Source organism: Populus alba, chromosome 19, assembly GCF_005239225.2.
Source record: "Populus alba chromosome 19, ASM523922v2, whole genome shotgun sequence".
Taxonomy (NCBI): Eukaryota; Viridiplantae; Streptophyta; class Magnoliopsida; order Malpighiales; family Salicaceae; genus Populus; species Populus alba.
In genome coordinates this window covers 5,410,927-5,471,874 of record NC_133302.1, presented here as the reverse complement: position 1 = coordinate 5,471,874, position 60,948 = coordinate 5,410,927, and the positions used below count along the sequence as shown (strand labels likewise).

At 32.5% G+C, this 60,948-nt stretch overlaps 4 protein-coding genes across 10 annotated transcripts; 1 reads left to right on the top strand and 3 right to left on the bottom strand.

The window, feature by feature from the left end:
• Positions 1-572: 572 nt before the first annotated feature.
• On the bottom strand, positions 573-6,406 carry LOC118038268 (uncharacterized). 2 transcript variants are annotated; one of them, XM_035044580.2, is made up of 10 exons: positions 6,004-6,406; positions 5,486-5,527; positions 5,237-5,381; positions 3,994-4,223; positions 3,619-3,676; positions 2,805-2,882; positions 2,579-2,667; positions 2,026-2,107; positions 1,171-1,362; positions 573-1,049 (listed from the first exon to the last, which is right to left on the bottom strand). In XM_035044580.2, the coding sequence occupies exons 1-10, from the start codon at positions 6,165-6,167 to the stop codon at positions 909-911; spliced, it is 1,221 nt and encodes a 406-aa protein (XP_034900471.1). In that variant the 5' UTR covers positions 6,168-6,406; the 3' UTR covers positions 573-908. The 2 variants fall into 2 exon arrangements, with proteins under 2 accessions (XP_034900471.1, XP_073262624.1); XM_073406523.1 differs by having other exon boundaries at positions 5,237-5,398; positions 6,004-6,076.
• Positions 6,407-7,337: 931 nt separating this feature from the next.
• Positions 7,338-9,594, top strand: LOC118038260 (F-box protein At5g03970). 4 transcript variants are annotated; one of them, XM_035044568.2, is made up of 3 exons: positions 7,342-7,436; positions 7,694-7,738; positions 8,102-9,594. In XM_035044568.2, exon 3 carries the CDS (start codon positions 8,125-8,127, stop codon positions 9,364-9,366), a length of 1,242 nt encoding a protein of 413 aa, XP_034900459.1. In that variant the 5' UTR covers positions 7,342-7,436; positions 7,694-7,738; positions 8,102-8,124; the 3' UTR covers positions 9,367-9,594. The 4 variants fall into 4 exon arrangements, with proteins under 4 accessions (XP_034900462.1, XP_034900459.1, XP_034900460.1 ...); XM_035044569.2 differs by having other exon boundaries at positions 8,099-9,594; XM_035044571.2 differs by lacking the exon at positions 7,694-7,738 and having other exon boundaries at positions 7,338-7,436; positions 8,099-9,594.
• An 868-nt stretch (positions 9,595-10,462) lies between these two features.
• On the bottom strand, positions 10,463-20,716 carry LOC118038264 (myosin-9). Of its 3 annotated transcripts, none has more exons than XM_035044575.2 (36): positions 20,594-20,716; positions 20,289-20,434; positions 20,059-20,215; positions 19,888-19,946; positions 19,515-19,674; positions 19,265-19,414; positions 19,051-19,187; positions 18,810-18,956; positions 18,628-18,729; positions 18,458-18,515; positions 18,274-18,375; positions 18,049-18,086; positions 17,725-17,851; positions 17,468-17,638; positions 17,167-17,298; positions 16,851-16,960; positions 16,648-16,708; positions 16,264-16,441; positions 15,889-16,094; positions 15,670-15,789; positions 15,017-15,115; positions 14,539-14,760; positions 14,096-14,235; positions 13,812-13,938; positions 13,697-13,741; positions 13,339-13,593; positions 13,082-13,237; positions 12,794-12,991; positions 12,560-12,700; positions 12,242-12,312; positions 12,062-12,161; positions 11,925-11,981; positions 11,750-11,806; positions 11,570-11,650; positions 11,356-11,438; positions 10,463-11,060 (listed from the first exon to the last, which is right to left on the bottom strand). In XM_035044575.2, exons 1-36 carry the CDS (start codon positions 20,699-20,701, stop codon positions 10,937-10,939), a joined length of 4,425 nt encoding a protein of 1,474 aa, XP_034900466.1. In that variant the 5' UTR covers positions 20,702-20,716; the 3' UTR covers positions 10,463-10,936. The 3 variants fall into 3 exon arrangements, with proteins under 3 accessions (XP_034900466.1, XP_034900467.1, XP_034900468.1); XM_035044576.2 differs by having other exon boundaries at positions 13,827-13,938; XM_035044577.2 differs by lacking the exon at positions 13,697-13,741 and having other exon boundaries at positions 13,339-13,584.
• Positions 20,717-41,177: 20,461 nt separating this feature from the next.
• LOC118038269 (GRF1-interacting factor 1) lies at positions 41,178-46,393 on the bottom strand. The gene is made up of 4 exons (XM_035044581.2): positions 46,102-46,393; positions 42,911-42,987; positions 41,953-42,037; positions 41,178-41,845 (listed from the first exon to the last, which is right to left on the bottom strand). The coding sequence occupies exons 1-4, from the start codon at positions 46,180-46,182 to the stop codon at positions 41,426-41,428; spliced, it is 663 nt and encodes a 220-aa protein (XP_034900472.1). The 5' UTR covers positions 46,183-46,393; the 3' UTR covers positions 41,178-41,425.
• Between the last annotated feature and the right edge of the window lie 14,555 nt (positions 46,394-60,948).

Genomic DNA, 60,948 nt, shown 5'->3' with positions numbered 1-60,948 from the left:
AATTATTTGGATGTCCCATTAAGTCTCAAGTCTCAGGAGCCTATTGTTTCATGTATAATTTCTCCTCTCACCCCTTGATTGAACATCTTCAAGAAATGTAGTAGTAATTATTTTTTTACTAAAACATAAATCAAAATAATATTTTTTAATTTTAAAAAAATATTTTTAATATTAGTATATTAAAATAATCTGAAAACACTAAAAAATATTAATTTAAAATAAAAAAAATAATTTTTTTTAAAATATTTTTAAAATACAAAATCAAATAACCCCTAAATAAATTTCTCAATTAAGGTAGGTAATTATTTGGACGTCCCATCAGTCTCAAAAGCCTATTGATTCATGTATATCAATGCCCACTAGACCTAATCGGCACCCGATGGATGCTAGGCAAGGCACCCAAACAGTCCCAACCATGAAGCAAAAACCAGGATCCCCGTGGACTGTTATAAAGGTAGGTGCAGGAGTTTGAACCCTAGAATTGGAGCCAACGACAACAGCCATAGGGCTCGACCACTCAAACCACCTGTGTTTAGGCTAGTGTAGTTTAACAAGGACCAAGACTCAAACGTGCATGGACAATGTGCACAGTAAAAACTGAAAATATGTCAAAAGATGATGTCCGGATAGGGTACTGAATGCCCTATATTTCTAGGAAAATCCCGTAACGTTCTTTAATCTAATGTCGAACTATACATTGGTCAACTGTTGCCCCCCTTCCCAAAGATTCAGTTACAAAGAAAGGCAGAGTCATCCATCAAGTCAAAGGATCGCTCCACTACATGTGGGATCAAAATTCCAACAAAAAACATGATAATTGATCAAGCATGGGGAAGTAAGAAATTTTGACTTGCAGAAGAAATGCCTGGATGGAGATGATCAACAACAGAACACGGTACTCCAGTCGTTCACGATGATAGCCACACAGAAACCATCAAAAGAGGAAGCATCAATATCAATCCGTAATTCACCAAGGAGTCAGGATGTTCAATTCTTTCCACCTTGTCAAAAAATGTGTTCATTGTCCGTGTAAAGGGGCAATTTTGATCCTGCAGCATGTGTTCCTTAGACTTTTAATTGTACATGGGAAATCTATAAATGGTAAGTAATATAAATTGCCTCTATAACAAACTATATAGTTCAAGATAACCCGGAAGCAATAGTAATTACCTTTGTCTTTATATGACTAGTTGGGTCCTGAACATTGGAATCTATCAAAGTTCTTCTATCATCATGTTGAACTGATTTTTCAACAGCCATATTGATTCCAGCCCTGTTGGACATTTTCCTAGGGACGGCTCTATAGGCAGAATCTGTATGTATTGTTTCCATTACTGAGCCAAAAAAGTTCGTTACAGGTACCTGTAAGAGAGACAGAAGAGAGAATGAAACAGTCTGCTAGAACTTACCCCAGCCTGCACATAACATTCAGGTAAAAGCATTAAAGGGCACTTCTGTCTTAAAAAGAAATTTTATTCAGAAAGAAAATTAATGGTAATGGCTTCGATCTCACAAAAAGGATTGCTATACAACAGAAGTCAAGGTGAATTTACAAGGCTAAGCTGTAAATGTAATTATCATTCTTCTAGATGACCATACGAATACATAAAGAATTCATGAGAAACATTGAAAGCAGAATTCCAAGGTCTTTGGTTTGGGTAAGGAGAAGATGCAGGCTGTGTATCTGCTTATGGAGATGACAACCAGATTCAGCTTACAACCCTGGAGTTTTCTTATAAATGGACAAAAAAATTTCTTAAAAATTGGAATTGAAAATAAAATGCACATTTGAATCCTTGGGAAACACCAAATACTAAATGGAAAGATATAGAACATCCAAAAGTGCAACACAAACATTCAATAGTAGAAAACCATAGGCTAAACAGCTATATTCATGGAAAGCCAGTTACTACCACCTATTGAAGGATGATGGTGAAAAGCGATTGCTAGCATTGGTACAAGCAAGTGATAACAAAACATCTGAAAGACAAAATAAGAAAAAATTGATGTCTAGAACTTCAGTACCTCATCCAAATGTCGTCGATATAAATCTGTTCGGTAATATGCAGTTGACATCAATGTATTTGGATCATATGAAGTAAAAAGACTGCAAAAGAACCAAAATAGTCCACAGTTCATGGCCAAATTAGATATTAATTGGGATGTTACAGATTTATACAAGCACTCTATGCAACCATATGCACTTATGAAATAAAACAGTTCAAAACTAGTCTCCCTCCCCACAAAAGATCAAGAGAAATTTTGGCCACTTTAGGCTCTTTTCCCTTTACAATTGAATTAAATCATCCATTTTATGATTACATCTAATAACATGGACCAGTTCAGTTATGCTTTGACCAGATATGACTTATGAATTAAGAATTGCCAAAACTGATGGTAAATAAAACATGCATAGACAAGCCCATGAGATCCAGCAGGTACTAGTTATGAGGAGGGGGCGGTGGCTAGGTATACTGAATTGTTATGAATATAAAGGTTGTGATGACACCATAAAACATAAAGGAAACATGCTACAAGCTGTTCATTTTAATGGTGTGAAGTCCTATTACAAGTGTACCTGCTCAATGAGGCGTTGTCATACATATTTAGCCTCTCAAAAAAGGCAAGTGTATAGAATGTAAAACGATCCACAACAGAAACACCAACCTGTGATACATCACAACAAGACATTATAGCGTTTTGTACACTAAAATCTGGAAAATAAATGAACTTTAATAACATGGCACCAAATATATACAGCTGAAGGGAGTACAAAACAGTCAAGGCCATCAACTGCCACTTACATCAGAGTCCAAGTGATGTGAGTACGAGTTCTCTCCTTTCATGCTACTCCCAATGGCCAAAACACCAGGTGAATGGAGCTGAAAAGGGGAGAAAATGTCCTTGCATCAGTATCATTATCAATTAGCTTATATATTTGCTTCCATCCATTAGCGATAGACATGGATTATAACAAGGTTATGGATCCACTGATAAAATATTTCTTGGAACAAACGAATATTGTACTTGAGAGACAATCCATGATTGTGTAATTTGCTCCCTTTTTGCTCTTCAACTGAGAAATTTACCAATGTATTGAAATTGGAAATTTAATTGCACAAACAAAACATGATTTCTTGTCAAACTATGACATTCATGGAAGGAACATGTTCTTCTTTTAACTGTAGAAAGATTTTGGATATTTCTATAAATTCAACTACATGAAATTAATTGGTGCTCAAATCAATATACAATTCAGGCATGTAATAACTTGTCCCCTTTTGTCCTCAATCTGCATAACCATTCAATACATCAAAGAACCATTCGATATATCAAAGATAGGGACTGCAATTAATTTCCATATCATTCATCACTTGACCCAACTTAATTTATAAACACGACAACGAAGTTATGAAAATTATGTTAAAGAATCTCATTCTCACTGGCAGCAACTAATCTACATATATTGACATCAACATTTTGGACTTAGATGTTCATAATTCATTGTTAACAAAATTTGCTAAATGACATTACATCAAGTTACTATGAATAGCAACAAAATAAAGGTAAGCCTTGACACAATATTCATAAGATTCCCATCAAAAGCAGATAAAATACCTGATTGAATAGAGTGGCAGCTTGGCAAGTGTCCACCATTATCAGCAATTCCTTGAATCTAGGTTTGTCACATTAAGCACAATTATGAGCCCATGGTTCTTTAGGGATCACAACAGTAAAAGTAAAGGAAGTAGCAAATAATGATCTAATTTTAAAAATATTGTATATTATTAGATAATTTATCTTTTCAGAGAAACTTCATTTAAAAGTGTGAAATTTTCATCCTGAACTGTCCGATTATCAAAAAGCTTGACAAAAGTGTCAGAACCAGATGTTATTCAAGCACCCACAAAGTATTTCATTATGATTTGATGACTAAGATTTCAAGCATTCTTCAAAGGTCAAAGTTAGAATGAACAAAGCAAGTAGTCTCACCTACGTTTCTCCTTCATTTGCTTTACAGCATCAGCTAAATCATGACTCTGGAGCTCTTCGGAGTCCTGAAATTTTAAGAATTCATCTCCTCCATGCCCTGTCATGTACAGAAGAATGTGGCTTCCTTCATCACTTAAGAGTCGCTTTGATCTTGGAACAGCAGTTTCATGGCGACCAGTCAGAACACGTAAAAAATTTTCAACTGTTACTTCATAACCTCGATAGTCCACCTGAGTGTTAGCAGCTCAATATAATCAGGGTCTGCTCAGGAAAGCACATTCTCCAAAATCCCTTCAACTATCTTTCTATTTAAAAAGGTGTTCTTTTACAATATAGAATACAATGAGAATCTAAAGAATATCATCACAACATGAGATATCTTTGCATGCCGACATGGTATTAGAGCCTCGATAACCAAACGGTCACGAATTCGAATCTCATCATCCTCATTTTATTTGATAAAATTAAGCACAAGGCAGTGATGCATTTATGCATGTTTCGAGCTCAAAAAGCTTTTATTTGAAGGGGCATGTTAGAGAATAATATAAATCATACCTTAAGGCCTCACAACATGTGCTTATATATGAACAACTATAATCCTCTCATCAAATCAAACAAACTCAAAACTTAAGTTTTTGGATTGAGATGGTTCTTTGATTACCCACAATAGAATAAATATATGAACAACTCATTTGGTGTGTCAATCAGATCTTTAGATCTAAAAATTAATGGCAAGTTGAAAGCCATAAATAGCTGTAGTTGAGCACTTCATGGATTTTATAGTTATTGAATGTTACAATTACAAACCTTGACCTTACAAGATGCACCGATTTTCAAGTATATGAACTGATCAAATTTCTGAACATTTAACAAGTACAACTCCACACTAATTTCAAGTCTGAGATTATAACAAAAGATTGCTGATTGAAAAGGGCCATAATAGACCTACGAAAGTTGCGAATCATTTTATCTTCTAAAATATAGTAGAGGGAGTGGAAAGCTCATGAAGTAAAAGCAGACTCTAAAATACATTCATCAGAGTTGCAACCAATAATGTGCAACCTATGAATAATAATGGTCAAGTGCAGCTACTTTTCCTTAAAACTCTAAAGAAACAGTCCCTTCTTAAACGAGTTCCATTATTCACTAGTTGTCTTCGCAACTTTTTGACCCAAAAACATTGATAAGGAGTAAATATGCTTTTCAAAAGGGTAGGAGAGCTAAACGGAAACCAGAAACTGACCTCCACATTGTCTCCATATAAGTTAAGTCTATGGTTTTCATTGTTGAAGACTTGTGCAGGGTACTTGTTCCTAGCATTACAAGCCATATCATCTGCCAACATCAGTATGATCCTCTCATCAGGTATACCTAATCGCTTAACTGTCCTGGAAACACGCAAAAACTAAGACAGTACAGAAAAGGCTAAACAACAAGAAAAAGAAATGACGAGTTGATCAAAGCAACAAATTCAACATACTGGAATGCTCACCTATACAATGACAAAGTGTTGGCCATGTGTCGATAATTAAACCTGAAAGAAGGAAGGATAAAAAATAATCAATTCCACCTATACCTCCAAACTACGAAAAATCAAAAACCATAGAAAGGAACAGCCTTTCACTGGAAAAGAAAAAATTAACTAACTCTTACTTTATATATAAATGACTCAGTTCTCTATCATTTTCTCTATCAGTATATACCTAATTAGATCACAAGCTCAAAACCAATCATTGACACCATATATAACACATAAAAATGCAATTTTTTTACATAAAAAAACACAAAATTCTAACATGGGTATCATATCATAACTACAAAGTAAGTAATTCCTAGTACTTAGAGCATATAAAATTCTAACATGGGTGTATCAAATAGCACATAAACAAGTTACCTATACTAAAAACAACCTAAATTCTAACATGGATATGATTAAACTATTCCAACAACAACACAAATAAATCAGAAGGATTAAAACTTTGAAAAGAAATGAAGCTGAAACTTAATTACCAGAAACGAGAAGTGCAAACCAAGACAGCCCAGTTGTTAGTATGCATAGTGGTGTCAGCTGAAGAAGAATGAGAACTATATGCAATTGCACTGTGAAGAAACAAAAACAGAAATATAGACATTTTAAAACTGAACAAACTGTAAATCTTGAACCCCATCATCATACACAAACAAAAATTCAATCTTGGCAACTTCTCAAGGATTTGTTTTTTCTTGATTCTAAACTACAGGCTACTCTCTCTCTCACAAGGGACCGTGAAATGCCTTGTGCAGATCAAACAACAAATGGTTTGAATAAGATACCCAGAACGACTTGTCGTTAAAATTGCAGAGAATGATGAGCTCGCAGGATCTCGTAGATTCATCGAATAGCTCAGCCCATAGTACTGAAGTAGTTTCAAGCTTAGCCCAACAACTCCTAACTCCTATTTTTATTTTTCCACTTCTATTACTTCAATTCTTTCTCCCTCTCTTTCAGTGTTTAGAAATGCGGTGGTTTTTACTTCTACTGTTCTACACGCGTTTTAAAAAAAGTATTTTATTTAAAAAATATTTTAATTAATATTTTTTATAATGTTAAAAATTAAAAAAAATATATTTTAATATATTTTTAAATAAAAAATACTTATAAAAAATATTAAATTGTACACATACAATACTATAGTAAAATTGAGTTAAATAATGGTTATGAATTAGAATTGAAAACCTATTTTTTTTTTTAAAAAAAATTCATTAAAAAAATTTTATTTTATTTATTTATTAAAAATTAAATAATATTATTTTGATAAAAATATTAAGTATTTACATTGATCAAAATTTTACTCGAATTAGTAGGTCACCTAATTGATTTAACCAAACAAACAAGTTTTATAACTAGGGTTTATTGGTAGCAAGTCTCTTGCATTTACAAGGGTTAATGAAAAGGTTGCAAATTTAAAAGTTATTGTTGAATTTTTTTTTTAAAAAATTTTATTATAAAAAAAGTCAGAATAACCTTTTTTCTTTTTTGGAATGATGATTAAAATTATATCAATTAAAGTAAAAGAAAGAAAAGAAAAGAAAGAAAATATATCTATTTTGAAAAAATAAAAATTGTTCTTGAAGAAAAAAATGTATGTAATTATAAAGACTAGTTGTTTTTGTTTATTTTTTAAAAATAAATATTTTTAATTGTGTTACAAATAACATAAAAAATTTAATTTTTTTTAAAAAATATATATTAAAATAATATTTTTTATTTTTTTAAAATTATTTTTAAAGTTAATACATGAAAACATATAAAAAATAATTTAAATAATTTTTTGTTAAACAAATATTTTAAAAATGCATTTTGGAAAGTAATTCTAAACAACTTGCAGCGGTGACTTCTGCCATCACACTTCTCAATTCCCACTCTCTCTGTCTCTCTGCTTCTCCCTCACCGCATGATACAGGTTCTTCTTTCTCTCTACCATTCGCATGCGCTTGTGTGTTCTGTGTATATGGGTCTGTCACTTTGTTTCTGGTTAATGATAAAGATTCATTTTTTCACTTCATTTTCTCAGCCACCAAACATTATTTTATTTTTAAAATAAACCTTTTTTTGACAAGATGAGCTTGATGGCTTAGACGGGGTCTTTATTTATTGATTTTTACTTCTTCTCTTTTAATATATTAGCTTATTGGGTTATGTGATTTCTGTTTTGAGCAGGTTTTTGCAGTTTGATTTTTTTGCATAAAGCTTTTTCCTTTTCAGGTAATTCTGATGTAGATTGATTTTTCTATGAAGTTTTTCCCTTATTAGTCTGTATCAATGAGATATTTATTGGTCATGAATCCTCTTTGAAACCCATTTTGTTTTTGAGGGTTTCTTGATTTTTTTTTAAAGTTTTGTATTTGGATCATTTACTCATTTTGCTTTACTTAGTCAGTGATTTCAAAAGCTAGAATTAAAGTTCGGCCAAAAGGGTAAAGCCCTTCAAAGATTTTTTTTTTTTTGTGTGTTTATAAGCTATTCGTTAGCATTAATTCATAAATGAGGTTCTTGTTAGCTTTCTCCTTGATTGAGTGATTGAATAAGCTTATTGGATGATGTAGTTTTTACATGCCCTTTTAGCAGGATATTCTTCTTCTTGTGATCATATGAAGAAGAAAAAGAAGATGAGGAGTGGTATTGATGGTGTAAATGCTGCATTGAGCTCTGATGACATCCTATGCGAGATCCTCCTTCGGGTGCCACCAGAAACTGTTTTTAGTTTAATCATAGTATCGAAGATGTGGCTTCATGTTATCTGCAGCTCTGTTTTTTGTCAACATTATCTGAGACGATGGCCACTGGCTTTTCGCATGTTGGGCTTCTTTGTGTGCAATAATTTGTACCTTGGGAGAGGTCAAAATGGTGTGCGCAGACCACGAACAGAACCTGCTATGCCATTATTGTCAACTTGTAAAGAGGGTGATGACTTGAAGTTCTCTAAGACCCTCAAGCAGTTTGGCTACTTCATTGACTCTTCCAATGGCCTTCTTCTTTGCGGTCGCCACCCGAAGAGATATTTTGTTTGGAATCCCATTACCAAACAACACTACAAAATTCCTAAGCCTCGGGTATACTTTGAAGACTTGTGCATGGCATTCCTTGCCGAGGACCATCCTAGTGTCGATATGTGCTACAAGGTCATTCGTGCAAAATGTGATTTCAGTCTTGATGAAGAAATGAAAACTGTCCCCATTGAGACTTTCAATTCCAAGACTAGTACATGGAATTTTTCCACATTGACCTGTGTTCCATCTTTGTCACTATGTCCTTGGTCAGTAGCCACTGTGGTGAAAGGTGTTGTTCACTGGTATGCAGCACAGAGAAACTTAGCAATCTATGATCCTCATAATGGTGAGAGGCGCTTATCTTCGATTAAACTACCTGGCTCAATTGATTTTGAGGAGCGTGTTCTGGGGGAGTCCTTTGACGGGCGGTTGCAGTATGGTTGGAGCTGTAAGTCAGGGTTAGAGATATGGGTTCTTGAAAAGGAAGAAGCTGGCCATGCAGCGACTCCCTCAGATGATGGATATCCAAACAAAGGCTGGAACTTGAGATATAGATTGAACTTCAAAACAATGTGGAAGAAGAATCCCACATTCATGACAAAATCTTGCTTGCGAGACAAAGAAACTCAGATATTGTCATTTCTTCACAGAAACTCCAAATCAGTCTGCATCAGATCTGGTCCAGACATATTTCTCTTGCACCTTGTGAACCAGAAGGTTGAAGCTGTTCTTTATAATGGTCGTGGCTCTTCCATTTCATGGGATTTCAGCAGAGTGGCACCGTACTTTCGGCCGGATTGGCCTCATTCTTCCTTATGCCTCCCTGGAAAGAGCATGACATGATCAGGTACTTCTTTGACAAAGTAGTTTGTAAATATGGTATATGTAATACCTAGAGGCAGTTTTGTCTATTTAGCAGCTGCATGTATTTAACTAATGATTGCATAGGTAGTGCAGACTTGAGGGTTTTCTTTTGCTATCGTACTTCTATGTGTGCCTGTGACTGTTTCTGTGGATGTTATGAGCATCTATCTTACCACACTGGTAGCTGTGGTTCTATTTCCTTTTCAATGCTTAGCAATTAGCTATACTGTTGTTTGATGTAGTGTTTCCCCAAGCATTGCTTAGTGAAAAATTGGTGCTTCGGATGTCAAGAAATGTGGCTTGTGGCTTGCTTGTGCCCGGCTCTAACTCTGCCTGATGGATCTCATATGATTTCCTATTTCTTTGATCAACGAAAAGCTTATCATTTTTTTTTTATTTGGAAATTTTCCATTAATGAGGGGAAGAGGAAGGCTAATGAAAAATAACCAAACAGTTGATCCTCAGAATGTGGCTTGATTCCATGCAAGGAGGCTCACACAAGCAGAACCTCTTTGCCCCTTCTTTTTAATATAATAGAAAATTGGATAAAAATATATTTATACAATTTTTTTTTATTTATACCATCTTTCTCTAAAATATATATATATATATATATATATATATATATATATTTGTCATCATTCAATCCCATTTTTCATCATTTTTGGTTAAAATTAATTAAAATCAATAATCCAGATCTGAATATAAAAATAAAAATAAAAATAAAAATTAAAAAAAAAATTGATGAAAAAATTTAAATGGGTTTGGTATGTTTTTTAAATGGAAATTTTTTAAAAAAACCTAGTTTTTATAATATCATAATATCATCATTCAATCCCTGCAAACGCACTTTAAGGCGAACGAGGATCAGCACGTCTTGAATTTAATAACTTGAACAGAATAGCTGCGCGATCCTACATCAGCAGCAGCAAAGGTGACGCTAACCCTGAACCACAGTTGAGGATTAGCATTATCTACCACCAATGTACGATCCATTAAACGAGAGTCAGAGAGTAACTTCAATGATTACCAACAAGAATAATAAGTTAAGTGCTGTATTTTCATATGAACACTAATCCTTAAGCCGCACCATCACAATTTTACCAGGACTGGATTGATTACAGAATTATATAGAGAAAAAAGAGTAAATTGTCACTCAGTCCCGGTGTTTTTACCAGAATAATTAGGTACTCCTTTTGCTGGAAAATCCTAATATCGCATCCCTATCGCAAATTCTTCAAATCCTAATCTTCTTTCACAAGCATTATTTTTTCTCCCTTAAAAAATGTCAGCTAGTTGGACAACAAAATGAAGAAATGTCACTACATTGATATGGGAGCAATGGCATCCCTTCTTGTAGCAATGGACTACCTATAGAAAAGAATTTCAAAGGAATTGTCGTAATGTCTAGTGTAAGGCAAAATCTCTGAAAATGAATAACCTCCCAGGAGACCATCTACAGTTGAGGAGCTTGAGGGTTGAATTTACATCTTTCAGTAATGAGAGACCAACGAATAGAAATCAATCCATCTCCGCTGTGTGATGATGATTATTCGATGCGCGGCAGCAAGAAACTAAAGCCTGAGTTCTCGCGAATCAGAGGCGGTGGTTCAATGTCAGCAATGTCAATTTGTTCCATGGACTTTGATAAGTCATCAACTGAAAATGGAATGCTGCAAACATGAAAATTTTTGTAATAGGTCAGCGACAGCCTCGAGGTCAGGTTACATGCAAAGCTGGTTGAGGAGATGCCTCTTCTTTTGCCAAAGAAACATTCATAAGCTTCTGTCCATTAATAAGATTTTTAGCTGATTTCAATGCAAGTGGAGAGCACTCGTTTCTTGGTGAAAGTTTGCAGCTAAGAATTCTAGTTGGGTATCAGAAAATGTGCATCACAAGTTCAACTTAATAAAAGAAAAAAAGGGTCAATGATGCAAGGTAAAGGAGAAGCTAATATTGTTTGCTGACCTTGAATCATCATCAAGCAGGAAAGAACTACTAACTGCATTATTCGAATCTTCCGTCATCAACACCCTCATATTCGATATAACCTGCAGCACAAAAGCATACACATGGGAAAACTCAGCTGGATCAGTCTTTCCTCAAACGGAATACGGCAATGGTTACTAATGTTCCCAGGTGACATCTAACCTAGTGTAGTATAGCATCGACAAGAACTTACATCGGTGGACACACTGTGTGTGCCGTACTTGTCATCCCAGTACATGGTACTGATACGGTACAGCTGCTGGATACTTAGAACCTGTATATGGAGTTTAATTTGGTTATGGCATATAGTGAAGATGACAACATAAGAAAAGAGTATATCTAGGCACTCTTAGATAAAGAATTCATCACTCACCGGGCACAGGTCATGGCTTATCTCATCCAAAGTTTTCTTCGGCTTCTGATGAATAACCTACATCAGAAAAGGATGATCAAATGGAACATGTCGTTTGCTTTTCTTATTCATTATCTTGACGTGTAATTGTGATCTAGTGGAAGAACTGGTAAATTAATAAAGAACAAAAAGATACCAGAAACCCGATAGCCTGTCTAATATGCTTGAGCTCATCCCAGGATGAACCTGCATACTGCGTTTATATATTTTCGTTTTTGTTAATGTTTCTTATAGGTTTAGATCACAGAATGTGAGCAAATTAATCCCAGGTACCTCATCTGTTGCGTTGTAACACCAGTGCTCCAATTCGGCCAACCCAGCTTTAACGTATTCACCATTGCTAAATGAACAGCATTCTCTTCTTAATAGAAGGCTGCCAAAAAAAGGTTCATAAATAACCAAAATTATGGCCACAGTAGAAGACAAACGAAAATGGGAGCATAGACTGAATACCTGTTGAATAGTTGAACATTGATGAAGGAAAATATCTGTGTGAACACCTTACGAACTAAAAATGGGGGTACCTGGAAAAAGAATCATAGGAAAATTAATTTACATTTCACATGATGTTATAAAGTTCTGAAAATCTATTAAAAAAATTGACAGCCGATCACTACTATATTCCAATGTTCCCTCAGAGGTCATCTTCCTGTCATCTCTACCTTCACAGATAGGCGGAGATGGCTATTGACAGCTGATCCATACTATATGAGCGATGCAGAAAGTAGGGACACTCTGATAACAAAGCACAGAAAAAGGGAGGTCTCTTACATGATTAGATTTCAAAGTGCTTAAGAAGTTTCCAAGGTTCTTCACAATCCCTTGCCAGTGAGCAATCAGGGCTTGCTGGGCTGCAGTGTTGGCTACTGAGCGTGCCCCCTTCACTAAGCTTGCTCTGGATGTTCTTGGTGCCTATGTAAATTGTGTTCAAACAAATGCTATCTAAAAATTTACAAAAAATAATTTAAACATGTTCGTGGAAGCATAGTTGCATAGAAAATATACCTGGATGCATAATCCAAGCAAAGGAGATATTTCTTTCTTCAGATTATCCCGAATCATTCCATAAATTTTCTCTACATATGCTGTAAGCTGCTGCTTGAAAAGCAAAGCGGGGTACTTGGCTTCAACTTGCCGCAAAGTGTCCACTCCACCATTATTGATCAAGGATAGATTGACTCCTTGTGGAGCTCCACGGAAACTCTAAAGGAACATAACATAGACACCTGAATTTAGTAAAGAAAATAAATTTTCCAGATGGCTTTTGGTGATTTCCATCAGAATTGTGCATACCTGTGTCATTCTTCCAAATATAGTAGCTGATGATGATCGTCGACGCTGTGGAGCCATTCCTGCTGCACCACTTGCTTTCAATGTACGTTGAAGCAGTAAGAGAAGTGTTGAGGCATTGGATAACCAATAGGCCAAGCTATCATTGTTATCCTGGGTCTGATGTTCAAATTAAAATAACTTGTGAAAAGGGGTGACTTATGGTGGAAAAGAATGGTAATAAATAAAAACTTTAATGCCTAAGATTTGGCATTTCAAACCTCAATAGCATGGCCTGTGGTCTGGATGATCCGATCAAACACACTAGTTCGTTCAACTTCAAATGATCTCCACTGCAAAAGGCACTTGTATATGATACAAGCAGCTATAGGTCTATTCCCTGCAAAGCCTAGGTGTTGTGCGACGCAACGAATGAGCAACTCCTGGTTCTCCTGTTGTTTCTCATTTAATGACTTCTGTGGTTTATCATCTACTTCAGAGTGCTCCCTGTGGTTCATTGAAGGGCTCTGCAGATCCTAATCCATTTGATCAGGTGAACAGCAACAGAAAAAGAGTCAAGAAAGAACATTACAGGAACTCAAAAAACTGAAGATGGATTATTATGTGATCAATGCTTACCAAACTTGTTCTTGCAGCATCAACTGGAATATGATTTTCAACCCTCTGCCAAATATCAGAAAATGAAAAAAGCTCTAACTCGTTCTGTAACACAAAATTCAAAGTCTAATATGACACTATAAGCAAGTACCTGCATTACTGATCTGGAGCGTCCTGAGAGGAACTTGTTGGGTGCCATGGACAGAGCCTGTTGCCGTAGGACTTTATCCTCTGACTCTAAATTGGCAAGTTTCTCTTCCAGCCTGATAATAAAAGGTACAGATTAATATTTTCCATGGGACAGATAATAATTAGAACCTCGAAAGTTTGCAGTGCAGGAGAATTATAGTTTTCGGCATGCAAGTGGTTTCTACAATATTAAAATAAAGCAGTCAAGAGAAACTATTCTTGACGTCCTACCTTTGCAAGGATTCCTGAAGTTGTTGAACCTTTTTCTCTGTCTCTTCCAATTTCACCCGTCTTTCTTCGCTAATCTCTTGTACTTCACTGTATTTCTTTTGAGTATCATCAGCTCTTTGTTTCTCAGAATCTAACGTGACCTGCAGCGCATGAGACCAGTGACAAGATTGACTAAACGAAATAGCAAATTTTGCAGCTAGTGGTGTACGTACAATAAACCAAAAACCTGTGCAAACTCAAAAGTGTTTTTTCTACTAGATGAATGATAGACATGCATACATTCATTCTACTGAATCCATATTGTGGAAAGGGATTTCGCTAACTGATGCATTATTTTCCGAACATGCTTTTTTCATTTGGAAATGAAATGACTACTTGATATCGCGGGTTTGATTCTACCAAAAAAATGGTATTTATTTCATTACAAGATCAAAACTTCTTACCTTTAGATGTTCTACTTCTTCTGTTAGAGAATCAATTTTCTTAGTATCTTCAACGAGTACTTGAGTTTCTTTAATTACAGGAGGTGCCTCATTAATAGCATTCTTCGCAGCCTCCCTCTCCTTGACTATCAAAGCATTAGCTTCTTCTATTTTAATTTTCATCTCTTCCAATGAATTCTGGAATTTCACTGCCTCTTGCGCTCTTGCTTCTTCCAAATCGGTCTGCATCAATGATTTCAAGCCTTGGCATGAGCAGATAATCATCAAAATCCACAGTTAAAAGCAACAATTTCTTCTCGTCATAAATGATCAGGTAATAATTGAAGGATGTTGAAGTCAAATAATTTTCCATTTAGACTCAAAATTGTACTATCCTACTGGATGTTGTGTTAGCACAATGCTTTTCGCAATGTATTGTAAATTTACACATAACCAAGAACATTCTCTTTGGAAAATATCATTCTGCAGAACATGTTACCCTTAAACGTTTTTCGAGCTGTAAACGCCATGTGAGTTCCTCGACATGTTTTTCAAGCTTGTCTTTGGCTTCTCTTAGTGCGCCTGTGTCTCTTGCAGCCTGCGAGAAATTGGAGATGTATGTCAATAATCCTATTTAAAAACCACAGGTAAAAAGTGATACAGTTCTCAAGCATTTAGGAGGAAAGAAATGCTGTGCAAGACATACTATCCGTATCCAATATATGCTGTGATTGTAGTTGCTGGCTGTGTAATGACTATGAAAGACTGTAAGGTTTCAAGGGTGGCCTATTAATCATGTTAATTCTTATCGAAATATCCTCTGTTTCTATTATTGAAAAAAGCCAATATAGCACAAACACCGTGTTTCTGGCTTACAACAAACACTTGACGGAAACTTTTGGCTGTTCATTAGCACTACCATCTCTAAATCTTGAAGAACTCGGTTTAATTTCATTTAATTGCTAATCATTTGTTAACCAATATGCTAAGATTATCTAATGAAGTACAGTTGATATAAGCGTTTGCGAAATTATATTCGTTAAATTATGTTATTCCCTTAGATCAATAGGTTGCAAACATGAAGTTGAAAATTACATATGGAATAGATAAACCTTTTAAAGCCATACAGATAAAATATTGAACAATACTGACCATTTTGAGCAACCTTAGCTCTCTTCTAGCAACTCTACACCTCCATCCTGTTTGTGTGACAACTGCACTTCTCTTTAGCCTCTTATAGTAGGAACCAGCTTTATGACAGCGCCACCGGGCCTGCATTGCTCATCCAAGTAAAGAGTGATATATTTGACTGCTTGAACACCAGAAAGTAGAGAATTAATGAATAAGTTATGTGTTTTCAAGGGGGATAACCTGAATAATGGTTGCAGCTTTAGTTCGTTTCCTAAATCTGAATTCCTTGCGAGCAATCATAGCTCTTAAACCTGTTTGAACGACAAGTGCAGATACATGAAGTTTCTTGTAGGCTGTTCTAGCTGCATATTTACGTGTATGCTTCTGAATTTTTATAGCAGCTGCCTCCCTCCTCATTCTGTCAAAAATTTTGCAAGCCAGTCTTCCTACAAAATCATACAAATTCATGTAAAATAAGTCAAGGCAAAAAATGTTTGTCGTAGAACAGGAAACAAAAAGTACACATGGAATTAAGAAAAAAGTTGATTGAAATATCTAAGACAAAAAAATGCATTTCTAAACCAGGTTCAGCTATTAGATTTTCTAATGAATCACCTCTCCATAGTGATTGCACCAATACAGTAGCCTTCCGCAATGCAATAAACCTTTTACGAGCATAGTGCGTCTGTACACACCCCTGGATGGTTTTTGCTGCATTGTTGAGTACCTCAGCTCTTCTTGCATCCAATTCAGCCATCTGACCAGCTCTCAAAAATACCTTTGTTTTACCTATCTGCAAGCCAAACCAGGGCAAATTGAATAACAGTTCTGACCAAGGGCTTCAATTATTTTGAAAGATGCATGTGACTGGAAGAATGATTTTCCTTAATTTGTAACATAGACATCTACTGTGAATCATGTGTTACACGTCATTCGTGTTGCTTTCACATCAGAAAAACACTCTCATAATGATCTCCTACATTATCTGCTCAGAATTACCTGGAACCCTTGAAGTCCCTTCTTTTCCAAAATCTTTTTGCAAGCAACCTTTTCGTCATAGCTGCTCACAATAAATTATATATATATATATTAAATCCACATATCATCAATGAATTATTTAGAATTGGCCACAACTTTACAATGAAAGAAGTCTCAAATATCATCAACTTAAGCAGCATTTTATCCTAGAACAGATCACTTACCTTCCTGCCAAAGCCTCGGGGAAAAGAAGTCCAAATCGATTTACGAATTCAAAGAAAGGGCGACGAGTAGGGTATCCAGCCATACTAATTCGGATTGCTTCTAAAACACCCTACATGAACAATCATTAGTAATAAATTAACAAATAAAACAAGCAAGAATTTGTGTGAAAACCACCTCGAAACTAAATAAATGTCAGATTGAAAAGGGAATCGGATAATTTGTATCCAATTTTTGCAAAAGACCTAGAGAAACAGAAACATTTTGAGAAAACAAGCTATACTATGAAGCTATGAAGCAATGTTAGCTTGTACTTACACCACAACGCAATTGCTGCATGATATTGATATTCTCAAATATGGCAGGTTTTAGCTGATTGTTTGGCTTAACACATCTTATGTAGTAAGGTTCAGTAGAATTTAATGTTTCCATTAGTTGTTGAAGTTGTAGCTGCATCATTTTGAATACAGAATGTCAGTTCTCAATTCCTGAACTACATGAAAGCATACAATATTTCTGAAAAAAGACATGGGGGTACATATAGACTATCAGATCAACTGGTGTTTATGTAAGAAAAAAAGCAATTGCCTTTGTCATCTAGATAACATAGGAAAATTACCTTAAAACGAGAACCAATCGAAGAAAACTTTGAAGATTTGCTTGTCTCTACTGGAAGTGGAGGGAAAAGACCTGCTACAAAAGGACATTTGGAAACACCCAACAAATCTTGATGTTCGGGAACTACATAGTCTTTGTTCTTGTCCAAAAAGTGGTCGGATTGATACTGGACCTGAAAATACAATAAAATAATCTTAAAGTAGCCACAGTTCAAATCATGCAAGTATATACTACTCATTTTTTATTGATAGAGCTTACCTCTCCAGCATAATGAGCAATGGTGAAATCCGTACGAGACAATTTTGGCTTGATAAAGCGCTTGTGAACTTTATATGTTTGATAAAGCTTGTTTGAAAATGTTTCATGTGTCGACTTGGGAAACATGCTGATAAGAAGACATTGTTAACAAGAATTGAGAAACCAATTTGATCTTCGACAAGAAGATTAAAGAAAGAAACGACATGCAGCTGACAAGAGATACGTGGAAATTAATTTCTAAATTATTTTAAGTGGGAATTACAGCCAGAACTCTTCGCATTTTGATGCAAATTATCCTGGAAAGAATGGATTAAAGTAACATACCAAGCTTCATCAAGGAGAGCTACTATCCCACCAGGTTTCTGCAGGATCCCAAGAAAAAAATAGACAGGTAAATGATAGGAGCAATGGTGTGCAAAATGTGACAAAAACAATTTTAAAAATAGTTTGAAGAATGCTCAAAACTTGCACGTGCATGCCCCATCACAGTCCTTTGTCAACGATCTAGGTAAAGAAGAAAAGAGAAAATGTGAATCATGGGGGAAAAACCTTTTCAATAAGATCCAAGACATCTTGATTATCGACAAACTCAATGTAGCTCCAATCAATCTGCTCTTTTGTGTATTCCTCTTGTTCCATTTTGAAGACGTGCTGTGATTCATTACCAAACCTTCTTTAGTTAAATAGTTGAAAATGACTCTAGCTAAATGGTCAACATCGTCTGCAGGATTACCTGGTTGAAATGCTGCTGCAACTTCTCGTTTGTGTAATTAATACAGAACTGCTCAAAGCTGCAAAGAAAGGATTGTAAAATTGTTACAAGAACTGTCCGAGTAGTTCCTGTCTATGGAAGTATAACACCATCCATTCAATTATATGCATCTAGCTTTCATCGGTTCTTGCCTATTTGTCTTGAAGCTTTCAAAACCGTAGATGTCGAGGACTCCAATCAGAGATTTTGAATTAGGATCTTGTCCAATGGAGTTATTAATCTTATCCACTATCCTGCACATGACCCAACAAAGTTAACATCGTAAGACTCCTTAAGTTACAAAGGACATCAATTGAAGACATTAATGTCTTACCAGTCAAATAAACGAGAATAAATCGTCTTGGCTAAACCATCCCTGCTAATCACTGCACTTTGAGGATCAAGACTTCGCTTGATAACCTCCTCGGGAGTGATCATGACACGCTTGCACAATGCATCTTCCAAGGCAACAGGATCACACCTGAAATAAACAAAAAATGTGGCAATAACATCTGACATGAAAGCAAACACATCAGATCCCATCCATGCTTATGTATGAAAATTAGATGTTGTACATTAGCAGCTCCGCAGTTGTTTTGAGATGGAATTTAGCTTGATCATCTTTAGGTACCGATGAATCAACTTCCTTTCCCTTAGCAAAATCAATATTTCCAATATGAAGGACTGCAGCAACAACTCTGAAAATCGCTTCCTGGGAGAGAGGGAAAGAGAGTAAGATGCCGGACCGACTGGCAGCAGTCAAAAACATATTACTTTCAAAAGCTATACCTGCTCCCTTGCACTTATTCCGACAATATCCATAGCTCTTCTTGTGGCAAGGTAGTCATGAGCATCGCTTACACCAACCAGTTCAAAGCAAGTTGACTGGTTAAGATAGTGGAATGATTTTGGGCTCCCCAACTTATACCTCTCTACTTCCTGTTAACAGTAAGCTAGAACTTGAATCAAACTGGCTTGATAAACACGCGCCATTAGCTATAAAATCACAGTTGGAGCTCTCATTTCACCAGAAAGTTACCTCCTGTGGTGCGGCACAAAGAAGGTAAAAACAATGGTAGTTGCGCTCAGGATTGGAAACTTGGCAAACACGGGATCTCTCTAGAAGGTAAGTTCTGATGGCAGCTCCAGAAATTCTTCCGTGCTTGTCAAACTGGATCTCAACAAATTTACCAAAACGGCTGCACCAGTATTAATTTTAGGAACACATCAATGCAAAAACACCAATGAATATAGTTTTGAAACTTCTTGATGACATTGTCGATAAAATTATTGGAGGAATGGTTCATGTCGGGAAAAAATTAGCCCTTCATTGTTGTGGAAGATTTGATGCTAAAGCATGCATGTAGCAATTTTTGCTGATACTCAATTCATGTCACAGTGAATTATCTCACCTGGAATTGTTATTTCTAACAGTTTTAGCATTCCCGAAAGCTTCAAGGACTGGATTTGACTGAAATCAGATCAGATAACAGAAAAGTCTAATCAGATGCCTGTGTGAAATGAAAGGAATACTCTAGCAGAAACTCTAAAGGTTAGAGCGAAAGATGAATGTTCAAACATACTTCAAGAACTTGTTGTTCAACTGTTCGTCCTTCTGTGGCAGCTCGTCCGCCTAAAAATGCAAGGTACCTCATAAGCATTTTCGTGGTCTCGGTTTTACCCGCACCACTTTCACCACTGACCAAAATAGAATTGCTCTTCCCTTCAATGACCATTGCCCTAAATTTAACAAAGCATTTCATTGATTATGCTTTCATTTATAAAGAAAATGACAAATGGGAGTAGGAATTACCTGTATGAAACATCAGCAACCGCAAAAACGTGAGGACTTAACTCTCCAAATGGTGCTCCCTTGTATTGTTGCATCATGTGACCATCATAGAGATGGGGCAGTCTTTGAAATGGATTGATGGCAATAAGAATATTTCCAGTATACGTCTGAGATTGAAAGGCAGAGGTTTATATTGTTACACAGATCACTGAATCGGAAATAAAAAAAAAAAAATATATATATATATATATATATATATATATATATATTTTTAATTTAGAGCAATGTTGGATGTATTATTAGCATGAAGGGGAAGGAAGATTTACATAGATTTCATTCAACTCATATCTTGTTTTCAGATTCTCCAGAACTCCAGGCTCGTGCAAGTAAGAAAGCTTTGTCATGTCATCAACTCCACCAGCAGGAGCTTCCATATCTTTCGGATATATTTTCGATAATTTTGCCGTGACCTTTTGTTAGCAAAACAGGAAAGATCGACAGTGTCAGGAAGCTAGAAAAACTCAAATATTAAAATGAGATATGAAGATTTTTAGGACTAAATCATAAATATAACTGCAAGATTAGTTTTAATCACTTGTTTTTGCAATGGAGACATGCATGGCCAGTTTAGTAGGACAAAAGATGCTAAGAACAAGAATTTTTCTGAATTTCAGAACATGTAGAACTAGTCCCTCGAATGCAAACCATAACATGATTACAGAGGAACAAAGAATCAAAATGTAAGTAAAATTTATTACTTCAGAACCATTAACTACATGAACTGATATGCTACAAAAAGAAAGTGAGCAAAAAAGAAACAACTTAAGGCATTTGATGCACCTTCTTCCCATTTGAAGCTTCGATCTCAGCATCCTGTCCAGTAATCTTTGATACCTTCCCATCAAGCCAAGCGAACTCATGGTCTTCAACCCAAACATGAGAACCTACAATTATATTCTCCTTACTTCCCTGAGTATTCAAAGCATAAACATATAAGGTGCAAGATGTGAATATTTGGCTAGAATGTAATGTTACTTTCATAATATATTTACATAGTTGGTGTCACACCCTTAACTACATGCAAAGAAATCAAATAAACAAACATGTTTTTACGTTTGGAACTGCATTTTAAAAATATATTTAACTTGAAAAAGCATAAAATTAATGGTTTTTTTTTAATATTTTCTAATAATTTTGATGTAAATATTCAGTTTTTTTAACACTTCAACAATATACTGTTATCATTTTATCAATAAAACTTCAATTTTATATTAAAAAAATAATTTAACTTAATAATGTAAGCTCTTATTACAAAAAATATTTTATATAACCCTCTATCATGCTTTCTCCTAGCATTCTTGTTCTGTTCTTCATGAAAGATCCCACTCTAGTTACTATTATCCAAGCTTAAACCATTTGTGATCTCCACATTAACAATTAAAGATAAATGAATTTTCCAGCCCCATGAAAGCTGCTTCAATGCAGCCACATTGTTGCTAGATCAAGACGACAATACTATGAGAACGTATCATTTACTCTTCCTTCATATATAAAAAGGATTCATACAAAGACTTGTCACACGTAAAACAACAAATGCAATAATAGAAAGAAATCGATCCACTTACCATCTTGAAGAAATCTAAATTCAAGTTTGGACTAAGCAAGCTCCATCTTCATAAAATGTAAAGATCCAACCATTCGACTTTCTTGGCTCAAAATTCTACCTTCACCTCGTTGATCATACCAAATCTATATATATAGATCAAAGCAATGACCATGTTGGCACCTCCATTGAAGACCCTTTTAGGCACAAACATGGATTGGACTCACAATATCACAAAAACTAGATCAAGTTCAATTCTTTTTCTTCTTTTTTACACCCCAATTCCAAATACGGGAAAAAACTAAAAAAAAAAAAAAAAGGACTTTTAAAGGAAATAAATCAAGTTTGGACCAAAAAGAAACTGAAAATTTTGGTTTAAATCTTTGTTTAGAAGAGGACGGAAGGAAGAAAGAAAGGAGAGTGAAGAGAGTTTCTGTTTTTAGTGGACGAAAGATAGTGAATGAGTATGAGACGATGAGACAGTCTTCAAGAGGACCTTTGAGTTCGGTTTGGTTCCCTTTGGTTTCGCGCCAATTCGTGGCTACTAACCAAGTCTTCTCTAAAATGCCTCCATCCATTCATCCTATTGGATCATGCTTCATCTCTTCTTCATGGCCGTTGGATTTTAATTCACCCATCATCTAAAACATTATCATTTGATAACACATTAAAAAAGAGAATATATTTTATATATTATTATTAATATAGTTGATAATATTTTATATACCGAATTTGGGACCTAAACTTGGTTAACAAAAAAATTCCTGAAATATTATATATTTATCATTATAATTGATTTAATATATAAAATTATTCTTCTAATACTATTTCTCCATTTTTTTTCTTTCCTAATCCTTTTATATATATATATATAACCTAGCAAGAAACAAGTTTTCTTGGCTATATATAAAATATTCTTATAATACTATTTCTCCATCTTTTTCTTTCCCAATGCTTTGTGTGTGTGTGTGTGTGTGTGTGTATATGTTTTTTTTTCCTTTCAAATCCATGATAAAACCTAGCAAGAAATAAGTCTTCTTGGCTTTTGTATCTTAAACCTAATGTTCTTCTAAATTAAGTAGCAAGTCTTTGATCGATCAATTAGTTAGGAAGGAAAAGGAGACTGAAGCTCTCGAAGAAACAAAAATAAACTTCAAAGGCTCATTACCCTCTCCTTCTCCGACCAACAGCCTATTCATCTTTCAAAACACCACAACAACTCCTCACCATTGCCATCTCTTTAGAGAGTAGCCACCAGCCAACTACTATATTGAACAACCACAACACCACCAATCTACTATCGCCTCCCAATCATCATCCACAAATCAACAACATTGTTGCCAACAACCCTTCTCCAATAGCCAGCCTCTCCGACACAAGCATGCACCACCACGATCAACCTCCTCCATAACCATTACCGAAGCAACACCACCTGAAAACCATCAACCGCTATAGCTTTCTCTCACCTGAACAACCTAGTAGTGTTAGCAACAAAAGAACACAGCCACCAACAGCCATCTTTACTTTAATATTTATTGTTAGACCTGAGAACTAATAAATATCATTTACTTTTCAAACCATGCACCTCTTTTTATCTTCTAGAAGTGTACTTTTCTTTTCAAATTCTCGTTTGGCCCTAGTTTGCTTGCCAAATAAATAGTTTTTTTGTGAAATTCTTAGAAATATAAGTGTTTTTGGAAAGAAGTTAGTTTTTTAAAAATCAAATATAATATCTTAAAACACTACTACATTTAACAGTTTTATCGACGAACTATCATATCTGTATTTACTCTACCATTTCATTGATGAGTATTTTAGAAATTGATTCATGAATGTAAAATATCTATCAAAAAACAACTCATTTATAATTTATTTTTGTCAGAATATCCATCGGTAACGGTATTCGTATAAACCTTACATGTCATCGTATTGTTTAATTTTTTTAATTTCTTTTATATATTCTGATTGGGATTCCCTCAGTATATACCGATAACATATTTTTATCATAAATACTAACAGAATTAGCAATAATTTTTTTTTTTTATCTATAAAGATCAATGTAAAATACAGAAAAAACCCAACGATGATTCGTAAATTATCTGAAGTGAAAAAAATATAAAAATATATAAGAGAGAAACATATCGTTCTCCTTCTTTTATAATCACTTAAAATACATATTTTACATTTAATGAGAAAACATACTCTCAAAAGAAACATTATTCCTTTTTTTCCCTTAAGTAATCTGAATATCTAATCTAGTGTTTACATTATTCAATTTTAGCCAAACTTTCATTTAAGCTGCACTCCTAATAAAAAATACAAGGGCAAAGTTTGCCGTGATTGCAATTAACGCAACATTTTTTTATTTGGAATTGCATTTTAAATAAGAATTGAGTAAATTTTAAATTTTTTTTTTGTTAAATTTTTTTTTATATTATTTTTAATGTACTCATATAAAAAAACAAAAAATAAATTATTTTAATATATTTGTAAACAAAAATATTTTAAAAAAACCGTTTACTACTATACTTTCACGTACCATTATTATCAGTGGCGGCAGTTCCACCGTCGCCATCGCAATCTTTAAAATTGAATACAGTAGCTTATGTTCTGATAGCATTTACTGTTCTTGTGTGGAATTCTCCGGTCAAAGTGTCAATTTCAATCTCAGCAAATGCAGCCCCGTGGGGTGAAGTAATTAGGTGGGTGTCCCTGACCAGTCAAAGCCAATGCCGGCTCTGATGTAAAATCCAGGAGCTGAAAAAGGTCTCTTCGCTCCGGTCAGCCGTGGATAACTGATGGTTTGACAATGTGTTCGAGATTATTTTTAAAGTATTTGTTATTTAAAAATAATTAAAATAAAATTTATTTTATTTTAAAAAAACTATTTTTGATATTATTATCTTATTAATTTAAAAATATTAAAAAATATATTAATTTAAAAAAATAAAAATTTTCAAATATATTTTGAAAATGCAAAACTATCATGTCAAAAAAAAAAACTTCCTCATCCTATATGGTCACAATAATCAAGAAGCCTGCAGCCATTAATTCCATGAAGCTACTAGTAGATCAAAGTAATCACAATCTTTCTAAAATACTACAAATTAATAATTATTCATATACCATGTGCTGATTGATTTCAAAACTTCAAAGATTGTGGCGACATTTTAGATTGTATTTTAAAAATATTTTTAAAAAATATAATTTTTTTTTATTTTTAAAATAATTTTTTTTGATATTTTAATATACTGATATTAAAAATATTTTTTTAAAAATAAAAAAATATATATTATTTTAATGTATTTTAAAAAACACTTTAAAAAATAACTATTATCATATTTTTAAATACACTTTAAAAACATTGCTGTTATAAATTTGTTGCGACAATGACACTAACACGATCAATGAATTTTTGTTTTTGCACTTATGAAACTAGCATGATTAAATAAGATATGCTATTTATTTTACTGTGCTTTTTTCTAATTAAGTTTATTAATGGTGATAATTTAAAGAGAAAAAAAAAACCTCGAAGATTTTTAAAGTAGAAATAATATTATGCAAACTTTTTCTCATAAAATTACTTTTTAACAAGTCATATGGGTTGAAAATGAGACGGATTAGACCTTTATTCACGTGAGATTTGACCCTTATATGTTTTGTTTTTTTTTTTTTTATCTCCTGCGACGATCAAATTAAGAACACAAAATACTAAATTAATCATCACTTCAAAAATAAAAGATTACTTTAATCTTTGTTTATAATAGGAAATTCTTTTAAATTCAATTTTTTTTAAATAAAACTAAACTTTTACAAGTAACGAAAAAAGAAACTTTCTAATATATATTCAATTTAACACATAGTTCGAGTTGAGTTTTAAAATAAATAAGTAAGAGTTGACTTGAACAATTCCATGTATCAATATGTAATCTAATTAAAATTTATTTTTATTATAAAAAATAAAATAAAAACAATATTAATTAAAAAAATTTATAAATAATATTGAAATGAAATTATTTTAAATTAACAAGTTACTCATCCAACTTGTGATACGAACTTTAAACTAAGATATATATCAAAGAAATTTAATAGTTTTTTTTTCACTATAACTAATATTGAGTTTGTTTATGAGATGTAACATGATATGTTTTAGAGGATGTTTGAAAGTGTGATAGTGATTGCTTTTCAAAGTGTTTTTGACTCAGAAATACATTAAAATAATATATTTTTTATTTTTTTAAATCAACACATTAAAACAATTTGAAAAAAAAAATTGAAGCAAAAAAATAAAATTAATTTATTTTTTTAAATAGTTTTAAAATATAAGAAGTGTGTTTGTATACACAACAATGGCTATGTTTTAAAGAAATCACAAATTAATTGTGTTTGGTTAAAGTTTAAACCGGTGTTTTTCAAACATGAAACCCAAAAAAAATAGCAATGAAACACAGTTATAAGAGAAGCAAGATTTAGCTATTTCGTTGGTACTATTCACTTTTATTAAGTGAACAATGCAATTGCATAGTGAATTAATTCATCTACACTAATCACTTTACAAAAGTGAACAGTATGCAGAGTGAATTAATTCACGCTCCACACAAGTGAACACGTGAACAGTGCAGTGAAATCTTGCACTGTTCACATAGAAAGAGCATGTTGATATAAAACACAATTGATATTTGTTCACTTGCATTGTTCACATGAACAGTGTAGTGAATTTATTCATTTGCACTGTTAATTTGAACAGTAAAAAAATTCAATTTTTTTAATTGTTTTTTATTAAAAAACTAGTGTTTAACATTATTCAATGACACTACATAAATTAGAAGAAGATCGCATGATGACGTAGCATTTGTAAAATTTTATTGCAATCCAAATTTTGTTCCTGATGATATTTTACCTGATGTTGTTGCATACTTAAAAAACTAAGAAAACTGCAGTCCTTGTCGGATGTATTTCATACGTGAAGGAATTGTAGATAATTTAATGGAATAATAAAAAATATTTTATATAAAGTATTATTTATTTCATATTGTAATAGCAATAGTTAAATCTACAATATTTAAATTAAAAACCATTAATATATATATATATATATATATATATATCATTTTTAATTATTTTATAATCTCAATTTAAAAAGCATTTTTAATCAAACATATTAAACTATTTTTTGTTAAACCTTAATTTCAATCACAGTTTTAATCAAATATATATAAATATCAAACCAACCTCAATTAAAAATATTTTTTATAAAACAATTTTTTTCAAAATAGAATAATAAAAGCTACTAGATACCTTAACACAAACAACCATGCATTTCATGCTTTCAGCAGGCGAGCCTCTCGGAATCAAAGTGCTATGATACAAGTTGCATTCTTTTAAGCTAATTATTTGATCATAGTTTCTAGGAAGCTCCAATACCTTTAGTTAGTCATGATAGGGACTGCTTCCATTTGAATCACGTGAAGAAATAAAGTGGGAAAATCATTGACCATAATGTATATAAAAAGCTACTGCTATGATCTTCAAAAGTCTTTAGTGTTTAATATTTTTGTGGTGATTACGTCTCTGCTAATCTAATCACTCCAATACTGACGTCTGGGAGTGCTTATCACTCAATTAATCACAAATTAATTTTAAGTTTTAAAAGAAATTTAAAGCAATTCATTCAAAAGGGTTGAATCTTGATGTAGATGTTAATTAATTAATTGAATTTGAGTATAAGTTGGCGGGCTACACTCTATAGTAAATCAGTTGTTTTATAGGAGTGATGGTAATATATATTGGAAACGTTTACCAAGCAGATAAAATTATTGATAGATCTTGATTAAACAATGATAAATTGACATTAAAGTCTAACAATTGGGCTTCTATATAGTCAATTGATGCTGGCTTGCTGCCACAGTGTAAAGCAAGCACTCTACTCCTCTAAGTCTCTGTGTGTGTGTGTGTTACCAATATTTCAAGTTGAAACAAAGGGGTGAAAATCTAGGTTGTTCTATATAACTCATTATTTTATGTTTTTGAATTGATGGAATGTGTGTTATTGTATATATTATAATTTCAAAACACAACATGCAATCAGCTAGGATTAAGATCCAAATCATGGGTTGGTAAAGTTAACTTAAATTTTTTAAAGGATCAAAATAATATTATTTCAATTAAAAAAACCTAACTGGGTTAATTTAATTTTTTTTAAATGATCAAAATCATATCTTTTTATTAATTATTTTTAAAAAGTTAATAGGGTTTTCGCATGGTTTTATCCAAATTGGAGGTTAACCCTTGTTTTTTTTATTAATATTAGATCATGTCAATTCTTTTTTTTTTTTCCTCTTTAGCCTTGACTGATTTAGGTCTTGGATTAATTGGGTTTTATAGCTAGAGTATACACAAACTCAATGCGAACACTCTAATGTATGTACACTAGATTGGTGGCTTGTGTGACGCCGCGAGTCGAACCAAATTTTTTTTAACTAGAAAGAAAAAAGGGAGACAATCATGTTTATAAAAAAGTGAGAAAATTTCGATATTCAAGTTAAATTTTGATTAATTTGATAATACAATAAAAAACGAGGCACCAACAATGAAAAAAAATATTACTATAGGTAAAGTTGGGTTAATACGCAAAATTCATGACCTGGACATGAGATATGTCAAGATTACGTGTCTATCGTGTGTCCTTAATCATGAGATCAAGATAATTTGATAAGAAATAAATTGACAATAAATAAAAATAAAATTGCAAAAATTAAAATATGAATACAAATCAAAATATCTAATAATTCAACACAGGTCATTTACCTGATTATGTTTAATGAATTGTTTATTAAAATCAATTTGTAATATAAATTAACATACACATAAAATTTATCAAATCAAAGGAAAGAAAAATATTATGTAAGGTTATACGTATAAAAAATATTATAAGAAAATAAAACTTTTTAAATTATAAAACAAAATTAATTTTTTATTAAATATATAAACGAAATCACAAAAATGTATCATACTAACCTTGTGAAAAATTAAAGACACCTAATATAATTTTTAAAAATCACTATTTGAAAAAAAAAAGGAGCTAAATAAGCCAAAACAAAATGACATATGAGAGGTACTAATTAAAAAAAAACTTAAAAATATTAAAAAAGACTTACAAAAAATATTAATTAAAAAAACAAGTAATGAAAAAGCCCATTCATGTGGGCCTTGAAGCCTAGGCCCATGTACCTAGACCTACTATTTTTTCTTCTTTTTTGTTATTTTCCCCTATTTTAAAAAAAAATAAACGGACGACATGCTACTAGCTGTAGCAGACGACGTGTCATTTGCCAACCCAAATTCCAGTTATCATCGTGGTGGTAAGAAAACCAAGCCTACCAGTTTTTTAATCTAAAAATCTTTTTTAAAATTCATTTTAATGATAAAATGCCCTACAAACACTCCTAGAAGACTAAGAAACAAATATATCAACCCATTAAACCCAAAAAATATTCAAACCATTAAATCAAATTGAAAAAAAATATTGCATCCTTAATCTAAATCTGTTTTTTAAAACTACAGGGAGACTTGAAACAAATATTTTAGGATTCCCCTCGCTTAGGGGAACTGTTGGCACCAATTTTAGTTTTAGTTTCTGTTAATATATATATACACACACTAACTCAAGTTTGAATTTAACTCTTGAAAAACAAATATTTTGATCTATCTTTTTGTTTTATTTTTTATTTTATCATAAAGAAGAGGTTCTGAGAATTTTTGAAGAGAAAGTATCTTATTTAGGACAGAGGTGATAGAGGTTGATTTTTGACAAATGATAATACGTGGGAAAATGGTACTAAGAAAAATCAAAAAGCATTAAACATAATCAATACTTTGGTATCAAATCAATAACCATCCTTACATCTCAATCACGCAACTTTCTTGTAGTTGCAAATTCTGAACATTAACAGCTACAAAATAAACGTTGCCGTCTTGAGACAATCGTTACTTGTATGATCAAAAGGAGGAGTGCACGTAATTAATTGCTAGAGACATTTTTTTTATGATAAGTAAGTTTGTTCTTTGCATTTACATTCAAGGTATAAATCTGAAAAAAAAAAAAACTTCTAAAAACTTTTATTTTAAGTAAATTAATCTAGACTTGAAAACCGTTTTAACGATATTCTTGATCATAAATGGTTTCAATATGGTTATAAAACTCTACATGATATATGACTGAGACTGTGGTTTGGACAAGTCGGTTTAAAATAATATTATTTTAAAATTTATTTTTAAAATAATTAAATTAAATTATATTTAAATTTTGATTAATTGAATTAAGTTTTAGATTGATTTTTTATATCAAATAAATTTAATTGTGTCAACTCTCACCAAATTCAATACACAACTTGGTATAGGTCAAGAGTCAAAAGTCAATTTATAATAGTGAATCTGATAAAAAAAACTGCTAAAAATGTTATTTTTTCAGGTATATATAATCAATTTAGATTTCGAAAAAACAAGTGCAAGAAAATAGTATTCCAGTGTAATTTATTCGAGGACATAACTTTTACAATTTCTCTCTTGTATGAGAATGGATAATATTACATTTGGTGGTGTAAATCGTTGTGTTTTTTAATTTTTTTTGGATTCAAGAAAACTCCACTTTCTGGAAAGCGTATTTTGTGGGTCCAGGTAAGTGAGTAAAACCTTGATTATCTCATGCTCTTATAAGAGGTATACGCCTTGACTCGAATTCGAAACCTGCTTTGCAGATCTCAAACTCTTTGCTATCACGCTACGCTCCCTGAAGTTTGTTATGTTTTTTAATTGTTCAAACTTAGCTGTCATTTTAGAAGAAAGTTAGTGCTCAACCATGGAAGTCACTTCTTCTCTTAAGTGCTTTTCTTTCTTTCTTTCTTTCTTTCATTCTTTCATTCTTTTTTTTTATTATTATTATTTCCTTCTCTGTCCAGTCATCCACTGGTTTTTCCATTTTGTGTCTTTTGCCTAGACCTCTGCTTCCTGGAAGCACACTCTTAGCCCAAGTCCTTCTCACTAAAACGCTATAAAAGCAGAGCATCAACACACAAAAAAACCATAACCAACTGCCTTTTCTCTCTTTTTGATCCATATTTCCGCCAAGAATCAAAGAAAATGAGCAACTTTAGGGAACAGTATTTTTCCCAGCAAGAACAACCAAAAAAGGGCCAAAAATCCACCAAGAACAAGAGAGAACCAATCAAGATTAAATACATTTCAAGCCCAACAATGGTTAAAGCAACCAATGCCACTGAGTTTAGGGCAATCGTTCAAGAATTAACAGGCAAAGATTCCAAAGTTGAAGATCCCTGTGATGCCAATGAAGAAGCCAGTCACCAAGTTCCTCGCCATGGAACCCCACGGTTCGATGTGGAAAGTGTGGATGGTGCTTTTCGCAACAACACACCTCCATTTTTACAGACAGAAGATGGTTTCGTTTGGGGAGATGTTTCTGAGAGGGCTTTCGAACTTCAATATCCTTGTGTTTTTGTATGATCAGTAGCTCATGTTTTACTTGCTCATGTATGCTTCTTTTTTTCTTTTCTTTTTCTGATATCAAGATATCCTTTTGCAAAACTGTCCGTAACTCAATAATATAGTTTCAAAAAATAAAAATAATAAAAATATATATATAAAAAATACAATTTCGACACGAACAGGTTCGAGCTCCTTACATGTGTAATAAAATACAGTATCACAATTGAATGTAATCCGAACAGTCTGTTCTTATCTGTGTTTCCTTAACAGAAAAATCTTTTTGATAATAATTTTGTCTTCGGCTAGTTAGAGTATGAAGAATCTTATGCAAACTCTATTAAAAATCCTCTTCACGCAATAGTGTGTGTGTGTATATATTTTTTGAGAAAAAAAACTTTCACATAACAAAATATCCCAATTTATATCAACACAGAAAATAAAATACTGTAAAAAAAATATATTCAAGGAGTTTCTCTCTCATTTCAACATGCCAAATAATTAAACAAGTGACATTTAACGTGTATGAACCAGACATAAAAGTTAAAGCTCATAAAGAAAATCTAACACTTCAAAAGCATAATCTAATAAAAGTAGCCATAACTTTTAGATTAGACTCAAATTTATTAAATTATTTACAAGCCTAGTTTTATAAAAGAGTTTGGCTTACTATAACAGATAAGGTCTAAAAACCCTCAAATTAGGGTTAGAAGCTGTTTTTATTTATTTATTTATTTTACAAATTAATTTTGAATTTTAATTACTATTTCTACTTAATTTTAATTCAAATTATCACTATATATATTTTTTCTTCTACTTCTTCTTTCAAATGTAGGATAAGTCTAAGGGATTGCGAGTTTTTTTTCTACCAATTAAAACCTTTTTCTTACATAATCTGTAACTCTCCTCTTCCATTCTCTGTACAAGCAATACCATTGAGTTCAAGATTTTGAGACTCTGCTATTTTTTCAAAATTTATTTTTCTTGTTATATCCTGCAATTTACAATCACTGATTAAGAGATCAACAAGCACAACATATTAAATTAACCATGAGTGTTACAAAATTGAGAGATTGTATTGATAATATTTTTGAAACTCAAATACTCTTAAAATAATATGATTTGAACTCTTTCGAGTATGAAAAACTTGCTACCTGTAAAAATCGCATTCTTTTCAAACTAATTATTCGATCATAGTTTCTAGGAAGCTTCAATGCCCTCAATTAGTCAACCCAGGATAAATTTTACTAATATATCTACGTCCATTTCTCTATTTATTTATTTATTTATTTTCCTTTGGTCACTTTTTCTAGAATTGATACGATATCATGATAGGGACTCCATGGACCTTGACTCCTTCCATTTTTACCACGCGAAGAAATAAAGTGAGAAAATCACTAACCAGGATATTGTATAGCCAAAGCTACTGCTATGATTTTCAAAAGTCTAGATTGTTTAATCTGCGTATAGGATATATCTTGTCTATTTTTATTTTTATTTAAAATATATTTAATTTTTTTTTTTCTGGACTTGTTCTTTATTTTTAACATTAGCAAATGAAAATGTTAATGTTAATGTATTTAGCGGCTCGCTATTCAGTGCTATGTATGGTTTTTCGGTAACCTCTAGTTTGATTAGGAAAACTATAAAAATAAATCCGCTAATAAAGGTAACAGATTTGGTCAAGATGAAGAAACTTATAATATCATAGACGCTTATGGTTATTTTGACTGATTGATCTTTTAATATGCTAGTTTTAACCACTTTTGTTCTTTATTTTTCTTCTTAGTTGTTTGGTTTGTAGTAGGTATCTAGTTCATTGATTTAGGTATTAGCATTATGACTTTCAATCTAAATGGTTTTAATTTCAACCAATTTATAGTTGATGGTTAAGGTTGTGTAATTAATACTTGAGCTAATATTATTAACCATGCTAACCTTGGTGTGGAAGTTATGTATGAACATAATGCTTATAATTTCTCTCTAGACCTAGCTGTTGTCAAAGTTCCATCTATAAATGGGTAAGACTTTTGTAAATGGATAAGGTTTTTGTCTTTAATGTGTACGGGCTTTTGAAAAAAAAAAAAAAAGAAGAAGAAGAAGAAATTGCTAATTTCTTGTTCTATCAAGAGGGTTGGCATTGCTTCTAAAAAATATATTTATATATATTTTGTATTTCTTTCTTATAAGACTTATAAAAAATAATAATAAAAGGTCAAATTAAATGTTAAATGTTAGAAATTCAAACCTTGTTAATTTGTAAATAGAATATTAGGAGTGGATGTAGCAAAGTAGATCAAGGTAGTGGATTGTGAATCCACCATGCGCAGGTTCAATTCCCATCATTCACCCATAACCCTAAAGCGGATGCTTTATATGAGTTTGTTTTTTTTTTCTCTCTCTCTTTTTTTATCATAGGGTTTGCTTTACCTCTTACTCTTAATCTTAATTCTTACTCTTAAAATTGAATAAAATATAAAAGAAAATATAATTAATAAACTAATAATGAACGATAAACATCTATATTTTTCTTTTCAAATTCTAATATTTATTAATTATTAATTAATTAGCAATGAGATTTATTATCATTTTCTTGCATGTCCCTGGAAATTGAGAGTAGGTGCAAATTCTTCTAATTTATGAGATGCCATACGATTTGTTATATAAATAGGTAAATGCTCCTTGTCATTATGGATAACAATAATATGATCGATCATTGTGGGTATAATGGTAGATGTCTGGGACCACATTACCATTAAATCATTTTTTTTACCTTTATGTTAAGCTTATTTTTTTTTAATAAATGATTTGCTATAAAAGAATTTTTTTAGTAAACATGTAATAGTTAATTTCTCTCTTGTTTTTTAAGATGAAGAAACAAATTATATTTTCTCTTCTATTTACTATGACGATAAAAAATCAAATTATCACTATATTTATTTATTTTTTTCTACTTCTTCTTCCAAGTTTAGGATAACCTCAAAAAATTATAAGTTTTTTTCTACCAATTGAAGCCTTCCCCTTACATAGTCTACAAGGTTCATAACTACTGCTTGTCTTACTACTCTATCTAATTTCTTTAGAATGCAATACCATTGAGTTCAAGATTAATTTTGAGACTATTATTTTTTCAAAATTTTATTAGAAAAGTGATTTTTTTAAATAAAATAAAATAAACGTTTTCTTTTGTTTTTCTTGTTATATCCGGCAATTTACAATCACTGATTAAGAGATCAACAAACACAACATATTAAATTAATCATGAGTGTTACAAAATTGAGAGATTATATTGATAATATTTTTGAAACTCAAATACTCTTAAAATAATATGATTTGAACTCTTACGAGTATGAAAAACTTACTACCTGTAAAAATCGCATTCTTTCAAATAAATTATTTGATCATAGTTTCTAGGAAGCTTCAATACCCTCAATTAGTCAACCCAGGAATAATTTTACTAATATATCTACGTCCATTTCTTTCTTTCTTTCTTTCTTTATTTATTTATTTTCCTTTTGCCACCTTTTCTAGAATTGATACGGTATCATGATAGGGACTGCATGCACCTTGACTCCTTCCATTTTTACCACGTGAAGAAATAGAGTGAGAAAATCACTAAAACTACTGCTATGATTTTCAGAAGTCTTGATTGTTTAATCGTTGTCGGCTTGTTTTAGTTTGAAAATATAATTAAATAATTTATTTTTAATAGTAATTTATTAAAATTATAAAAAAATAATAGATTAATATTTTTTCAAGTAAAACGCTATTTTGAAAGCTAACATGAATAATAGCTACCATGCATGCACACTATGAAATATTTTCTAATAATATTAATGGAGATTACTTGTTATGCTAATTAAACCACTCTAATACTGACATCTGGGAGTACTTCTCACTCACTTAAGTAAAGCAATTCAAAAGGGTTGAATCTTGATGTTGATATTAATTAATTAACTAATCTAAATTAGAGTAAAAATTGATGGGCTGAATCCTAAAACAAATCACTTGGGATGAAGACAACACTTAGCTTTAATAATAATAATAATAAAAAAAAAAAACTAAGAGGCATTAGTCACGTAAATCGATGATACGTGAGGAGATTCATTATATCCAGAAGCGAAGATAAAGGAAGCAAGCAGGGGCTCGGGCCCCAAAATATTTTAAAACTTTTCATTAGGTAATTAAGTGTGAGCTAGTTTTTATATTTGTATTTGTTCTATCTTCTATGGTTACGTTCCATGTATGGTTCCTTTCATTGATCAAGATACACACACTCACAGATTATTTTCCAAGTCATTTATAATAATTTTACTTTATTTTTATATTAAAATAAAATAAAAATAACATGGAAAAATTTGATTGATAGAATTTTTTATTTTAAAAAGGTGGCTTTATTAACAGTAATTAATGTAACTTTACTTTTAATTTTTTATTTACTCTTGAACGACGTGAAAAGAAAAAAAAATAAGGTCATTACCTTGTGTAGCCCTAATATAAATAAAAACACAAAATCATGAATAAAAATTTTCTACAAAAAAATTAAAGTAGAGCCACCAATTAATTTATCTTTCATCAAATAAAACAAGGTAACTTAAATTTAAAATCTATTTTTGTTTTATTTTGAGATGTTTGTTAATAATTTGATGAGGTTTTTTTTTATAATTCTATCATTTTTGTTCATTTTTTTTTTTATCAAATCTGCTAGTTCTACAAATTGTGTTTTTGAATTCTTGTTATGGTGATCGTTTTTAATTAATTAGATATATTTTATCAATTTGTTTTGATCATGCTTAGATTTTTTTTATGTTTTGTTTTAAGCAGAGCCACCAAAATTATCAATTTTTTCTCATGATATATGTTTTGATTTTAGAACGTGTCATCCAATCATGTACCCAATCATCCAAAGTTAAAGAACATGTCACTGATTGTTGATTTATGTCAAGGATTGGTTGAAATAGAAAAATCAACAATTTATGCATTAGTTGACAAGTTGATTCAGCTTATTTTGATTTTTCCTGTTTCGACAACAACTATTGAATGAGTTTTTCAGCGATAAAGATTGTTAAAACAAAACTTCGTAATTGGATGGAAGATGATTTTCTTGTAAATTATTTGATTGTCTATATAGAAAAAGAAGTTGTTGAAAGATTCGCAATTGATATGATAATCGATGATTTTTATTTTATGAAAGAACAACGAGCATAATTAAAATAAATATGTAAGTTATTTGATAGATATAAAGACAACAACATTAAAGTGATGGATACATTATGAAGATAAAATTAACTTCATTGCTTTCACTCAATTTGGTATTGCTCCAAACCTTTTACATTATAATAAAGTCATTATATGTTTGTAGTAAGTTATCTGAATAAAACTAAATTATGCAGATTTTGTTTTACAACTCATATACAATAAATTAAAATAAATATATATCTTGTTATATTAATTTTGGCCCCCCTAATAAATAATTCTAGCTCCGCCCCTGATTGTAGCGGAACTATTTTTTTTAGTTCTTAGGATGTTTTATGTTTTAGTTCCCCTTATAACTACTTGGCTTTTTAAAATTGCTTTGATTTTTGGATTCATCTGGATGATTTGTTTTCTATTTGTATATTTAAGGTTCTGAGGTGTAGAAGAAATGTTTTGTTACTCGGTTAATTATCAGCTTCGCAAAATAAATTTTAATTTCATTAATATAATTAAAATAACTAGAGCTTTGGAGATCAAATTAAAAGGTTGAAGGGTGTATTGTTGCCTGTGAGCAGATTCACTAGTGATTTTTTTTCCATATGCGTGCATGGGAGTCCCAAGATATTGAAAAAATATTTTGTTGCTCGATTAATTCTTAATTTTACAAAACAAAATTTAATTTAATTAATTTAAAATAATTAAAGCTTAAAGAATGAGTTAAAAGGTTGAAGGAATGTTCAACCCTTTTTTCCAACTGTAGGGACTTTTTTGCACGATCATGGGGTTTTAAAGCCTTTTTTACAATTTAATCCTTGAACCCTTTTTTTTTTCAATGTGATCTTCATTTTTGGCTTCATTTGAGATTTGATTTTTTTTTTTGTCTTGATACAAGGATCTTGCAATATTGAGGAGGGGGATTTCTAGTGATTATTTGATGCTTGGTTTTGTGAAATAAAACATAATTAGGCTATTTAAAATAATTTAGTGTTAAAGGACAAAAATTTAAACTAGGACAAGTATTGGACTAAAGTAAACAAGATGGGAAAGTTGGGTGGCGCGTGCAACGCATGTGCCAGCAAGTGCGAGATGTCTATTCTCTCTAGGCAGCTCGTGAGGAGGCTCCAATAGCCAAATGCCTACTTTCACAGTGGCAATGGAAGCAACACACTAAGATCTTTTTTTTTATGTTAAATTTGATTTTCATTCTTTTTATTGTTATTTATTTTATTTTGGATCTTTTTTTATTTACTTGTTCCCCAATTTTATCTCTTATTATTTAGTTGATTAAAAATTTAACTTTGTGAATTTTTTTTATATTTGACTTTTATAGGATAATCATGACCTCATAACCTTGGTTACGAGTTCAGAAGATTAGACTGTGTTTATTTTAATTTTTTTAAGTTATTTTTTAAAATTGATTTTTTTTTTCATTTTCATTATTTAATATCTTGTTGGTTGTGGATTGACCTTTGTGTTTTTTTTTTTCACTTTCCTTTCTATGTTGTTATCTCCGTCCCATGTCTTAGATCTCATGCTTGGCAGGTGAGCCCAGGTGTTGACTTAGTTTTTTGTTTATTTTAAAAAATATATTTTTTAATTTTATCCTTCAATATTAAATTGGTTTAAGAATTAAGTTCTGTAAATTTATTCAATTTACCTTCTAATGGGTTATCTCGGTCTCTTGACTAAATCGAAGATTTGGCAAGCTAATTTGGATAGACTCGAGTTGTTGTTTTTTTTTTAATATGTTTTTTCAATTTTATCATTCGCTGTTTGATTTTCTAGGAAATGAACTTGATATTTTTGTTCATTTTGCTTTCTATATCATTATCCCATTTTCACTTAATACTTCTTGTTATCAAATAAAATCATGGAGTCCTTTTAAGAATATTTAAAAGCTATTTTATAAAATTTACAAGTATTTAATTTTTTGCAATTAATCATTGTCATTTCTTTTTTTCTTTTCATTTTATTTATTGTCAAAGCTTTTTTTAATCATATCATTAAACTAATCAAGTCAATGACTCGAGTGTCAGATTTTTTTCCTTTAAATATGCTAATTTTGTCTGAATTTTTTTTTAACATTAGAAAAAATTTAACACGGCCCGTGGTATAACATCAGCCACCTATATGATATAATATACTAGTCTATGTTTTTTTTTTTTAATTAGATGTGACATCTATCATTCTTTGCATATACAAAATCACAAACTCAAAGCAGACAGAGATTCATACATATTCCTAAACACAAACAAGACCCTAATAACATATGTATTGAATTTAACACAGCCAGGTAGAACTCAAGTTAGAATTTAGCTCTCTTTATATATATAAAAAACAAAATTGATTTTTTTTTTCATTATAAAGAAGAGGCTAGAATATGAGAATTTTTAAAGGAAACATGATAAATTAAAGGTCGATTCTTGACAATTAATTATATGTGGGAAAATGGTAAAAAAAGGGGTGCTGAGAAAAATCTAAATCAATAGCCATCCTTGCATCTCAATCACGCAAACTTTCTTGCAGTTGCAATTTCTGAACATTAACAGCTGCAATTTCTGAACATCAACAGCCACTGAAAAAAATGTTGCCGCCTTAAGACAATTGTTACATGTATAATCCGAAGGACAAAGAGTACACGTTATTGTTAAAAGATACCTTAAATTTGTTCTCCAAGTTTATATTTAAGGTATAAATAAAACTCCACTAAATTATATATTATTTTCTTATGAACACATTAATCTAGATTTCCATATACTATTAAAGATATCTTTGACGGTAAATATAGAGGTTACTCTCGAAGATTTCTCTCTTTTATGTATAATTATGACTTAGTTTGTGAAGTTGATTTACGAAATTTTTCAAAACTTGAGGTTTAATTCTAATTTGAATAGAAAAATTATTAATTGGTGAATTGATTTGTGATATTGATCTATTAAAATTATATTTAATGTGTGTCATGAAGCGAGTTTTTTTTTAATTGAAAATATATTTAAAATTATTTTATAATTTAATAATTTTTAAATAAAAATATTTTAAAAATTAATCGTTAATGAAATAAGTTAAGTATATTAATTATTGTATTATTATTTTTTTAAATCGTTTAAACTGTAATAAATTTAGGCCGCCATTATGGAAAGTTAGTTAGGCCCACCAAACATGGGAAGGAAGTCACTTCACTTCTCCTTAACAGTTAAAACTTCTTTCTTTCTGTCCATGTCATCCACAGGTTTTTCCATTTTTTGTCTTGTGCCTAGACCTCTGTTTCTGGGAAGCACACTCTTAGCACAAGTCCTTCTCACAAAAACCCTATAAAAGCAAAGCACCAACACACAACAAAAACATAACCAACTGCTTTTTCTCTCTTTTTGATCCATATTTCCGCCTAGAATCAAAGAAAATGAGCAACTTTAGGGAACAGTATTTTGACCAGCAAGAACAACCAAAAAGGGGCAAAAAATCCACTAAGAACAAGAGAGAACCAATCAAGATTAAATATATTTCAAGCCCAACAATGGTTAAAGCAAGCGATGCCACTGAGTTTAGGGCAATCGTTCAAGAATTAACAGGCAAAGATTCCAAAGTTGAAGATCCCTGTGATGCCAATGAAGAAACCAGTCACCAAGTTCCTCGCCATGGAACCCCACGGTTTGATGTGGAAAGTGTGGATGGTGCTTTTCGCAACAACACACCTCCATTTTTACAGACAGAAGATGGTTTCGTTTGGGGAGATGTTTCTGAGAGGGCTTTCGAACTTCAATACCCTTGTGTTTTTGTATGATCAGGAGCTCATGTTTTACTTGCTCATGTATGCTTGTTTTTTTTTTTTTTTTTTTTTGCTAAATCTGATATCTAGCTAGCCCCGGAAGCTTGAATTATATAAATAAAATCCAAGTTTTTAACTAGCAAAGTGCTGTCTCTTTTTAAACTTATTCGAGTGAATACATATATGAGCATGAATATAGCGAAGTTGAGTTTCTAGTCGTTAAACTCAACCCGAGATGTGATTTAAAGTTCATATTATTGAGTCTTCCAAGTCGATCTCAAATCACACGAGTTTGGCCACATCAACATCCAAAATAGTTCAAAATAAAAATCGAGTTATGCTTTAGGTTAGTGAGCTATCAGATCAGGTCAACTATTCAACCAAGCTGAGTTTAATAACCATGATTTAATCTTAAAGCAGAAAGACACATTAAGCCAGACATAAATTTGGATAAAAAACAAGCTTTACTGCTTCAGCAAAAGTGGAAATGCCAAGGTTCAGACAAGAGAGAGCTCCAATCAACTGCACTTCTGCAATTTTTGTAAGTGAAGCATTACATTCAATAAAACCTACTGATCAAAGTGGAGTTCTTCAAAGCTTCAGATTTCGAAACTTCACTTCTATCTCCAAATTAAAACTACAGCAGTCACTTTGTGTTCATATAAGCTGGAGCTATCAAAGATTCAGATTATGATTCCGACAAATGTTACTAGTGAAGTACAAGTGACGCCTCTTAATTTCTAAGGCTAGCAATTGCATGGTTCATAGAAGATGGTTAGACCACATTGAAGAAGATTGAAACTAAACCCATATTTGAAGACACCAACAAAATGCAAGGGAGCAGGACTAACGCACACCAAAACATAGCCTAGAAATATACAGTGATACACTAGCACAAGATTCATCGTAAGTGTCTTAGCGACTTCAAAACATGCCAGAGAAAGGTTTGTGGCAAGTCTTCAACATGTTTTTGCAACATACAAGTTTTCCAGGCAACAAGTCCTCTCTGCTTTTCTATTTCTAGATCAACTTCCTGACTAAACTTTGCTAAAGTTTGTGTGTTAACAAACCAGTAGGTTCACCATTTCTAACCTCTCAGTTCCCATCATCAGCAGATTTCAAGTAAAGGGTTTCACCTCCATCACCACCCTGGCCTCCAGAGCTTCCTCCTCGCCCTTCACTAGACCCTGCACTCCGAATATCTTGCTTGCTCCCACCTGCGATTCCTCTACTGGAGGCATCCATGCCGAAATCAGGAAATCGTCCGGCACCAAGAGCTCCACTGCCTCCTGCGGTGTTAGCCTCGCTTTGCATCATATGAAGTCCCGCGCTTCCACCGGAGCTCATGCCCAGCTGGCTGTGTAAGGCTTGCTGTTGTTGAAGCGCTGAGAATGGTTGTTGAGCATACTGCAGCATAGACGAGCGGGCAGCCATAAGGGCTTGTGGTGTCATCTGTTGAGCTTGTTGATGCTGCATGTAATGTGCTCCTGGCTGCATAATGCCACCGGAAGGGAACTGCATGGAATTTACAGATAAAAGATCAAATCCAAACTGAAATACATTAAAATGCTTTTCCAAAGCCTGCACTTTCACATACTTTACAATCTTAATAGCCCCTTTACCTGGGCATGCATGGTAGGTGGTTGGGGCTGACAATCAGCAATTGCAGCCAAGTACATGAGATTTTGTTGCAGTCTTGCCTGGTTCCTACAACACAAAATTGCTCGATGTTTAGCAATTTAAATATAAACAGTTTCCAACCACATCTGGGTTATCTTAGAGCAGTGCAGGCGCTGTTCACTTTGCTGTATGTTTGCATGTATTTAGGCCATCAATTAATCCTTTTCAACAATCACTTACAGATAAACAGATTCAATTACAACTCAAACCATCATGCATAGACATCACCTATATACTACAGCTCTAACTTTTAGACTTCCTTCTGTGATCTAAATTGTCTACATATCAACAGTATCATTTCCCCAACAAGAATTCAAGATCATCACTTCAGCTTGCCATGCTTTGGCATATCATTTTGGGACCAAAGAGGTACAAATTCAAGAATTGAAGATGACCAAGACAGTATGCTATATATTTAAGAGTCTCCATTCAGGAGGAAATGAGAAGATGGTGGGTGTTTTGGTAAGAAAAATAAAGAGTAAAATATAAGCAAGAGGCATTCAGATGACCACGAGCAGTTTTCGCAATCACTTGAATTCTGATCAATTGATCAGTGTAAACCTAGAGATGAAGAGGGCAATCTTTTGGCATTAGTCAGCATCGACAAATGGACTTGTCAAATAAATTTAAGACAGCAACATGCCAAAGGTTTAAAAATGATCATCACTGACATGCAGTTATGATTTAACAAGCAGCCAAAAGAAGAAGATCTGAAGGACCACTTAACCATGGATCATAATCCATGATCAACGCCTCGTTTTACCAGATTCCCTTCAATCAAAGACTATCCAGCTGTATTTTACTGATGCATAAACTGCAGACTGTAAGCAGCAGCAGGGTTGTCTCCTTGTACCAGAGAGAAGACAAATTTAAGAGTTTAATTGAGAGGCAAGTGCTTACTCTGCACACTCACTGAGTTTCCCTGAATTCTGGCTCTCAACGATCTTCAAAATCAATGACTTGTTTTCGTCCAGATACTGCATTAATAAACAATGAAGGCATGAATGAACATTAGTTAAACAATAATTAGAAAGCAATGAATAGCGAAAAAATAAGTACACAAAGAATCTCCCTTCCTTTCCTTTCAATGCACTGTGCCTGGCAAATCAGCTTATTCCCCAGTTGATCATCAAAGGAGCCAACAAAATATGGCAAGCGAACATGCTTAAAGAAATATAACCTACTTCCTAAGCAATTCAATATTTTTTTTCTTGTCTATCCTTCACTGTTTCTGGCACATAAAAGGAGTGTCGAAGAACTAACAAAGACTAAGGACATTGTTTACGATGCATGTCAACGCTTTTCCATCTACCATAAGTGATAAAACACAAGGTTAGCATCATTATCCAGCACAACTTAATTTCCTCTGCATGTCCCCATTACCATCCCTTAGTCACACATTTTAGTTGATCTTATCACCAAGCATCACAGTAGCTCTCCATAATCATACCAGAAAAGAAACATCCATTCTTGTTTCCCATCATATTTATAAAGCATCACTGAAGTACTAATTAATGGTTATGAGCATTTAATTTAAACATAATACAGATAAAGTAAGTACGCTATTCAGCGAATTCCTAGTAGAAAAGAAATTTGAATTGGGAACATACGATACAGATGTGCTAGACTATAAAGAATAAGGTTATCATATGCATAAAGAACACAAGTATCCACTTCAAATTTAGCCATTTTGTGAAACAGAGTCAATAATAGAAGGAAGCTTTTAAGTTTCAATAATCCACAATATTAGCAATAAAGTACTGGCTCAATCTTTAAACTCCACTGCACGTTCTAATCGTCCACTTTACAAGTAGATGAGCCAATATCATGAACGAAATTAGTTGCTTTTTCTGAAATACAGCAATGCTTGTAGAGATTTGGATTGTGTCACCACTCAAATTTGACAAAATACACACAAAAAACATAAGTTCACACTCTTGCTAGTCCAATCAGCCATTTTTTAACCGCCATAAAAGGAACTTGGAAAACTTACTACATTGTTTTCCATGCATTTCTCACTTCTAATACAGACATCAGTGAGCTAATTGCATCAACTGATAAGTATAATCCCAGATACATCTAATCCAGACCAGAATCATGCAACTACAAGCACTTCTAGCTTAAACAGCATAAGCACTTTTACTGGCCTTAATGTAATGGATATTACTACATCTGAAACTTTCTCTGTCAGCATGGTAAACATAATGGACTGAGTCAATACCATTTGAAACCACCAGTACAGTAATTGGTTGAAGTAGATATCACATATGGCTTTTGACATCCCTTCAACAAATAGACCAAAAAACAATAATTGTGTTAATTTCCCTTGTTCTTTTGCTAGCCGGTTGTTGAGGGTCCCATACTAGCTTAGTGCTTTAGTATTCACCCCAGAAGCCATTAATTCATCAACAAATACAAAACAAACACCTAGAGTAGATTACCCTTAATGTGTTTCAAAACATACAGAAGGAGAATGCCATGCTATGCTCAGAATAGATCTTTATGACAGAAATGCAAAGCATATCACGGAAATGTCTCAGTATGTTTTGAAAACATCAAGAGAGGACCACTAAAGAAAGAACCATCTCAAAACAGGACCACATCAGCAATAATGCCAACATATCCAAACAAATGACAATTTATATCAAGAAAGGTCCCTTACGTGCAGGCCATTATCCTATTCAACAACCAGCATTCATATAGCTTGATCCTACAATCAGAAACAAAATATGTTGAATAAAACCCATCACGGTGCCTAACGTTTGCATTTTCCCTAGGAAATGCTTAACATACCTATGATAAAGGGTATGTACAGCAATTCATGAAACGAATAAAGATGCTACAGGACTCAAGCCAGCAGCCAAAACAAGGTTATTTAAGTGAAAAAATGGGTGCACCAAGAGGCCAACTTTAGCAAAAAATTACAGAATTCCTATACATACATACTCATAGTTTATATAACCCTTTACTTGCAATCAATTGTAGAATCTGCAAAACAGGCCCTATACAATGGATCATCTTAATGGGGTGGGTACTATTTTTACCATTGTTAGTCTTGTTCATTATGATCTCCTTATAGTGCTTGATTTTGATCAAACAAGAAACCTTTCCATTTTAAATCATCATTTCAAGAACAAAATCCTGCCTCGATGAACATCAACATCAAAAGGAAAAGCTAAGAAAATTGAGTCCTGACATTCTGCCTTAGAAAGTTAATGCAGCAAACATAACAGATGCACTTGAACTCCCAGCTGTAAAATCAATTGGTAAAATATTTGTTTTTGTTACAAAAACTCCTTTTTGTTATTATCACTTTCCATTCTTTGGTTAAATGGACAGGAAAGCACCAACTCTTTGCCATATGGTAGCTGGTAAAGGCACCAATCATCTTTAGTCTATCCAATTAATAACCAAGCGAGGAAGGACATTAGATTTTAAACTAACAATAAGATCAATCAATATTATATATCCAACATCGAATAAACCATAAACACTAGTTACATAACAAGCATGAAACAGTAACAAAAATCAGCGACATGATGCTATTTATGTCATGTATAAGCTGCTGACCTCCAGCCTCCAACTCCACTAGAAAAATACTGAATAGTCTACAGATTCAAACTTTAGTTCTTATAGAGAGAGTTACCACCAAAAAAGAAGAATACATACATATGATCAGGACATAAATGATGAGCCCTAAGTGATGAGCAAAGCTAAAAGCATATATATGACATAAAGAAACAACAAAGGAATAAAAACCCACTTGCAAAAACAGATGAACACATAAAAAAAGAACAACCTTGTAAACCAATACACATCAAATCTTACAAGTAAAGTGCACAAAGGAGTTGTCAATGAAAAGGAAACATAAACAAACAACAAAACTAACCAAAGAGATAGTGAAAAAAAAGAAGATATATATATATATATAGTCAATAACAGTTGGACTTTAGGAGCACACAAGAAACTCCAAAAAAGAAAAAGAAGTAAGAAAACAAAAGCTGAAGCACTGGAAACTGGGAAAAAAGAGATAGTAAAGCAGGTGGAAAGAAGCTGTGAGAAGAGAGGAGAGGAGAGGTGAGGAGAGAAACCTGTTGAATATGATCAGTAGTGACGTTGCTGGGGTAATAGGCTGCCATCATGGGCTGCATCTGCATCAGGTGCTGTTGCATTTCTTTAGTATTTATAACCAAAGACACACACACACACACAGCTATACTCACAAAAACACAAAAAAAAAAAAAAAGGGTCCCTTTCTCTTTCTCTGTGTCCTCCTCTGGGCTGAGAACAACAGCAAGTACGCGAAAGAGATGCCTTTGCCCTTTGTTTCTCTCTCTTTCTAAACAGACATAAGTAAGAGAGAGAGAGCTGTATGTATCTACCTAAGATTGATAGATAGATATCATTACAGAGAGAGGGAGAGAGAGACAAGAAGTGTCTTTGTCTTGGTTTCCTGGTAAAAAAAGAGTAACTTTTCTTTACTTTTTCCTTCTTTATAATTGAGAGGTCACGTGATACAGGAGAAGAGAGAGAGAGAGGTATTCTGTCCTGCCTGCCCTCTGTGTATGCGTATTTGGGTGCAGGATAGGGGAGTATTTTGGTAAGTCGTCATATTTAAAAAAAAAAAATATATGTAAATTAATAAAGACGGTAAAATAATTAGAAATTTAGCACTATTTAAATATGTGTTGGATGATATAAGTGATAAACGAGTTGCCAATACCAATATAAGACTCCATTGCCACATAATTTATTTGCAGATATATTATTTGTGACTAACTGACTACTCACTTCTTTGACATAGGTATCCAAGAATAACCTATTCTATCATGAACTCCCTGTAAAAAAAATATCGATTTATATAATTATAAATCATCAGTTTTTTATCATTAAAACATAATTTATATAAACAGCACATAATACATTAAATCACAAATAACAATTGCACACTAACTTTTAAAACAACATAACATTTTATTATACATTAAACTAATTATACATCTATCCATAATTATCATAATATATAATAATATAGAATTATATCTAATAATTTTCTAATCATGTTCAACTTAAGGTCGAGTTTGTAATATTCATATAGGTTTGAGGAGGATCAATATCATCACAACTTGTGGATGGACCTAGATCGCTTGTAGATAAATCTAGTACACTCATGGACATGCCTAGAATGCTCGTGGACGGGCCAGTATTCCCAACACTCTCACAATAAGCAATTTCATCTTCTATTAATGCTACTTCAAAACACTCAACCTCCCCAGTCTCTTGAAGTCCGCCATGACATATATTAAGCGTGGTGTTAGCCACAATACATCTCATCTCATTAATATCTTTATGGATAGTCATTGTTGCTTTCCGTGTCAAGTAATTAATCCATATACATACATTAGAAATTAATTAGTAGTCATCATCCACAATAAAATTATTCTAGTATTTAATAAACGTAAAACAACATTGCATACCAATTGCTTTTATCTTGGATGTCGAGGGCATAGTGCTTCGGGCTGCAAGGGCATCTCGGGAAACGCGACTAGGTTGGTGTAATGAAATAGCACATAATAGACATATATCATGTCATGTAGGTATTTATATCAATCGTAGGTTGCCTCTCCTAAAAAACACGATTCTCCTAACATCTCAAAGATCAAGGTAAGATGCATGAATTACTAACCAATTATCCTCGCACTTATTCTAGCGACTAATACTATACAACTTCTTTTCGGCATCAACATAATTTGGTATTTTCTAAGATAGTCCAAATTATCATATTATCCGATCTGGACAATGCATCTCAACAATATCGAAAACAGTGTAGAGGGACTTGTGCTAACCAAAAGACAGATTCCTCACGACATATAAGCAAAGCTAAAAGTATCAAGCCTTCTATAAATGATATCCATATAACCTATCAGAACATATAAAACAATTATCTTAAATAATCAATTGAAACTAAATAATTAACTTTAAAATAACAAAAATAATAAATACATTTGTAATATATACCTGATGGGGTTGTTTATGGTGGTGGACAGAGAGAGAGAGAGAGATCTTGGCCGGTGTTGAGAAGGGAAGAGCGGGGGAGAGAGAGAGAGATGAGGAGGAGGAAATGAGAGAAAGAAAGAAGATGTCCGGTCTTTAATTCGAAACAAGTCACAAGTAGCATTTGTAACTCGTTTATGTGTGTTAGTTTCCCAAATAATTTTTCAAGTGCGTTACTTTCCAAATTCTTTTTTATTGTGTTAAAAAACAAGAAAAACTCTAGAAAAGAGACACAAGAACAAGTACATAGCCAAAGAAAGGGAATAGAAGAGAACAAGCGATTTATTTCTAGGTGGTGAAGAGAGAATGAGTATGGTTTTTTTATATCCTTTTCATTTCTTTATGGCCACCATAGTTGTTGAATTTATGGGTTAACTTAGAAAAATTAGGAATTGAAGTTTAGGTTTTTAGATTTTATTTAATATTATAGTAATGATTGTTTTTCAAAGTGTTTTTCATGTGAAAATATATTAAAATAATGGTTTTTAAATTTTTTTAACATCAGCATATCAAAACGATATGAAAAACATCAAAAAAAATTAATTTGAAGAAAAAAATCATTTTTTTCAGAAGCATTTTTGAGATACAAAAATAAACAATCTATAGTATATGTTTGGTATTATATTAGTTTTTGTTATTGCAGTGTGAAAAGATAAATATATATATATATATATATATATATATATATATATATATATATATATATATATATATTATAGTTTTTTTCTTAACTAAGAGAGTTTTTGATGAAACTTATACAAAATTATAGTATATATTGATTAATCAAACACTTTAAAATTTATAATTAAGATAAAACACACCACATTACACTATAGAAATAAATGAAGCCTTGGTTGAACTCAATCACATATTAAAAAGGTAAAATCTAAGTTGACTTGGCCTGATTTTTAATAATTTAATTTTTTTTATTAAATAAAAAAGAAATTAAAAAATAACATCATTTTAATAAATAATAATAATAATTGATATTGACTTAGTAACACTAGTGACACGGTATCTTTCATACCGAATCAAGTTTAACAATTATGTAGGTAAAGACTATGGTTACTTGCACTACAAATCAAGATGATAAAAAGGAAAAGTTGAACGTAGTGTTTTAATAAGATCGCTCATTAAACATTATCTAAATTTATTTATTAAACTTTATTTTATTGTTAAATTGTGTTAAAAATAAAATAATAATATAAGAGATTAACTAAATATATTAAATAATTTTAATTTATATAGTAATGTTATCAAGTTTTTATAATAAATTCTAAGGAAAAAAACTTATGAATTGATTAAAAGTATTTAATGAATATTAACAATTATAGTATTATAATATGGGAAAATTATCATGATTTTTTATAGTTTAGTTGTTTTTATATTTATCTTTAATGTTTTAAAAAATTATAATTTACATCCTATACTTTGTTGTGTGCGTAAAGTTTACATTAAAAATCATATAGTTTAATTTATTTTATTTTATACTTATTAAGAATGTAAACTATAATCTTCTAAAATATAAAATGTATACTTTAGTCTATTTTACACTCATTAAAGATGTAACCTATAATTTTTTTTAAATACAGAGGGTAAGACAAAAAACAACTAAATTATAGAATAATTAGGGTAATTTTCCCTAATAATATTTTTAGTTTTTTAGATTAAAAAACCAAAGTTTATAACATAATGGGTGAAAAGTTAGAGTAATTCCAAATTACCTGATTCTTTAATTGGACAAATCAAATATGGATAAAATAAAGAAAATTTTGAAATCAAAGTATGAAAATAAATTTATAATAATTTGAATAAGTATCCGAAATAACAAGTTTTCTCACCCAAATTACTCCTATTCCTATTCATAAATTTTTTATTTAAAAAAAAAACTAATAAAATGGTTTTAATAAATTATGATGATAGTAGTTAGTTTTGTTTTTTAGTTTCTTAATTTTGTAACAAAATTACGAAAATGAAATCGTGAGCAGTTGATACTAAACAATGCCTAAAATAATTTTGCAAATTAGGGAATCCAGAATAGCCCAACAGTGTCTATTGGTTTTAAATTTAATTTTTTTTTAATAATATAGTTTTTAGAAAGAATCATAAAAGATTATATATGGGATGTTTCTTTTATGGACTTTCTAAATATAAATTTTGAGATTAATATTTTAAAAAAATTTATTATTTGTCTTTATGAATATCTAAAGAAAGAATTTAGTCTTTGTGAATAACTATTATCATTGAATAATAAAACACCTTAAAAAACCCTAATTTTTTTTTTTTGGTGTTGTAGGTTAGTTTTTTTAATAAATAATTTCTAATAATCTACCAACCTGTTTTTATATTTTCATTAACATTTAATTCTTCATTAATTTTTAAAACAACTTTTTTATTTTCTTAAAAACTACTAATAAAACAATTAAAATTTATAATGATTCACTTTTATTTTTTATTTTTGAACCTCATATCAATATGGCGTCAAGTAGTAAATTACAACCATTCCTTTATGGATTGCTGTCCACCACCAAACACTTCCCTACTCCACATGCATATGATTTTTCTAGTGACAAAATCTTTCTGCCAACCAAATCAATTTCCATCTCCCCTTCCCCTTAATTAAAGAGATTTCTTCTTGGCTCCATTTTAGGCCCACAAAGGTGAGTTGTTTTCTTCTCTTTACCCCCCTCCCTTCCCTTACTTTTTTCTTTTTATATATATATATATATATATATATATATATATATATAATATATATATATTGTAGATAGATACGGGTTTGGGCTAGGGCATATCAGCATGCCTGGGGATTTTCTATCTGGATAAAAGATAGTTTAGTCTTTTATATTTTCTAAATGTATCATTTTGGCCTCCCACTTAACTCTAAATAACAAGTACTACATATCATACATTGATGGAACTTGAAATCAACTAAAAAAGTTGACATGAATACTGAGGGTTTGTTTGTTTTACTGTATGATGCTTAGTCGAAATTATGGTTAAAAAAAACATTATTTTTATGTTTTTTTATTCAAATACATGATTTGAAACACACAACATATCATGTAGACTCTAAAAAATATAATATTCTGTTTTTATATATTTTTTTATTTTTTAAAAATTAATTTTAAAATTAATATATTAAAATGATTCAAAACATAAAAAAATATTTATTTTTCTTTTTAAAAAATTAATTTTTATTAATCGTAGTTTGCACGCATTTCCAAACAGTACTTTAAAAGTGGTCAATGTTAGCTCTTCATCTTTGATATAAGGGCCAGATTCATTCTTTGTTGTGATGATTAAGTATTAAATATTATCTCTTTCCCTTTTAATATTAGTAATTAACCATTCATATATATATATATATATATAATATATATATATATATATATTATATATATATATATATATATATGTTAAGGGAAAAAAAAAACTAGACAAATCAATATCTTGCATTCTCTTTTACCAAACCCATATGCATTATATTCTTTGATGTTGGTTTCTTAGTGTGAGAGAGACTATAAGGATAGTGAGTGATTGTTTTTGTATTGCAATATATTTTTTAAATTATTTGTCATTTAAAAAAGCATTAAATTGATGTTTTCTAGGTGTTTTTGAATGTTTTGATATGATAATTATAAAAATAAAAATAAATATTATTTTAATATATTTTTAATTAAAAAACATCAATCCTACACCACAATATCAAGAAACATATTTAAAACAACTAAATTCTTGCAAACATCTCGGAATTCGAGGCTCTTTTGAATAATATTTTGTGCATTTCAATTATTAAATATCACATGTAAGTTGCATATTAAAAAAAAAAAAACAAAAAATCATAAAAGAATTGTAAACCTCTTCATCAAGGACTCCATTTAGAAATGCATTATGAATGTCAAGCTGATGAATTTTCCAACCACTCGAAACTGCAATGGAGAACACTAAGCGGACTGTTGCCTGTTTGATAACAGGACTAAAAGTTTCTGAGTAATCAATACCTTCTTGCTGAGTGAAGCCCCTAGCAACCAGGCGCGCCTTATACCTCTCAATGCTACCATCAGATTTGCGTTTAATTTTGTAGACCCATCGGCTACCAACAACATTCATGGACGGATGAAATGGCACTAAAGTCCATGTTCTGTTTGCGCGTAAGGCCTGAATTTCCTCTCGCATAGCATTATGCCACGCCTCATATCTGTTAGCATCAGGAAAAATAAGTGGCTCATGCGAGGGAGGAGAAGATACCCGACTGAAGGAAGCAGCAGAGGTGGCTGCCGTGGTGGTGATCAGCGCTGTCTTGGGCTGTCTCGGACGAAGAACCATGGGGTGTTTAGGAGCAGCGGGACATGAAGTAGCAACACCTGTACCTGGAATGTGCTGAAGAGGATAAGAGGAGAGATCAACACAAAGTTGCAGACCAGGAGGTGAAGCCGGGGAGGTGCGAGGTTGTGCCGCAACTGAATCCTGCAAGTCAGAACCTGTTCCTGCACAATAATCATTGGAAAGACAAGCATGTGGTGATAGTATGGCTGTGTGGGGTGGTGAGGCAGGGTCGGCTAAATCAACGGGCAGGGGAGCAAGCTGGGGGGTTGCGACAAGGGGCAAAGGTGAGTTGTGTGTTTTGCCGAGTTGGGAAGGAAGAGGCTGAAAACAGGAAGGGGGTTGCAGTGATGGAAGATAGGTAGGTGGAGTGGGGGGAACCGGGGGTGTTGTTACCTGTTCAGACTTTTGAAAAGGAAAGACACATTCATGAAAACGAACATGACGGGAGACATAGACACGACCAGACTCTAAATCAAGACACCGATAACCAAGATGAGACGAGCTATAGCCTAAAAACACACAAGGAGAAGATCGAAAATCTAATTTATGAGCATGATATGGACATAAAAATGGAAAACAAAGACACCCAAAAGTGCGTAGAAAATTATAATCAGGAGTGCGATGAAACAGACACGCAAAAGGAGATTTATTTTGAAGAACAGGAGTAGGCATGCGATTAATAAGATAGACCGATGATTCCATAGCATAGTTCCAAAAACGCAATGGGGCATTACACTGTCCTAAGAGGGTTAGGCCAGTTTCGACAATATGTCTATGACGACGTTCAACTGTGCCATTTTGTTCATGAGTATGAGGACAAATTAATCGATGATGAATACCAATTGTTTGAAAAAATGTATTTAATTTACGATATTCACCACCCCAATCAGTTTGAACAGATTTAATTTTAAGAGAAAACTGACGCTCAACAAGTGTCTGAAAACGTTGAAACGTGGAAAATACATCAGATTTCGCAACAAGCGGATAATACCAGATATATTTAGTGTGCGCATCAACAAAGATAACAAAATACCGAAAACCATCAGAAGAAAACATTGGAGCAGGACCCCAAACATCACTAAAAATTAATTCAAGTGGGGTAGAAGTTTTGTGACCCGTCGGTCGTAATGACAAACGGGATGACTTGCCTAAAGGACATGCTTGACATTGAGTAAAAGATCGTTTAGACGTACAAATAATTTTGTTATCAGAAACTAACAAATTTAGAATGCGAGGAGTTGGATGACCTAAACGACGATGCCACAAGTCGGCAGTCGCGGAAATGCAAGGAGACCAAAAAGCTTGAGGAACTGACGTAGCCGAGGACTCGGATAGAACATAAAGACCATCATGACTCCGACCGGAAAGAAGAACTTCCTTGGTGACGAGATCCTTCACATAAAACACAGAATCGTGAAATTCAAAATAAACATGATTATCACGACAGAATTTCTGAACAGATAACAACGGTTTGGTAATGTGAGGCACACGAAGAACATTAGTTAATGTAAACAAGCGTTTGGGGGAATATAAAGTAGTATGTCCAACATGGGATATGTCAAGGGCCTTACCATCACCAACATGCAAGAAATCATTACCAAGATAAGGAGCAGAATCAGTTAGAGTTGCAAGATCAGGCGTCACATGTTGATTCGCGCCGGTGTCGGGAAACCAAGTCGTTGCAGCAGAATCATTCGCAACAGCAAGGTGAGCAGAGGGCTGCTGTGTGCTGCTGCGAAACTGATAGCATTGAAGAGCTGAATGGCCAGGAGTGGAACATAATTGGCAGCGGACATGTCCAGACCACTGCCCCTGATTTGGCCGAAAATCTGCAGCAGAGGTGCGCCTGTTCTGCCACTGATTTTGCCTCCAATCTGCAGCGGAATGACCTCTGTTTGGGCCCTGAAATCGGTTGGTGTTTGAGCGCCAATTACCTCTAGAACGTCCCCTGTTTCGGCTGTGATTAGTCATGGCATAATAAGCAGAATTCGGAGGTGTTGGCAGCAATGGTGGCTGCTGCGGCAGAGAAGAAGAAGACAGCAGTGATGAAGAGGATGAACCGACAGCCATGGAGTGAAAAGAGTTCTTGTGCAGAAACTCATGGGTAAGGAGATGGCTATGAAGATCAGCATACGATAGCGGTTCAGCCTTGGTTATGAGACTAGTTACCAAAGTCTTTGAACTCACCGCGAAGTCCACGAAACACATAGAGATTGAAATCTTCAAGGGACATTGGGCGACCAGCAGCAGCCAATTCGTCAAATAACGATTTGGCTTGCTGCATATACATACTAACCGATGCATCGCCTTGCCGAAGGTCTTGAAAGGAGCCATGTAGTTGCATGATCCGAGAATTAGATGGAGAGGCAAGTGCCTTCTCAAGCGTGCGCCAAACACAATGTGAAGTAGAACAATCGACGACAAGATGCAGCACATCCACGGAAAGAGAGGAGAGAAGAGCACTCAAAATAAGTTGATCTTGTTGCTTTCCAACGAAGAAAAGAGGGGCTGATGGCAGAAGAAGAATCAGCCGAAGCATCAATCATATGAGATGGAGGACACGGCAAGGAGCCGTCAACAAACTGAAAAACACCTTGACCAAGGAGATATGGCTTCATCTGCATTCTCCAATAAAGATAGTTGGTGTTCGTAAGTTTCAACGACACAACATGGTGGGTGTTTGATAGAGGAACCATTGGAGATTGTGTTCCCATAAGAGGCAGAGGAACGGCAGAGCCAGCAGCAGGAAGAGGGCTGGCCGGTGATGATGCATCACCGGTGGAGGGAGAGGTTGGAGCAACGACGGCAGGAGGAGAGTCCATGGGGGAGAAAATTAGGGCCGGCTGCAAAGAGAGAAAATATTAGGAGGCTCTGATACCAAGTTGAGAAATAATTAGGAGGCTTAACCTAATAGGTTAGCCAACCCTTTCTATATATATGAGTAGGGCAATATACAATAGTAAAGGTGGAGATTACCACATAAGAATATGACTACAATATTTCCTATATAATTACATTCTATAATAATCTATTATGATATTTTATTATAAAAAAGGGCAAGTTTAGTGTATCTAGTGATAAATAAATGGAATCTGATAGAAAATATTAATAAGAATAAAAATAGAAAACAGATTATCCATTTGCACACAAATTATTATCCTCATCCTTTATACAAGTACCCAAATCTCAAACCCTTAGCCTCATTCATAAATAATAATAATAATAATAATAATAATAAATAAATAAGAATTAAGTTGATTATAAATTTTACTCTTTTTTATTTTACTTTTTTTTTAATATTAATAAGGTCGTGATCTACATCTCTGATCACATAGCTTGTATCCTAGAGCTCGACACAAGGCTCCCATGGGACACTGGCTCAAATTTATGAGGCATCCCTACCACAAGAGCACTCATTTATTTTGAGTATGTGGCTAAATTATTTTGATGAATTTTTAAATAAAAATTATTTTAAAAAACAAATTCTAATTCAATCTCAATCACTACCGAAATCAATGTAAGAACTTCAATGTGAGACTGTTGTTTTGACAGTAGATGAAGTTACCTGGTGTTTCTCGAACGATTGACTTGAATTAAATCTCATTACTATCTAATAAATAATCCTGACAAGGTGTTCGTGGCCCCAAACTTGTTCTCCAGCAGCACTCCCCACTCCTCAGGATTCTCCTATCAGGTGGCGAGCTAGCTAGGACTGGTACGGCCGATCACAGAAACACAGCAGTAATTAACACCAACAGGCAACAACACTGGCTGTCCTTCAGAAATGGCCATATAAATGGGAACCTCATCTTTTTCCGGGGGGATCCTGCGGTGGTGGGAGGCCAGCAATATCGACAGTAGGGTCACAATAAAACACTGGAAATGAAAATAATTGCTAGTAAGGTGATGCTCCCAGCTCCCCTTACACGATGGGCTGCTAGGGTTTCTCGTTGATCGGTGCCCTCAGATCCCAATCCAGTCTTTTCTTTTCGTAGCTGAGCTAGTTAACATGTCTCTGGCCAAAACACTGGTGCATGTCACTACTAAGGGACTGTTTAAAAGTGTATTTTAAAAGAAAATTGAATTTTTACTTTAAATTAATATGTTTTTTAATGTTTTCAAATCATTTTAATGTGCTAATCTTAAAAATAATTTTAAAAAAATAAAAAATATATTATCGACATGCTTTTCTAAGTAAAAAATACTTTAAAAAACAATAACAACCATATTCTCAAACACCCTCTAAAAGCCAGAAAACTTGCTTCCACTTGCTATCTCTGAGGTCTTTAACTAGTTTGTTGTATCATTTGCTTCTTTCTTTCTTTCTTTGATTTGATGCTTCTTGAAACGCCAGTGACTGAAAACTGAAAACCCTTGGCCGAGGGGCTTTCATAGTTTTTGCACATGCAATCCATTCTAAATTTGATAGAACTTATGATGTGACATGAAAGGAAAATCTTTCCTTGTGTAATCGGATCTGATTTCAAATGGTTGGTATGATTGTTGAAAATATATAATTTCTTTTCTAAATCTTAGGTTAATATATATTCACATAATGTTCTTCAATACATCATGATTATATCAATATAAAAGATGCATTTCTAAGATCGTGTAAGAAAGATTTAGTTTTAATTAATGCATAAATTGTTCCGATACTACATCTTTTCATAGAAAAATCATCAAATCTCTTATTCATCCATGGTTATAAACCCAGCTCAAGGCTTTAGTCGTCGGCTGGCTAATACACACACACACACAACAACATCATCCCAGTTTTTAAAAGAAAAGGGATTGAAATATATATCATGTAGAAAATACATGGTCATTTTCAAACTCAATGTTATTTTATTTTGATCTAAAAATTTATAATATTTATTTGTTAATCCTTCTTAAGAAAAAAGAGAATAATTAATAGAAAACATTAATAAAAAGAAGAAGTCATTGGTTGTAGCAATTTTGATAACCAAAATGGTGAAGCTAGGTGTCATAACATGTCACTCAATAACAAGAGTTCTGTTGTGGTGTTCATCTTGCCTTGAAAAGGTAATTGAGACTTGATAAGTTTTATGGTTTTAGGATATTTTTGCGATCTTAAAGTGATTTATTTTTTATTTTAAGGTTAATATAAGTTTATTGAGGTTTTTAAGTGTTTTATGATGAATAACAAGTTATTAATGATTATTTTTATCATAACTTAATTTTTTGATAGGTTTCTGATCACTAAAATTATTCAAAATTGAATAGTAAATGCTGAGATAAACAACTAATCCCATGTACTTAATGTTTTTCAAAATAAAAAGGGATGAATAACCTATACTCAAGCTCAATCCAAACTACGATAGTTGGCCGGACACCCGAGCTTGAATTGCTAGTCCCAGCAACTCTCGGCCTCTTTTTTTTTTTCTTTTTTTTTTCTTCAAAATTTCTAGTAAACAACCTCCTTTTTTTATGTATTTTTAATTTAAATAGTTTGTTTTATTTCAATTTAAAATCAATATCCTATAGCACTAACATTAATTCATTCCTCTATTATATTAAAATATAACTTGTAATTTCACCCGCGGATTTGTAAGCTGGTTTACTTATGACAGTGGATTCATATAAAAAATCATCCAATAAAAGAATACGACTTTTCCACTCGAATGCAAAACTGCGAAGCTACATGGTAAAGCAAACCACTGAAGCACATAAAGACACTACAGCTACCATGTGTGTCATCCTGTCTTCCATGGTTGGAATTCGAGAAGGAATAAATGCCCCTCCTGCTCATGTTTTTTTTCTCGTCAGCATCTATCAATTGGCTCTACAAAACATGCAAGTGAGGGTGGTGGTTCCACTGTGATGGGGATTGAAGCTCGTTGAGAAGTGTGCCACTGCAATGCATGGTTTTGCCTAGGTTTTGCAGTCAAAGAAAATAAATTATATGACAGCTAAGGCAGTGAATAAGAAAATGATAGTAGTCATCGCACAGCTCACTTGTTGTTTTCTTGCTCGGGCGATTGCTCTGACGAAAAGCCATTTCCATGAAACACTCCGTCGCCGCTTTTGCCTTCCACCATTTGCAGTCCTCTGGTCTGGCTCTCCCCCCTCGGTGCCGGTTTGGCTCCGAGGACAAGAGTTTGCTTTTATAGTTACAAAAAGATAACAAATATAGTAAAAGGAAAGGTAATTTTCATGTAGATTATATATGCACATTCTTCACTATTTACTAGAATAATTGCGTCTATAGTTTTGGTTAAAAAAAATCTATTCAATATTTTTATGAATATTTAAAATAACAAAAAAATGAGCAGCACAATAAGCAAAAAAACCTAAGAGTAAAAAAATCAATAGTTTTGGCCAGGACTATTTATGTATTTTTTAAATATATATAAACAATGGAGTTACACATATATCCTTGGATCAAAAAAAAATTTAATTCATTAGGGTTATGGAAATTGGGGTTTTTTAGCTTCAATGTTTTTTTTGTTAGTTGTTGATTTAGTTGAGATTAGTGATGTAATTTAATATTAAAATAATATTTTTTAATTTGAAAAGTTGTTGCCATGTGGACACCATTGTATATTTTGGGCAGCAGTGGTTGTGGTGGTAAAAATTTAATCTTCCACCATAGTTTTCCATTTCATTATAAGTGGAGCATGTCATTCAATATGATCGGTTTATCACTAGTGACTTTTTTTCCCGCTTTCATTTCTCTCTCATACCTCGATAAATATATTATGATCTTCATTGTTATTGGTATTTCATATTAAGTCCTTTTATATATATATAAAACCAATTTAATTTAAATATATTTTTTAAGTAAAAGTTAAACTTTAAACTTATATATATGTCTACATTATCTTGCACTATTAATTAATTTAAATTAAAAGAGAGAATAATAATGATAAAAATTCAAACTTATAACCATTTTGCTATCACGACTTTGATATTATATCAAAGAATCAATTTAATCAAAAAATTTAAATTGTTAGGTAAAACTTTATAATATAATTATATTATTCTATAAATACCACTAATTATATTTATCATTCCTTTACTTTCATTACCAAAATAATTTTAATTAAGGCACTTTATTTTCTTTTTTTCTTTCGTCATAGATCTGATGGATGTAGACTACATTATGCATATAAGCCTATATGGGATTATCAAGTAAATGAACTAAAGGTAAAAAAAAAAAAAAAAGAGGGAGGAAAAGGAGAGGAGAAAGTAGTGAAAGGGCGTGTTTGGTAATAGAAGTATTTTTTTAAAATGTTTTTTAATTAAAAATATATTAAAATAATTTTTCATATATTTTTAAAAGGAGAAAAGAAAGTGAATGAAGGTTTTAAAAATGCTCAATGGGTTCAGCCCAACTGGAGTTTTAGAAGGGCCACTCGAATGAAACTTTCATGGATTCTTCCATAAAACCGCAAGAAACCTTCATTCACTTTACCATAATGGCTTGAAGAGGATATCATTGCTACTCTAACTTAGTGATCAATTTCGGTTTACCATATTTTGTTAACAAAATAAAAAAATATTTAAAAAATATTTTTTAATAAAAAGTTAGTGTATTAATGATGTAGTTTTTGTTAATCAGATTAGCCTTAATGGGGTTAATGATGTAGTTTTTGTTAATAAGATTAGCCTAAGTCCATTATGTCAACATGAGTTTTTCGAGTGTATTTTTTTTTTAATTTAGTTAGTTTTTTAAGTTAACTTATTAAGCCAGTCAAAAATTTTTAAAATAATATTTTTATTTTATTGCTACCATACTATAATTGTCAAATTTAGATGAGATTGATATAGAAAAAAGATTTCAATTATGAGGTTAATTCTAGAATTATCAGGTCATTTATTTTTATTAAAATAATATTATTTTGTTTTTCTTTTTTTAAAATTATTTTTGGTGTTGTACGACATAAATTTGACCTAGTCAGCTAGAGGTTTCACTTGTTTAATTTATTTTTTAATTTTACTAGAAAATCCAATCCGAGTTTGATTCTAAGTCATATACTTCCGAGTCAACTCATTACGTAAAGTTTTATAGCCACCCTCTACCATGTTCAACCAGCACACCCATTTTTACTATTATTGTTCCACCATTACCGACAGAACAACTGCTGGTCCACCACTACTATTACTGTCACATACATCGTCATCCCGCCACTTTAATATCACTTTCACCGTCGCTGCCATCTCGTCACATAATCCTCCGACCAAACAATGCATCCTTTATGGGCTGCCCGGATACCCAATCAACAGAGGACATGAGCCCACCATTTAATTCCTATTTAATGCTTTACTGTCTCGTGACTGGGATGACAATAATCATATCGGGTTTTTCATTATTCATACTTGAACTTGATCTTTCAAAATTTACCCCGAACCAGATCAGGTGTCGGGTATCCATCGGGTATCAGGCATTGCAAAACCCAGAAGAATATATTTCCAAAACCAAACCAAATGCATCAGAAGGTTAAGCCCAAACACAACTATAGATTTTGAAGTAAAAACAGGCCTTCACAGCATCACAGTTCACTTGTGAGTGAAGTCTTCAGCTCTTTGGAGAG

Bases quoted from the DNA above. Each gene is read 5' to 3' on its own strand.
- LOC118038264 (XM_035044575.2), bottom strand. From the start codon at position 20,701: ATGGAAGCTCCTGCTGGTGGAGTTGATGACATGACAAAGCTTTCTTAC. The intron at 16,095-16,263 runs GTGATTCATTAG...ATGATTTTGTAG, and splicing joins GGTGCAATCACTATGGAGAG to GAAGACTGGCTTGCAAAATT. The intron at 13,742-13,811 runs GTCATATTAGAC...GATATTTGGCAG, and splicing joins TGCAGGTACTTGCTTATAGT to AGGGTTGAAAATCATATTCC.
- LOC118038269 (XM_035044581.2), bottom strand. From the start codon at position 46,182: ATGCAACAGCACCTGATGCAGATGCAGCCCATGATGGCAGCCTATTAC. The intron at 42,988-46,101 runs GTTTCTCTCCTC...TTATTAATGCAG, and splicing joins CTACTGATCATATTCAACAG to TATCTGGACGAAAACAAGTC. The intron at 41,846-41,952 runs GTAAAGGGGCTA...AATTCCATGCAG, and splicing joins CACCTACCATGCATGCCCAG to TTCCCTTCCGGTGGCATTAT.
- LOC118038268 (XM_035044580.2), bottom strand. From the start codon at position 6,167: ATGATGATGGGGTTCAAGATTTACAGTTTGTTCAGTTTTAAAATGTCT. The intron at 2,883-3,618 runs GTATTTTATCTG...TCCCCTTTTCAG, and splicing joins CTGCCACTCTATTCAATCAG to CTCCATTCACCTGGTGTTTT. The intron at 2,108-2,578 runs GTACACTTGTAA...GTTCTTTTGCAG, and splicing joins GACAACGCCTCATTGAGCAG to TCTTTTTACTTCATATGATC.
- LOC118038260 (XM_035044571.2), top strand. From the start codon at position 8,125: ATGAAGAAGAAAAAGAAGATGAGGAGTGGTATTGATGGTGTAAATGCT.